This window comes from Gopherus evgoodei, chromosome 24, assembly GCF_007399415.2.
Source record: "Gopherus evgoodei ecotype Sinaloan lineage chromosome 24, rGopEvg1_v1.p, whole genome shotgun sequence".
NCBI lineage: Eukaryota > Metazoa > Chordata > Testudines > Testudinidae > Gopherus > Gopherus evgoodei.
Genome location: NC_044345.1, coordinates 4,653,005 through 4,722,301, shown reverse-complemented (window position 1 = coordinate 4,722,301; position 69,297 = coordinate 4,653,005). Strand labels below are relative to the sequence as shown.

At 50.6% G+C, this 69,297-nt stretch overlaps 4 protein-coding genes across 4 annotated transcripts in view; 2 read left to right on the top strand and 2 right to left on the bottom strand.

Annotated features, from left to right (window-relative positions):
- Positions 1-13,276, top strand: part of UBQLN4 (ubiquilin 4) — a 15,305-nt gene extending 2,029 nt beyond the window's left edge. The window contains exons 2-11 of the mRNA XM_030541884.1: positions 721-872; positions 4,073-4,290; positions 4,714-4,976; positions 6,374-6,532; positions 7,019-7,244; positions 7,920-8,059; positions 8,914-8,997; positions 9,462-9,577; positions 10,267-10,444; positions 12,231-13,276. Coding sequence (XP_030397744.1) covers positions 721-872; positions 4,073-4,290; positions 4,714-4,976; positions 6,374-6,532; positions 7,019-7,244; positions 7,920-8,059; positions 8,914-8,997; positions 9,462-9,577; positions 10,267-10,444; positions 12,231-12,383 — 1,689 coding nt within the window. The 3' untranslated portion in view covers positions 12,384-13,276. The remainder of the gene's footprint in view (positions 1-720; positions 873-4,072; positions 4,291-4,713; positions 4,977-6,373; positions 6,533-7,018; positions 7,245-7,919; positions 8,060-8,913; positions 8,998-9,461; positions 9,578-10,266; positions 10,445-12,230) is intronic.
- Positions 13,277-34,060: 20,784 nt separating this feature from the next.
- GPATCH4 (G-patch domain containing 4) lies at positions 34,061-42,565 on the top strand. Its single transcript, XM_030541885.1, has 8 exons — positions 34,061-34,142; positions 35,237-35,390; positions 36,087-36,160; positions 37,225-37,317; positions 38,626-38,733; positions 39,827-39,930; positions 40,783-40,833; positions 41,706-42,565. Exons 2-8 carry the CDS (start codon positions 35,312-35,314, stop codon positions 42,100-42,102), a joined length of 906 nt encoding a protein of 301 aa, XP_030397745.1. The 5' UTR covers positions 34,061-34,142; positions 35,237-35,311; the 3' UTR covers positions 42,103-42,565.
- Positions 42,566-42,669: 104 nt separating this feature from the next.
- NAXE (NAD(P)HX epimerase) lies at positions 42,670-50,765 on the bottom strand. The gene is made up of 6 exons (XM_030541886.1): positions 50,528-50,765; positions 47,262-47,370; positions 46,634-46,744; positions 46,001-46,114; positions 44,888-45,035; positions 42,670-43,619 (listed from the first exon to the last, which is right to left on the bottom strand). The coding sequence occupies exons 1-6, from the start codon at positions 50,728-50,730 to the stop codon at positions 43,417-43,419; spliced, it is 888 nt and encodes a 295-aa protein (XP_030397746.1). The 5' UTR covers positions 50,731-50,765; the 3' UTR covers positions 42,670-43,416.
- Positions 50,766-54,732: 3,967 nt separating this feature from the next.
- On the bottom strand, positions 54,733-67,556 carry TTC24 (tetratricopeptide repeat domain 24). The gene is given in 17 exon segments (XM_030542601.1): positions 54,733-56,409; positions 56,775-56,832; positions 58,196-58,278; positions 59,862-60,015; positions 61,030-61,193; positions 61,321-61,427; positions 61,973-62,007; positions 62,010-62,091; positions 62,941-63,062; positions 63,388-63,476; positions 63,478-63,514; positions 65,091-65,151; positions 65,153-65,307; positions 65,916-66,270; positions 66,272-66,636; positions 66,639-66,701; positions 67,541-67,556. Coding segments are annotated over 17 exon segments (2,049 nt in total). The 3' UTR covers positions 54,733-56,306.
- Between the last annotated feature and the right edge of the window lie 1,741 nt (positions 67,557-69,297).

The window sequence follows — 69,297 nt, the reverse complement described above, 5'->3', positions numbered from 1 at the left end:
TATGATGGTAGACGTTAGGCGTAGGAAAGACCATTTAGTCTGTTTCCCCTGGCTCATGCAGCATTGTTCCCTGGTTTCTAGGCCTGTTTTAAAATCACTCAAGAGCTGGGTTTCCCTTTATGAAATTCAAAGGAGTGGAGAGACAAAAATGGTTACAGACATTCAGAGGATAAACAATGTCTTTAGATGAGATCAAAAAGAGACAACTGGCCTGGCTTTGTTAGCCCTCGTTTCTGTTTGAGGTAATTGCACTGTGGCTCCCTCCCTGACCCTTCCTCAAACCTGAGCTGTGCTCCCCAAGTGGATACTGTTAAACAGCTCAGATAGAGGCACTATAGAAACATCGGCTGTTGGTAGCTTCTGTGTAGAGTGTGTGATATTCTGCTGCAGACATTTAGACATTTTAAAATCGCTGCTTTCGTTCCTTTGCCTATAAAAAAGAATTATAAAGTTCCTGGAGGATAGGTCCATCAATGGCTATTAGTCAAGATGGTCAGGGATGCAAACCCATGCTCTGTGTCCTCAGACTCTAACTGCCAGAAGTTGAGAGTGGACGAAGGAGATGGATCACGTGATAATTGCCCTGTTCTATTCATTCTCTCTGAAGTATCTGGCATCGGTCGCTATCGGAAGATGCGATACTGGGCTAGATGGACCATTGTATATGACCCAGTGTGGCTATTCTTAAGTTCTTAAATTGCCTTGTTGTCTGTTTTCCAGTTCAAAGAAGAGATTTCCAGGCGGTTTAAAGCCAAACAGGATCAGCTGGTTCTGATCTTTGCTGGAAAGATCCTGAAGGATGGAGACACTTTGAATCAACATGGGATCAAAGACGGGCTGACTGTGCATTTGGTCATTAAGACCCCACAGAAGTAAGAAATCATTCCTTCCTGGTGCTGTCAGAAACTTACTTTGTGAAAAAAGTATGTTAGAAAGGCAGTGTTTTGTCCAGTGGCTAAAGCAGGGTACTGGGAGTCAAAACTCCTGGATTCAATTTCTGGCTCTGTGGTGGTGCTTGGTAGGACTCCTGGGTTCCGTTCCCCTTTCTGACACGAGTGTAAATCACATAACCTGTTTTTGCCTCATTTTAACCATCTGTAGAATGGATCTGAGGAAGTGGGTATTCACCCACGAAAGCTCATGCTCCAAAACGTCTGTTAGTCTATAAGGTGCCACAGGATTCTTTGCTGCATCTGTAGAATGGTTATTACTGCTACTTGGGGTTTGAGCTTTCGTCGCTCTAATTATTATGTAGAGCTTTACATTTGAAAAGAATTTACGATTAACAAGCATTAGTTAATGCTTACGCCAACACAGGCAAGTAGGTATCATCCCCATTTTACAACTGGAGAGACTGACAGAGGTTAAGTGACTTTCCTAAAGCCAGCATATTGTCAGCACTGATGCCAAGGACCAGACCCTAGCTCTCCTGACTCCTGTTCCTTGACCTTTAGTTCATGCTGTCTCAAGTGCTTTGAGATCCGTTGATGAAAGACATGCAGTGAGTACAAAGCTTTATCCACAGTACATAGTTCGGGGGGCTAAGAAACATGTATGAAAATCAACATTTCAGATGCCACCAGATGAAACTTAAGTAAATGTCCTAGATGTCAAATGATTCCAAGAGCAGTTGCTGCATTTTAGATGTGAACACGTGTTGTTGTTTTCTCAGTGCCCTTTGCAACAATTTCCTGGGTTCCCGTTGCTGCCTGAGCAGCCGTGTGCTGGTGAACAGACCGGGCTGCGTCTCTTTGTGAAGCTGCATTGCCCCCTTGGGAGTCCTTGCTCACTGGCTCATTAAAGATCAATGTATTTTTAAAAGAAGCATGGGTATTGTCAGTCATTGCAGAAGGCCTGTATGCCAAATTCTGCATTTCTGTGTAGAGTGGTAGGTTGATGCCGTTTACTGCTGTCTTTGCAGTGCTCACAAACGATTTCAAAGGGTGTAGTAAACATCTGGCCAGTGTCATTCATTTTATTCTGTGTGATGGTCATTGGTAAAGGTGCTGTAGTGCTTATTGCAAACATGACAGCTTCTTCCTGTGCAGAGAGGATCAAGTGATCTGTGTCCAACTACCCCCCCTTCCTTTTACTTTAAACTTCCTATTTCCTATCCGCTTTGCTTCCTGCCCTGCCCTGCCTCCCTCTGAGTGAGAGCTGACTGTTCCTACCCTCCCACCAGCCTTGAGCTTGCTACCCGGGGAGTTATGCATCTAGCTCTGCTTCTGCTAGGTCTCTGGATCCAGTGTTTTATAACAGCTGGCTAGGCCCACTCTGCTTCAGCTGCTTTTGTTTGAGTGGTGGGAGGTGAAAGGCCTAATAAACAGAGGTAGATGGTAGCACTGGAAGCTTTTGGAGGGCTGTGTGGAGAAGGACTCTATAGATATTCGGCCAGTTGGGCATTCTTTAAAAGACAGTGGCTGTCTCTGCAAGCTTCAAGCCTCTGATCTCTAAAAGGAGGATGAGTCCAGATTACCCTCTCCTGGCCTGATCACTCCCTTCCCCCATTCTCAGATGTTCCCAGAATATTTGTGTCTTGAAAAAAGAAAAACTGCATTCATTTTTGCTCAGCTCAAGTGACATTATTTGCCATCCACATTATTGAGTCACTTCCCAGCATATTTTGTTAAAGCACAAGGCTGCAGCAGCTGGAAATCTAGTCAATTTCAGAAAGCTCAAAGTAATTTCAGGTTTGGCCCTGCACCCCGTAGTTGATTTTTGTGCCTTTGTAGATTTTCCTATTTTCAGAGACATTTCTTTCTCCTGCTGCTGTTAAAGACCCAAACAAAGAGGGGACACCAGACTTAGAGCACTGTCAAATGCGCAAAGTTAAAGCCCAGCAGTAGTGAACCCTTTCCCCCTAATCTTGTAGTTATAACCGTAGCCCTGCAAACACTTGTGCATCTTAACTGTAGCCTTGACTTCAGCAGGTTCGCTCATGTGCTTAAAGTTAAACACGTATATAAGTGTTTGTTTGTGTCATTCACTGGTGGGTGTATGTTCCAGGTCCCCATTTGTGCCAGTCCACAGAGAATATGGCTTGTTACAGCCCCCTGTTTTTACAGAGCGTTAGCTCAAGCTGTAGCATCTCATGCTTTTAGCTCTGCTGGTCCCTGGTTCAGTCCCTGGCGTGTCTGCCAAGATTGTGGCTGTCACATTTGCAGAATGGGGGCTGTAGTTATCTTCAGTTGTATTTAACCAGCATAGTAGGGTAAAGAGAAGATCAGACAGTATACATTGACTGTGTCTATTTAGCAATCAAAATGCTGGTAACTAAAGAATGTAATATTAAACATTGAAGTTTGTGACTTGTTAAAACAAAATGGGAAACAAACTAGAGAATATTTAATATTAGAGACGTTGTCAGAGTTCAGGGTATATATATACACGCAAAAAACCAAATTCTTTCCTTGATAAAGGCTTCAGTTATTGAATCTGAAATGATTTTTAAAATTAACGTCAGTGACATATTTGCTTTTGCCCATCTTGGAGAATGAAGATGAGATAATTATGCTTGTTTGTAATCCACTGTCAGTTGAAACCTCTCATGCACTAGTCCAATAATGTTGGGCTTGTAAATGCTCCAGGGAAGTTGAAAAAGAGAAACATGGGGGGAAATCATGGTTCTAGGCTACCAGTTCAGGTTGGCTCTACAGATGGAAGGCATTACAGAAAAGCAAATGATTATTTCAGTAAGCATGGTTTAACCTGCTGAGGTTTCTAATGAGGCAGCAGGAGGCTTTTCCTGGTTGGAATGAACTCTGCTGCAGGGTATTATTGAGGCAAATAGCTTAGCATGATTCAAGAAGGGGTTAGACGTCATTCAGAATGAGACTAGTGCCTCCATTACACTGGCCAGGGATGTTGTAGAAGATCATGGCAGGAGCCTTGTCACCAGCTGGAGGTGAGGGGGATTTGAAAGAACACACACGGGGCTGGATGGAAGCATCCAGAGCAGATGTCCCATTGATCTGACATGGACATTCCGAAGTTCCTCTTAGGAGCTGCAGGTGGTGCTATTTAGATCACTGAACCCGAGATGTGACCTGTTTTGTTTTGGTTTTTTTGGTAGGGTTCAAGATCCTGCAGCTGCTTCTACCCCTGCCCCTGCCACTCCTGCTGCCACTGCCGTCCCCACTACAACCCCTTCCTCTCCCGCTGTAGCACCTCAGCCTTCCACCTCCAGCAGCGCCCTCTCTGATGCTGGGAGCAGCAGCAGGCGGAGCAGCGGCGCAGGGACCACGGCAGGTGCCGGAGATGGAGCACCCAGCAACGCTGCATCCATACTCTGTAGGTGACAACTTTGGTTTCTTGGCATCCCAGTGCCTATTCTGTGAAGGGAGAGTTACCCAGTGGTTAAAGAAAGGGGGCCACGCATTAGGGTTTCTGGGTCCTATTCTTGAGTCTGCCACTTGCTGGGTGACCTTGGGCAAGTCAGTTCTCCACTCTGTGCCTCAGTATCCCCATCTGTAAAATGGAGCTAATAGTACTGCCCTCCTTTGTAAAGCACCTGGAGTTCTGTGGGTAAGAAGCTTTCTGTCAAAGCTGGCTATTACAGAACTGGAAGGTGGCGGTATTAGCAATGAAGTATCATTGGGTTGCAGTGGATAGAATTCAGCCAACCCGCTCACCCCTACCCCACCCTCTCTTTCCAGTTGCAGATAACCACACTAACTGGCGTGCGTCTCTCTCCATGTCTTGTTCCCTCTCCAGCTGGCTTTGGTGGTGTCACCGGGCTCGGCAGCCTCGGGATGGGCTCCGCCAATTTCATGGAGCTCCAGCAGCAGATGCAACGGCAGCTGATGTCCAACCCAGAGATGCTTTCACAGATTATGGAGAACCCTCTTGTGCAGAACATGATGTCCAACCCCGACCTCATGAGACAGATGATCATGGCCAATCCCCAAATGCAGCAACTGATGGAACGAAACCCTGAGATAAGCCACATGCTGAACAACCCCGAGCTCATGAGACAGGTGGGTGAGAGTTTACGCCTGAGAGCCTATTTCAGGTGCCTCAGAGATCATCAGCGCGGACTCCCCAGCTTCTCGCTTCTCTCTTCTCTTTGCTCCCATCAGTGTCCCTTCTGTAAAGGGCGCGAGCGGAATCCAGAGCCAGTTGATTCAGATATCAGATTCTTTATCTCCCTGCTGCAGGCTCCTCCCAGACACACAATGGTCTGTGTGTAAGCTTATGTATGTTGTGTGTACCACAGTCATGCACCCATGTGCTTCCAATCCTTCTACCTATGTCAGTGCTGCTGAACAGATCACATGCATCGGGGCTGAAAGGATCTAGAGTGGTCTATTGCAGGACCAGAAGCAAAAGGCCTTGCTTTCCATAGGAATTAAAGATGGCAGAGAAAGATCTTATGGTACATCTCCCACTGCCAGTGTAGGATTGTTCTCTACAGTGTGTTCGTTTCATTATTTCTAAGTATTTTTATTACCATAGTGCCTACAAGCCCCAGTCCTGGATCAGAACCCTCTCACACTAGGTGATACTTAGATTGTCTTTTGGTCTGTGCTTGTGTATTAGACAAGAGACAACAGATGGAATCAGGCGGGAGCGCCAGGAAGCAATGAGAACTCTAGTTTTAAATACAGCAAGTGACAAGACTTCCATCACGTCCCTTGGGAGAAGAAGAGATCTCATTGTTGGCAGATGTTTCTTGATATTTGTCCCGATGTTTTCTATGCCCAATTTCAGTCTGTTACTCCTAGTCTTACCCCTGCTTGGGCCACGCTAACCAATTCTCAGCTTCTAAACTCCCAGTGAATTGTCACTGTGTGTTAGTTGGACTAAATCGTCTTGTGAATGATCTGTGCTTTGGTTCTTTGAGTTGGAGCTGGACTTTCCCCAGAAAGGCAGAACCTATCTGAGAGCTGGAGGACCTGTCGGAGGTCTGGAGCTACAAGATGGTTTTATTTTTACTGAAACGTGAGGGAATCGTTTTCTCGTTAACCTTTGGACGGTTTTCAAATGCAGTCCATCCTGGGGGTGTTAGCCAGGCATTTGGGCAGAGGTGACTTGATCTTGCATAGAAACTACATGATCCTAACCAGCTGAATTGAAATTGTGAAAAAAGGAAGGCATCGTAGCTTAGCAGCGATAGCAGGGAACTTGAGGGGCTAGGATTCTGGGTTCTCTTCCCTTGCTGTGCATTATCTTGGACGAATGATTTCCATCCTCTGTCTGTAAAATGAGTTTATTTATGCTTTTCTCCCAGGAGGTCGAGACTTATTTTTTTTCAGTGCTTGGATGTAGAACAGCGGTGGTACTGCTAGGGGCGGTGCCACCCATAGTTCAAGCCACTGGAATCTTTTGTGGTGTAAATGGGCCTGATCTCCCCAAATTCTTTTCCTTCCCCCAGACAATGGAATTGGCCCGCAATCCCGCCATGATGCAGGAGATGATGCGGAACCAGGACCGAGCTCTAAGTAACCTAGAGAGCATCCCAGGAGGATACAACGCCCTGCGCCGGATGTACACCGACATCCAGGAGCCCATGTTTAGCGCAGCCAGGGAGCAGGTATGGAGCACTCCTGCTCCAGTTGGGGTAGATTGGTGGGTCTTATCCCCCCCGCCTGCAGGTGGTGGTAGAGCTCATTTGTCCAGCTGTCTGTGTGGTCTGGTGTAGATTCCTCAGCAGGGAAACTGCACAGAGGGTGTCGCAAGTCCTGGTGTGTGATCTGTGCCCCATGTGTTCCATTGACGCCTGCAGAAGAGGCAGGCTGGTTCAGGCACTAGTCTAAGACTTGAGAGACCTGGGTTCAGTTCCCTGCTTGCCACAGACTCCCTGTATGACCTTGAACAAGTCACTTAGCCCCTTTGTGCCTCAGTGAAAGCCGGGTATAATAGCACCGTCCTGTGAGGCTGAACGCATTAAAGATTGTGAAACGCTTTGAGCACTGCTGGTGAAAAGCGCTATATTAGAGCCTGGTATTCTTGTGCGGTGGTGGGTTTAGTCTGCTCCTCTCCTTTACGGGGTCTGATTCAGCAATCTCTCTCTTTCTAGTTTGGCAACAATCCTTTCTCATCCTTGGCTGGGAACTCCGACAGCTCGAGCTCCCAGCCTTTACGGACGGAAAATAGAGAACCTTTACCCAACCCCTGGAGCCCCACGCCGCCCGCCTCCCAAGCCCAGGTTCCCAGCAGCGAAGGGAGTACTGGATCAACGGCAACCCAGAGCACACCCACTGTATCCAATCCCTTTGGGATCAACGCTGCCAACCTGGGGACCGGTACGTATCCGGCAGCGAGGCGCTGGTGACAAGACAAACCGGTCAGATGTAGATAGCATCAGATTACTTCTAGCATTTATATGTTTTCTGTAGCGGCCGCGTTCATCAGATTGACCATTCTGGCCCTGTGGCAAACTAGAATGGGTTATTCCTCATGTGCCTGCCCAAGGGCTGCATTGGGGTTCTCCACGGCACAGGATGAGACAGGTAGCAGCTGTAGGGGGAGCCCATGGAGACAAAGTACTCCCTGCCTGGCTGCTCAAGATGGAGCATTGCATGCTGGGATTTGTAGTCTCCCTGGGCTGCTGCTGTTTAAGATGAGAGCATTTCCATGTGTTGGTCTAGCCCATCCTTGGCTTATTTACTTACCCAGCCTGAAAAGGGTTAACCGCTACTCTGCTGGATTTCCTCTCCAGCATCCACACCCCCATGTCCCACTGGAAAATCTCAAATGGTCAGGAGCACATGTTGCCTTGCCCTCTGATCCTTTCTCTTACGAAGACCAGCTGGTGAGAAATGAACATCGAGATTGCTCAGTGTTGCTGTATGCTCCACCTTCTACCAACACTAAATTCAAACACGGCCTCCATCTTCTGTGTGTTTCATGCTTGATTTTAGCTCCTGTGTTAGCTGCGATCAGACTTGTAAGTTTTGCTATCTCCTGTATTGCTGCAGGGATGTTTAACAGCCCAGAGATGCAAGGTCTCCTGCAGCAGATTTCAGAGAACCCCCAGCTGATGCAGAACATGATCTCTGCCCCTTACATGCGCAGTATGATGCAGACTCTCTCCCAGAACCCAGACTTCGCAGCACAGGTAAAAACGTAGCAGCATCTTCCTCTGTCACAAACAAGTCCTGGGACCCAGCACAGGTGCAGACGTTCTGTCACTATAGCATGAGACATTGTTCATTTTAAGGAAGCAGAGTTCTGATAGACCAGGCTCGGAGCTCTATTGTGCTTCTTAGTAGCATGAGCCCAACTACAGAACAGAGACCCCAGACGAATGAAGTCCTCTGCATATCCACACAGTGTGTACAACCTGGGCAGAGGGAGGGCAGGCACCAGCCTCACTGTGCTGTCTTCCTGACCTGGGAGGGATGAGAGGGGGAATTCAGATTCCAATGGCCCATCCAGGCCTCAGCCCCTCTGCTCAGACTAACAGAAAAGGTGAGGTTAGCCAGTGCCAATAGCTATTGTGAGTCAGATGTGAACCTGGCTTGAGAGCCATCAACTCTTCTGGGTAACAGCTTACTGCAACTGCCATACTGGGCTGTATTTCAACTTGGATCAGGGTGAGGGTGGGGAAAGCTGTGTATCTCAGCACTCCAGGAGCCATACAATCATCTCTAAAGGAATGGGAGGTGGAAGGTCTTCACTAAAAAGCATTTCCACCCCTTCTGCTGGCTGCACCTCCCATTCATCTCTGATGGCAGGATCAGGCTGTCAATTCCTGTTGGAAGTGGAACATACCAAAGCCACCAGTGGCAAGGGGTGTTAAGGACCCAGTTAGACTCATAGACTTTAAGGTCAGAAGGGACCATTATGATCATCTAGTCTGACCTCCTGCACGATGCAGGCCACATGTTAACATGTTCTTCTATGGAACTAGGCCATGAAGAGAGTTTAATAACCCCATTGACTCATGCTGTGTGTGCTGTCTTCTGGCAGATGATGGTAAACGTCCCACTCTTTGCCGGGAACCCGCAGCTTCAGGAGCAGCTGCGGCTTCAGCTCCCCGTCTTTCTGCAGCAGGTAAGGAGCCTAGTCCCTCGCTCTGCGCTGGCCATCCTGTGGTCCAGAATTGTTCCATGGCTTTTGCAGTGGGGGAAGCCTGTGGTCCTTCAGCCAAAGGCTCGCAGGAGGTGCACAGTCCTATCGGTAAAAGCAGCAAAGAGTCCTGTGGCATCTTATAGACTAACAGACATTTTGGAGCATGAGCATGAGTCCTGTCGGAGTGGGCTGTGATGCTGAAGGAACAGAGGCTTTCCCTTGGTAGGTGATGCAACTAAGGCTTTGAGAGCTGACGGAGAAATGGATCCAAGAATCCACTCTCTTGCTGTAACTACTAGATGCTGCTGTGTCCCATTGGATGATCCCTAGAGCTCATGTTTAAAGGGCTTTGTCTGGCCAGGGCCCTCCTGCCTCTAATGCAAATCTTTGACTGAAGGAAACTGAATCTTTGGTAACTGTTGAATTTTACCTTCCTTATTTCCAAGATGCAGAACCCAGACTCCCTGTCAATCCTGACGAACCCCAGAGCCATGCAAGCTCTCCTCCAGATCCAGCAGGGACTCCAGACGCTGCAAACGGAGGCCCCGGGACTAGTGCCAAGGTAACAAGGCCTTAGATCAGACTCAGACCTGCAAAACCTGTCTGGCAGGTCTGCCTTGGGGGAGCAGTGGCAAATCCCCAGGTACTTTCCAGCACAGCTGTGTGCAGCCTCTGGTGAATTAGCTGGTTCTTCTGCTTGCTCGCACTTGCTGAGGGCTCCCCCTGCTGCTCTCTTTCAGGAATTACAAGAGCCCCCTTCTGGTCTGCAGTTCAGAGGATTTAATATCGCCTGAATTTAGCACTGGGGAAAGGTTTGAGATGCACAGCCCTGGAGATGGATAGGCACATCGGGGCAAATAATCCTGCCAGCGCCTCTTAGTCCTTCCCTAGAGTGAGGATTCCCTGTATGGGGGAGGGGGGAGTGCAGTCTTCACAGTCCCTTTAGTTCTTGTCTTCTGCCGAGATTGCTAACAAGGGAACCTGATAATCCCAGTTCTGCATGGTCTGGTGATGTAGGTACCTGCTCAGTAGGGCCAGGACTGGGACCGACCGGCTTGTTTCACAGAAGCCATGGAACCGCCGTCCCATGATAATGGCAGCCAGTTGCTCCTGCCCTTGGCTGGGTTCAAACTGGCGACCTAGAAAAGGCTCCACACCCTGTTATGAGAACGCTTGTACCGTGCAATCCCAGAGAGACAGGCAGGAGCGACCTTGTAGCATCTGCTGCAGCGAGTGTTCTTTCATTCTCAGCCTCGGTTCCTTTGGAATGCCTCGAATCCCCCCATCCTCCGCAGGAGGAAGCACAATCCCAGAGAACCCTGTATCCTCCACTTCGACGCCTGCCAGTGCCTCTCCAGCCGGGGGCAGTAACCCCCAACAGCAGCTCATGCAGCAGATGATCCAACTCTTGGCAGGAGGAAACCCTCAAGTACGTAATATGCAACCTGCTTGTGCCCATGCAGCTGGCATTCTCCCAGTACCATATGATCGTCAAGGCACCCTACAGCTGTTGTCATAAGCCAGGTGCTGATTAGTTCCACCCATTACAGCAAGAGGCATGGTAAATATTGTGGGAGATTAGGAGCCAAACTGCAATACTCCCTGTCAACATTTTGACCAATAATAGTCCATTGAATACCGTGTGCAGATGTCACCCCATCTCTAAAAAGATGTATTGGAATTGGAAAAGGTTCAGAAAAGGGCAACAAAAATTAAGGGTATGGAACAGCTTCTGTATGATGAGCGATTAATAAGACTGGGACTTTCCAGCTTGGCAAAGAGATGACTAAGGGGGAATATGACAGGTCTATTAAATCATGACTGGAGGGGAAAAAGTAAATAAGGTAGTGCTGTTTGCTCCTTCTCATGACACAAGAACTAGGGGTTCTCAAAAGGTTTAAAACAAACAAAAGGCAGTATTTCTTCACACAATGCACAGTCGACCTGTGGAACTCCTTGCCAGAGGATGTTGTGAAGACCAAGACTATAACAGGTTTCAAAAAAGCACTAGATAAGTTCATGGAGGACAGGTCCATCAATGGCTATTAGCCAGGGTGGACAGGGATGGTGTCCTTGCCTCTGTTTGCCCGAAGCTCGGAATGGACGACAGGGGATGGATCACTTGATAATTCCCTGTTCTGTTCATTCCCTCTGGGGCACCTGGCATTGGCCACTGTTGGAAGACAGGATACTGGGCTAGATGGACCTTTGATCTGACCCAATATGGCCATTCTTATGTTCTTGTGTTCCCTAGCTCTTATCTGCCATAGATCTCAAAGCACTTCACAAAGCAGTTCAGGATCACTTCTCCCATTTTATAGATGGGGAACCTGAGGCACAGGGAGGGGTAGCTTGCCCAGGGTCACCCAGCAAGTGAGTGGCAGATCCAGGAAAAGCACTCAAGTCTCCAGAGCCCCATTCCCATGCCCTGTCCACAAGGCCACACTGCTCAATACCACAGCGTCGTGCTAGGAGGCACGACACCACTGGCAATGCCATCTTTCTGAAAACAGCTCATACTGTGGCATCTTTTACATGAATCGGGGGTGTTGGTCACATCCCGCCTGGAGACTGCGAGTGCCCACAGCAGCTTTTTCTTGGGCATAGTATTCCCCATCCAACACTGTGCCCTATGAAATGTGCCAGCCCAGAAGTGGCTGTACTTTGGCTGGAGCAAAGAGATTTTAGCATGTGACGATTACATGCCTATTGATTGTGGGAAGGAGCTTGGCCTGGTGACTCAGGCACCAGCCTAGAATTCAGGAGACCTGGGTTCTCCAGTTCTGCCACCCAGGCACTGTGGGCGAGTCACTTTTTCTCTCTGTGCCTCAAGGGTGGACTGCAGTGGTGGGGCAAACTTGTCTCTGCCAGAGTGCTTTGAGATCTTCTAGTGAAAAGCATCAAATAATTACCAAGCGTTTACTACCCACCAGAAAGGGTTTGACCACATATACGCCTATGTCTATCAAGGCACTTCTGTACTACAGTGCTGAGGGTCATACAAACTTCTCTCAATTCTTAATAGATTTTAACTGGACAGGATCCTCAGCTGCCAGGCATGAGTACAACTCCATTGCCTTCATCTGAGCCACTCTTGGGAGCTGGCCCCTTGACTTCAATGGAGCTACTCCCATTTACACCAGCTGGGCATCTGGCCCTCGCTCTATAGTGTTATCTGTCCCAATCTAAGATCTTTGATTCCCTTCCCCTGGCAGGTGCAGAGCCCCGAAGTGCGATTCCAACAGCAGCTGGAGCAGCTGAACGCTATGGGCTTCATTAACCGCGAGGCTAACCTCCAAGCTCTCATCGCCACCGGTGGAGACATCAATGCAGCTATTGAGAGACTGCTGGGCTCCCAGCCTTCTTAAACTCAATCATGCTGTCCCACAGTCATCAAACCCCCCCCCCCCCCACACACACACACAGGGGCCTTTCAGGAAGACCCACCATCATTTTCATATCCTCTGACAGCTGTCCATGTATTTAAAACAAACAAACAAAGATACAGCTTCACCCTGACATTCCTACTAAGTTAAGATTTCATGTTGAAATGCTCTCTAACTGGCTTGTGTGTGGATCCCGATTCTCAGCAAGTGGCCACAGAGACTTCAGATGTGTATTTTTCCTAAATATGCCCTCAGTATCTCAGACACTCTTCCCTCTCTAGATGGTAGAGGCGATATTCTAGTTACTTACCTGAATGATTGTGCTGGAGTAGTTTGATTTTAACTGTACGTTATTCCTCTGGGCAAATATTTAAACCTAGGCTGAGTTTTTCTCCCCAGCGTCTTATCAGGAACGGATCAAAAGAGGGACTGAAATGACTTGGATGTTTCTGATGTCATTTGTCTTCAAATACTCCCATCAGATGCACTGGGCATGATTTTCATTTACTCCACTATGGAAGTGTGTAAAGGGGCACTTAACATTGGGTGTAAATTACATTTGCTTTGAGCCCCCTCCCCCCACCCCTCCATGCTGCCAGAGTGGTGTAAATGTGCCTTGATGTGATTGAGAATCAGGCCCATCCTCATATTTTATTTTATTTTATTTTATTGTTTTCAACCCAAGTTTTGGAATTAGTGTCCCCTGCCAAGGGGAACTTTCGAGAAGCAGTTTTCTGCCCAAACACTACAGTTCTCTTGCACTGTGGCGTTACGGGGGTGGTGGCTCTTGTGTCTCTGCTGTTTGGTTTTTGAAAGTGTAAAAGCAAAATGGGGAGGAAAAAAAATTAACAAAGATCTTTCTCTCCACTGGAAAATGTTGAAAGTCCTCGTTCTTCTCTGTTTGTACATCTGCTCTCTAATTCAGGGGTGCTCAAACCTCACAATGAGTCTACCCTCCTGAGGACCAGCGAGGTAGCTTCCCAGGAGCCAATACAGCTACGTTATTTGCATCTAAATTTGCATACCACTCTTACTGAAAAGACATGAACTCAACCATCTGTCTACTCTTGCTCCACGTATTTTCCTGGATGGCTGCATTTACCCTTTGGGACCCTGTGGCCCTTGAGTGACCTGTGGTTGATCAGATTTTTCCCCCCTGCCCTTATCCTGCAGATGGTGCAGACCGTTGGCCTGTTTTTGTGGGTACCCTTGCTCTAGTTGTGGCAAGAAGCTTTCTGATGCTGGCTGAGATGCACCAGGAAGCCCATGCTGGCAACTTGACTAATGTCAGACGCTAGGGGTGACTTGTTGGAAACCTCCCATGTACTTAGAACTTTGAGAGTGTGTACGACTTGTTAGCATCTCCTCTGTAGCAGGGTTACCTCATGTTTCATTTGACCACCTCTCTCCATTGACCTGATCCAAAGCTCACCAAAGGCCAGTGGCACTTTTTCCACTGACTTCAATAGGCTGTGGGTCAGAACTCCTGGTAGGAAGCAGAACCACCACCCAATGAGTGCCTCTCTTGTCTAGCTTCCTCCAGGGCTGGGGCGATCCTGAGGAGTACAGTTGGTTGGTCAGTTCCACACACAGATGACTACACCTCAGGTTCTCAAAGCAACCCACTGGGCTGTGTTGTGATGGATCACAGACTGTGGACTTGGCCTCCAGCTGTTCGGAAGTTAGCACAGGCACTTGCCCTGGGCTTCATATTTGGTGGTGGACATGTATCAAGTCAGCTCTCTTATGGGGAGTGTGGGATGGTGAGGGATCCTGAGCTTTCCCTGATTCCTTCGTTTCTATTAAACCATTCCAGGCGAGTCCATCTCCGTTAGTCCGATGAGGGTATCCTACATCCTTTTGTCAGAGTGTAGCTGGGGCAGTGGCTGCTGGGAGAGAAGGAGAGAGAGGAAAAAGGAGGTTGTGTGTGTGATGGGGACAGAGATATTGCCTCTTTTGCCACAGCATGTGTCCTATGGAGGCAGTGTGGACTGGGATTTAGGAGGCTTAGGTTCTAATCCTGACTGTGCTAAAGGTCTGCTGAGTGACTGGGCAAACCACTTCACCCCTCTCTGCCTTGGTTTCCCCACATGTAGAGGAGCTTGGAGATCTAAGGATAATAGTGCTATTTAAAGGCAAGGTGGTGAAATTACTGCCCAGGAAGGTGAGGAGTGGAGAGTTCTCGTAATACTCATGGTTAGCCCCCGTAGCTGCTCTGCGTTTGCTCAGAAGGCTGCCTGCGCAGTCCTTGGAGGGATTTTCTGCTCTGCCAGCAATCTAGCTTAGGAATGGGGCAGACTTCCTGGGGAAAGGCAGGCATCTTACCTGCGGGGAGCTCTGATCACTCAGCGCAGGGTTTACGTCCTCTCTGAGCCAACAGTTGCAAAGGAGCATATGCCTGCAGGATTTGAGGAAGGTGAGTGAGGTGCCAAGATATATTGGATGAGAGGATAAGGTGGGATAGAGGGTACTTAAATTCATCTAGTTTCAGGTGAGTGATTAGAAGCAGGGAAGTATGTGCTGCAGAATCTCTTGCCTCAGATGTTTGCTCCAGACGTGGACCGCTCTTAAAAACAAAATAGTCCCTATTTTTTATGGAGCCAAAGATTGCCTTAAGCCTCTGCAGCCACATCTCTGCAGACAGCCTGAAACAGGTGTGAGCTGCCTCCGTGCATCTCCGTTGGAGTGTTGATTCTGAAGCCTAATGATTACATGTCAGCGCTGTTAAGTGTTTCACTGCTGGTCTCTTTAACAAGATGGTTCTGCTACTTGCTTATCCAGTTAAAGCCAAAAGTCCTAATTATCCCATGTCCAGCTGCCAACATCAGTCTAGGCCTCTCCCTAGTTTACCATGCTAAGCTGCACTGATGTACATCGTGTCTACACAAGGGTTTTGCCATGGTACAGCTGCAGTAGTCTAGAATCTGAGTGTGGTTATAGTCTTGGTTTCCTGAAATCCCTAGGCCGTCTGTAGGCATAGATCCAAATTCTGGCAGGGTCAAGTCTAGCTTTGTGTCATTTTTAGACAGATAAATTGAGTTCTATGTGGGTTGTGTGGAGGGGCCAGCAAGTTAGGGATGAAGTGGGAGTAATATATTTACTCTGTTTTTTGTTTGACCACTGGGTGTCTCTGAATGCTACAGGGCAGGGTGGATGGTCTCTGGTAAGCAGAGACATAGCTGGGGTTCGAGCTGCGTAGAAACCATGTGTTGTGTCTATAGCAGAGTTCATTGGAAACAGGTCTATTTCCCCCTTGTGGAATAATTTAGACAAAAATGAACATTATTTTTGGCTGAAATTTTTTGGTTGAAAACGGTTCTGTTGAATGTTCTTTAGGAAACCCCCAAACATTTAATTGAAAACGTTTCCTGCACACACTTCTATTTGGACAAAAGTGTTGTTTTCCACTGGTAAAAAAACATTGCTACAGGACAACTTTTTGACGGGCTGTAGGCTGGAGCTCATACAATTTTTTTCTAACAGATCCCTCCTATGTCCCAAGCCAGCGATCTGTCCCACTTTCCCAGCGGTTCGATCACCACCCAGGCAGTCCTTGATGGCTCTTTGCCGGTTTAAGCAGAAAACACAAATCTCCCGTCTCTCCCAGACTGTGAAATCTGCCATCACATCAGCAGGAAGCCATCACTCACTCGTTGCTGGCCCAGCAACTAAGCTGCCAAAATACAGATAATAGGGCGGCTCGCTATCTCCCTTTGCAGCCCCTGTTTGCATCCTGTGTTGGTTTACCGGCTTTCCAGTTTCTGGTGGCTAATTTGGCAAGGCTCCCATCCCCTGTGCACCTCTTCCCGCTGCTCAGCAGGTCCATTTACTTGTCCAACACAACAGCACCACCACCGCACAGCGTTACTTGGCTTGAAGCTTGTGTTGTCCCTTCAGCAACACAAAGGTTGGCCTTTGGCAGCCATGGTAGGCTGAGAGGCCAACAGGTTTCCTTCATGCTGGACCGCGCTTGTCAGGTATGCGCACGTGGCGTCTAAGCCGGGATGCACCGCAACGCAGACATGTCCAAGTGCTGGGGGTGGGCAAGCCCTGGGACTGCATGGGCTGTATTCACCATTTGTGTGTTTGGGCAGGGACAGAGTGCAGGGGAAGGAAGGTTATGTCACGCCACCTTTGCACGCTCAGATTCACGGCCTTTGCAGGGTCCTCCTTGAAGCTTAACATGTTCTGATTCTCTATGGTGTCCAGGAAGCAGAACTAGCTACAGTACAGTGCACCCTGGTTACTGGGCTGGGAGCAGGGAGAGTGCAGAGCACCTCCACCACTTCTGAAGGCCCTCTGTGCAGGAGGATTCTGGGCCAATTTCTCCCTACTTTTATTCCTGAGTTTAGCTGAGATCCAGACCCTCTATCCACCGGACAGGGATGGCCCAGGCAGTGGTAATGAAAGATTTCCCTCATGCCACCATATCTTATCCGTGACCTCTCTGAGATGAGAAGAGATTTCAGTTCCATGGCCCATTCCGTCCTGGTCCTGTACTGGAGGCTCCTTTGGGGGCGTGGATGCTTTCCCACTAGGGACCAGACTGAGCCTAAGAGAAACTACTAGCCCAGGATCCCACAGCTGGGAAGAGGATGCAGAGATGCATGGATCCGAGAGGCCCCTTGTCTGATTCCTTCCCAGTCTCTGAGATCGTGCACAACACATGGCTTATCAATGGAGCAAGAGCTACTGCTAAGCACGTGAGTTCTATATTTGGGTCTTGCTGGCAATCTGAGAACAGGCAAGGCCTCTAGGACACAGCAGCTGCACCTGGCCTCTCTAGAGAAGCCAGCGTGGCCTCACCTTTAATTAGCTGATGCTTTCAAGGAGGCCGCTTTGAAGAAGGGAGCTTCTTAGTAAGACCGAAGCCACTCAAGGGAGCTAGAAACAGCCTTAATGTTCAATAATGTGCTATTCTAGGGGCCTTTCTTAAAGGAACAATTACGTTCTTTCTATTTTTCCTTCCCATAGGAGCTGATCCTAAAGTGCTGCCTGCTGCCCTGAGTTCTGTTATTAATGCCCATCAGACTTTACTCAGGTAAATAGATTTAATTCCCTTAAACCTGATTATACTTAATACAAAGAGAATTTCCCTAAAGTTGTTTGTGTGTTGGGAACACGAGGGTTGCTAAACCTGATCTGAGCTATCATGCTACTAATCCAGTTGCCTGAAGCCGGATTCTCAGCTGATGTAAATAAGCATATTTCCAGCTGTTTCAGAGAGAGGTTGAAAGCTAGAGGTTGCATTAAAAAATCGTAAGTGTTTTCAGCAGAAGAACCTTCTGAATGAAACATAAATTTCCTGGAAAATCCATCCAGTTTCGTAGGAAATGTTTCATGGAATTGTCTGATGTAAATGACTTTTATTTCAGTTTTTCACTGAAAAGTTTAGTTTAGCTTTTTCAGTCCCCCACATTTCTCTCTTTTTTTTTCCTTTTTTTTTTTGAGGAAAGCTCCCCTCCCCCAAGCCTAAATTAAAAACTTTCCATTTGAAGTAATCCCCCAGCTTGTTTCAAATGGCTTCTGGACAGGGGTAGGCTTTTCAATCATTACAGACCTGGGTTCCTGATGTAAAGGCTCTGTAGGCCATTCCCATCTCCCTGCACCATGTGGCTTCCCCTGCATGGACTTCACAGTTGGCCAGCTTAGATCTGTGCTCAAAGTCATAGGAATTGCTGAATCAGACCCGGGGTCCACCTAGCCTGTCTCCAGCCATGGTCAGCACCAGAGGCTTCAGAGAACCCTGCAGTGGTAGGATAATAGCCACCCCAGGAAAGTCCTTTCCTAACCGTATAGGTTAGAAGTTGATTCGTGGCCTGAATCAGGACAGTTTATAGCCCTTCTAAGTTGCTTTGTTTTTTTTAACCCCTGCTGTTAAACTCGGGCAGTTCTGGTTAGTCCTATAAATATCCAGTCGTTGGCTGAATCCCTGTGGCAATCAGTTCACAGGCTGTGTGCTTTTCTACTGCTAAAAGAACAGTATAGATTCACCTCTCCTCCTCATGCTGCTGGGTCCCAGGGAAGGTACCATGGATGGATTCTTGGAGGCCAGTCCTGGGGCTGTGAGGAGACTGGGATTTGTTGTTCACTTCCCTGACACCGGAAACAACAAAATCACAAGTCTTCCAGACCGACCCAGAAACAAGCATTGCGAGGATCTGGAATGAGAAGCATCTTCCCCTTGTGAAGATCTCGCCGGGTCACTTGGCTCAGGGACGTCACATTAACGAGAATCTGAAAGAGATACAGAGAATGGAAGCTGCGTTCTACAGAAGCTGCTTTTATTAGCATGCTTCCGGGCTGGTTCCTGGGTCTCCCAGTGCCTGGTGATAAGGAGACAGCTGGAGACCCTAAACTTTTAGTCTCATTTTTACGAAGGCCCCTTTTACACCATTCTAGCCATAAGATGTGTGCAAATTAAGTACTAAATAGACCTACCAGGACTTTACTCTGAGAATCAGCTCCTGGTGCTCCTATCCCCTCTAGGTGGGAGCCCTTCGCAAAGCGCCTGGGCTACAGGCATCCTCCCAGTGGCGGTGAAGTTACGAGACACTTATTTAAGAGTTTGTCCATCTTGATCGTCCTCACGGGCTCTGAGGGAATAAGTGTGTTGAGATCCTCAGAGGAAATGTCCTAGCGAAGGACAAAATTGTTATCGGAGAAGGAATCCAAGCCCTCTGCTCCAGACAGAGTCTGATGCCCCTCTATCACAGCACCCAGGTTTCAAATACTCCCGTGGTTAGGAGTATTCTGCATGGGCGAGATCTGTTCTATGGATTGGAACGGCAGATCTAGACTCCATTTCACATCCTGGATGCCCTCAAGTTGGAATGTGGGGTTCTGGTTTGGGTTTGTTGCTGCAAATGACCCTCTCTGAGATGTTTGTTCTTCGTGATCTGACCACCGTAAACCCCACAGTCAGTTGGGGCCTCCTGAGAGAGAAGCTGCTCTGTGAGGGTGGTGGCTGCCATCTTGGCTGACTCACCGGGGATTGAACCAGGCACCTCGCGAGCTAAAAGCAGGAGCGGCTACAGCTTGAACTAAAGAACTGTGGTTTCTTAGTGGCTGCTGTAACCGAACCCTGTCCTCTGTGACTTGGGACCAGAGTGGGATCTGTAACATACGTTCACTTGTGGGTTATGCTAGCAGAAGGTAAAGAGTCGGGGATGGGGCAGAAGAGGAGCTGACCTAATAGGGATCATTGTGAACCCCCTACGCACACAGGAAGTGAAATATCATCAGCAAATCCTCTTGATCCCTTTATTTGGGATCCAGGGAAGAACATGCTGCCATTCTCTGCACAGAGACCTTGGCCTTCTCCCGTTGTCAAGGCAACCACCACAATCAAAATGGCCTCGCCTGTCTTGGTCATTCTTCTTGTGCTGCCTGGCGGCCAGTTTCCTAGGGTGGAGAGAGAATGGTGCTTGTTGGTGGGTGTGGTGGGGTGGGGGGGACTTTGCGTCCCTCAGCCCCTCTTGGCACCATGGAGGGTCAGGGCCCCAACCCAGATGATGGGCCTTTTACATTTTGCCCCAAAACCCAGCCTGAGCCCTGGCCTCTCTGCTAAATCACTGCGAGCTATTTCACAGGCTGTTCTGAGCTAACTAACTAAACACTGCGCAGGGACAAGAAAAATGGAAGCTGCTTGGCTCCAATTTTTAAAAAATATTTAACAGAACAGATTTCTCATTTACTTAATAATTGACCAAAAAAAAAAAAAGGGCGGGGAGGGGGGGGAAAATGTGCCCCACATCGGATGGAAGTATGGTCTATGATACTGTGAAGTCAGGACTCCTGGGTTGCTTTCCTCACTCTAGGAGAGCATTTAATGGCTGGAGGTGGGACTGGGATTTTATAGGGACAGTCTCGATTTTTGGGTCTTTTTCTTATATAGGCGCCTGTTACTCCCTTACCCCTTGTCCTGATTTTTCACATTTGCTGTCTGATAACTACTAGGTTTTTGTTCCCAGGTCTCATGGGGAGTTTAGTCTAGTGGTCGGAGGTGGTGGGGACAATGGTAATCAAACTGTTGATCCAGTCCTGTCCCTGAAATGATTGACACCAGCTAGGTTTCTAGCCCCTTATTCCTTCCAGGCATTTGGGACATCTCAGTGACAGAAGCTTCTGTATCTTGGTCCTTGATGTAACTCTTTACTTCCTTTGTTCTTCAGAAAACTCCCTCCTTCTCTTCCTCCCCTATGAACAAGCTGGAGTTGCTTTTTAGGGGCTAGAGCAAGGTGCCAGATTCAAAAGCCAGGCAGCTGAATCCCTCTGTTTAGCCACAGAACAGGGATCCACCAAACTCATTACAGGCCACTGAACGACGATCAGATTTGAGTGAGATGCCTTCCATCCAGTTTTGCTAAGGCCAAGGCTGTGTACCATCTTCTGATGATGAGCCAGGTTGGTTTCTCCTGGACACCTGCCTGCCAGAGCGCAAACTAGCAACTTCCGCTCACGTAGGCCGCTTAGTGATATTGGTATTGTCTCATGGGCTGGCTGTCAGGACTCCTGGGTTCTATTCCCAAGTGTTGGAGTGTTGGCTCATGTTTAGGACACAGGTCTGAGTCAGGACCCCTTGTTTCTTCCCCAGCTCCTGAAGATTGTGGCCTAGTGGTTAGACCAGGGGATTAGACTCCTGGGTTCTGCAGTAAACTCTGGGAGGAAATGTTACCAGCTCGTGAAAATGGGACAGAGAGCCTGGGTTCTAGTCCCAGTTCTGCCATTGTCTTGGTATATGCCCTTAGGTGAGACACTTCCTCCCCCCTGCCGCTGCCTGTTTCCCCATCTGTATAACAAGGGTCATAATACCCCTTTACGAAGGACTTCAGTCTCCCATGGAAAGGCGTTAGTTAAATTCTAGGGATGATGGTTGTTATAGGGACAGCTGGAAGAAGGAACTTAGCCAGTCCTGGCTCCTTCTCAAAAGTTATTTTGTTTTTATCTTAGCAGACAGAGCAGATAGCGAAGAAATATGAAAGAGTCAAGGATGTGGCCCCGATGGATGCTGGGCTGAAAGCTCAGCTTGGAGACAACGCGAGGGAAATTTTTTTAATTATTAAGTGCTTGGTGGAAGAGGAGGAGGCAGACGGGGAGATGGGACTGGACAGATCAAAGGATATAGCAACAAGTCAAACCCCCCGTGGGCACCAGGCCATCGGGAAAGGCGCCTCACATGCCAATTCAAAGGGCCCGCTAGGCTTGTCCCATTTAGCAACATTTAGGGTCCCCTGGATCCGACAGGCAGGAGAAATCAAAGCAGCTGTGTTAACCTGAGAGCTGCATTAGGGCTTGGATGGATTGTTCAGATGACAATCAGTGCTGAGCAGTGGTGCAGGGTGCTGGATTCCTGGATTAAGCATGGGGGTGTATCTGTTGTGAAGCGCAGTGTGTGAAGAGGGCCGGGGAAGGGAAGCAATGTAGAACGAGCGGGTCTGATTCTTTGCTGTGCTGCCCCCGTTCTGTCATTTACGCTAATGCAAACTGAGAGTAAAATGAAGCTATTCTGGTTCAAGGAGGGGGAACTCTGGCTCTGCTGAAGTCAATGACAAAATGCCCACTGCTCATAAGGTCAGATCCATACAGATAATTTAGTTTTTAAACTCCCTTGGCAAAGGGGGTGGTGATCAAGAGACGGCAAAAGAATTGGTTTTCTATCAGGTAAATTTTGGGGGATTGGTGGATGCATGGGGAATGGGGCAAGGACCGTCTCTTTGTTCTGGGTTTGTATAACGCCTGGCACTGTGGGGTGTGGGGCCACGACTGGAGCTGCTAGACACTATGGTAATAGAATTAGTATATCCTAACGAAGGACCTAATTAACACTGGCAATTTCTGAAACAAGGAGGCGAAATCATCAGCTGGTATAAACCAGTGTCGCTCCCTTGAAGTCAATAGAGCTATGCTGATTTACACCAAATCTAACCCCAAATCTCTATAGGGGCCAAACACCAGCTAGAGAGGTAACAACTGCACCACTTGTCCAGGCTGAGGTTCCAGTGACAATGGTTTTGATGGCTGGGAAACCTATTCCTCGTCCACATTACAAAACTGCGCCAGAGTGTCTAGGACCCATGTAGTTTTCAGGACTCCAGGTCAGGATTGGGCTATGTTGGCAGAATTGTGGCTGGGGGAGCCAAGGCCTGGAATAGCAGAAGGGCTGGGGGTTGAAACTGAGAAAAACTGGTAGAACTGAGTGGGTGGGTGGAGAGGGAGTTCAGGTCTCAAGTAGCACATCCTATCCCTGCTCTGGGTCCCGGTTTCAGTGACACCGATGCAAAAGCCAGAGCAACTCCAGTGAGGTCCATGGTGTCAAGCTTGTTTCAGAAATTGCTGCTGGAGTCTCTGGGTACATCTACACTGGAATAAAAGACCCACAGCTGGACTGGATCAGCTGACTCAGGCTTGAGCTGCTGGGCTAAAAATTGCTCTGTAGATGTTCAAGTGTGGGCTGGAGCCAGGGCTCTGGGACCCTCCCGCCTCATGAGGTCCCTGAGCTTGGGCTCCTGCCCAACCCCAAAGGTCTACACAGAAATTTTACAGCCTTGTGAGCCCAAGTCAGCTGGCCCAGGCCACTCTCGGGTGTTTAATTGCTGCGTACACGGACCCCCTGAGATCAGACTCCTGGACCGTGTACAGCTGTGAAGGCACCGTTAGAGAGGAGAGGGGTCTCTGACATTCACTAACCCAGGGGTCAGCAACCTTTTGGAAGTGCTGTGCCGAGTCTTCATTTATTCACTCCGATTTAAGGTTTCGTGTGCCAGTCACACATGTTAACGTCTCTTTCTACAAGTCTATAATATAGAACTAAACTATTGTTGTGTGTCAAGTAAATAAGGTTTTTAAAATGTTGAAGAAGTTTCATTTAAAATTACATTAAAATGCAGAGCCTCCCGGACCAGTGGCCAGGACCCAGGCAGTGTGAGTGCCACTGATAATCAGCTTGCGTGCCACCTTTGGCACCTGTGCCATAGGTTGGCTACCCCTGCGCTAACCCTATGCTGGTGCAAAGTGAGTGTGAAATCCCACTGAATCTGAAAGGGCAGCGTTTGCCCTCGGGCTGGTGTAAATGATTGCATAGAGTGTAGGGCAGGAGAGAATCAGGTCCTTCATCTTCCAGACAGATGGGAAGACACCTTTGGTTCTATGCACGCTCACACAGAGAGACACAACACACGATCTCTCCCTCTCCCCTCACCTTCTCTGCACACATCTGCAGACACTTTCTCGCAAACCCAAACCTGATTGTCATTTACACCAACACTGCCTTTGCACCACTCTAGCAATGCAGAGAGCCCTTAGAGTGGGCATACGTTACGGTGACACACGCTTTCAGGCCCTTTGATACTGCCAGGGCCATGTAAAAGGGCTTTGGTGTAAATGTAAATTAGCCCAATCCCACAAATACGCACGCGCACAATCTCATTCACCATCTCCCACAGACAGACTGTCTCTCACTCCCTTGTGTACACACACACGGTCTGATTAGCTTCTCACTTGCTCTGGTGGAAATCAAGAACTTCGCCTGAAGCCAGTGGAGTTACAGTCGGGGGTACTTGAGATCAGAATCTCACCCAGGGCGCACACATTGCCTCACACAACACACGTTCTGTCTCTGTCTCTCTCTCTCTCTCACACACACACACACACTGCCTCTCACAAGTTCTGACTCTTACACACAAATACATAGACTGCCTCACTCAATGTGTGTTCTGTCTCTTACACACAGAGACATACTGCCTTACAACACGTTCTGTCTTACACACACACACACACACTGCCTCACACAATACATTCTGTCTCTTACACGCGTGCACACACACAGACTGCCTCACACGACACGTTCTGACTCTTACCCACACAAATACAGACTGCCTCATTCAACATGTGTTCTCTCTCTTACACACACAGACTGCCTCACACAACACATTCTGACTCTTACACACACAAATACACAGACTGTCTCACTCAACATGTGTTCTGTCTTACACACAGACACACACACTGCCTCACAACACGTTCTGTCTCTTACACACACACACAGACTGCCTCAGACAACACGATCTCTCTTACACACACATTGCCTCACACAACACGATCTGTCTTACACACAACAGACTGCCTCACACAACATATGTTCTATCTCTCTCGCGCTCTCTCACATACAGACTGCCTCACACAACACATTCTCTTATACACACACACACTGCCTCACACAACACGTTCTCTCTTACACACTCACACAACATGTTCTCTCTCTCTCACACACACACACACACACACACACACACACACACACACACACACACACACACACCCCTTTGCCTTGTAGTTTTCTAGGAGGTTCGTTCCACTATCAGGATGACTCAAAGTGGAACTGATCAGACAGAGAGTTCAAAGCCACTTACCCACCAGGCTGGTCTGTGTCTGTCTGGTTTTGTTCCTTGTTGCTCCCAAAACCTGCAGCACCTTCAACACCCAGCCCCTCTCAGTTCATGAAGAAGGGGACTCTGGGTGCCTAGAAACAAGATTGACCCCTCCCTTCCCAAAATCCTGCACAGCCCCCTGCCCCCCTCCAGGCGACACTTGCCGAGAGGGAGCTCTGAGCCTCAGCCGCTGTGTGCGTGGGCGAACCCCAGGCAGAGCTCGGGGTGGGGAATCTTATATCAAGACCGTTCTCCAAATAGGCTGGCCTTGGTGACAGCTTGAGTGGCAGCCTTGGGAAGGGGATGGAGCTGTCTTCATCAGCGAGAGGGAGGGAGGCAGGGGTGGGGGCTTGTCATCCACGCGAGTGATGTCATCTTGAGCACTGATGCAGCTTCCTCCCCCTCCCCAAAAAAGAGAGACCTTTCCCACTGCACCTGCCTGATAGCTGGAGCACTTGTGGGGTAGGGGTGGGGGTGGGGGTGAGGGGTTGGGTTAGAGGGGCCTGATCCTGCAAGCCAGCGCGGGAAGCAGGGCGTTCGCTTTGCCAGGGAAGGAGCAAAGATCCCTCCTCCAGGGAACTCTTTGCGCATCAGGTCAGATTCTCAGCCGGCGCCAATGAGCGTAACGGTGTGGGGCATTGCCAGGGATGTCCCCCTTTACACCAGCAGAGGAGATGGCCTGCTGCCTTCTGTAGCACGTCGTGTTCTCCTTGTTCCTCCACCCCCACCTGCCTAGTCTGCACAGTGATGTTCTGGATCGGCCTGTGCTCAAGAGGGTTTCAGGGGAGGGACTGGGTCGGGACTCGGGAGACCTGCCCACAGCTCCCATTGCTGTCCCAGTGCTTCCGAGGAGCGATGCGCCTGTATGTTTCAGAAAGGATTCTGGGTGGGGGGAATGTTTGTGCCTATGGCTTGAAGACCCCGAGGTGGTGGATTAAACCCGTCTCCCCAAACCCCCCTCCCCCTGCAGTAGATTCCATTGCGATCAAGGGATCCCGAGGGTCAGGGCTGCGGTTCGGGGATAGACTATCTGAACACTGCCTCGGTTGGGAAGCAGAACAATCCCATCCCTCGGCAACACGGGCAAGAGAGTCCTAGCTGGATTATCAGGCATGCTAAGGCCCCTTGGTACCCACTCACGCTGCATAAAGGGGTCTGAAAGTGCCGACTTCCACACCCCTTTATGCAGCCAGCGCAGGCTGGAAACCTAGTTGACATGAACCACTGCACTGGCCTACTTAAAGCGGTGCAACCCCTTCCCGCTCGTGTGGACCTAGCATGTCGGTATAAAGGTGCTTATATCTGTCTGGGAAGCTATAATGGTATAAGGCACCTGATATAATGGTGTTCACACTAGCGCAGGGGTTCTCAAACTGAGGGTTGGGTCCCCTCAGGGGGTGGTGAAGTTATTACATGGGAGGGTCGCGAGCTGTCAGCCTCCACGCTAAACCCCACTTTGCCTCCAGCATTTATAATGATGTTAAATATATAAAAAAGTGTTTTCAATTTATAAGGGGGGGTTGCACTCAGAGGCTTGCTATGTGACAGGGGTCACCAGTACAAAAGTTTGTGAACCGCTGCACTAGAGGTAGTACTGGTATAAGCATATCAGTAGAAAAATCACACCCCTAACTGACATAGTATAGTGAGAGCAAATCTGTGTGCTGACCAGGGCTGAGTGTAAATGCTTTGCTGGCTCCAGGGTAGGAAAAGGAGCAGATTTGCTCTGGATCACTAGCAAGAAAGCATTGCATAATGATGAACTGGAGTCTTGGGTTCTATTCCCAGCTCTGGGAGGGGAGTGTGACATAGTGGTGAAGGCACGTGGGAGCCAGAACTCCTGGCTTCTATGTTCAGCGTTTGGGGGAGAAGCGTGATTAGGGTGACCAGACACCAAGTATGAAAAATCGGGGCAGAGTGTGGGAGGTAATAGGCACCTATATAAGAAAAATCCCCAAATATCAGGACTGTCCCTATAAAATCAGGCCATCTGGTCACCCTAAATGTGATCTAGTGGTTGCAGCAGAAGCCTAGGTGGTCAGGATTCTTCAAGTCATTTCTCAGCTCCATGAGAGAAATGGGGGTCTAGTGTTTGCAGTGGGGTCAGAGTGTCAGGACGCCTGGGTTCTAAAGCCTGAAAGGGGAGGGTGTTCTGGTGGGTAGGGTGTAGGACTTGGAACCAGGGCTCCTGGGCTCCCCCCCTGGAAAGAGTATGGTCTGGTGATTACAGGGGTGGGGGAAACTGGAACTCCTGGGTTCCATTTCTGGCTCCGGGGGAATACCAATGACCTGCTCTGTGAGCGTAAGTGCTCAGAGCTCCTGGCGGGGAAGGGCAGATGTTCAGAGTTGTGTCATTTCTCAGGCTGAAAAAAAAAAAATCTCCTGAACCAACATAAAAGCAGCCTGACAAGTGAGATAAACCCAGCCTTGTGGTCTAAAAATATTGCCCCTTTATCAAGTCCTGCAGTCAGAATCCCAGATAGCTGATGGCAGAGGGACCCTTGCACAGCAAAGGGCCTTGACAGATCATGTGCCTGATTGAGGCAAAGTCCCACTGCCCCACTCAGGCTGCGCCTGCATTAGAGGAAATGTGTGCAGAGTGTAACAGCGTCTGTGCTGTTACTCAGGTCTGGGGGAGCTCCCACGGGCACTGATTCTTATTTACTCCGAGGTCCTTTTGCATTACTCTGGCCCTGGGAGTCACACTCATGTTCAGGCCCCCTTACATTGCCAGCACAAAGGCACCTCCGTGCTAATGAGATGTATTTAGGTGCCTAAGTCAGACACCTACATGCCATTGGGGTTCTAACTTGTCATGTCGATGCACCCCGCTGGGGAGTGTGCGCTACAGTCCCAGTTGGTGCCGGGTGTGTCTGTTACAGCCCCATCTTGGGACCTGGTCACGGACTCACAGGTTGTGCCCACTCTTGGCTCTGTGGGGGGCGCCACAGCCCTTTTCGGGGGTCCACTCTCTCCCAGGGTCAGGCCCCTTCACCTCCTGGAGCCGCACCTCTCTGAGCCTTAGCACCCCTGTCTTTGCCGTGGCCCCCTCAGGGAGTCCACTCGCTCTGGACCCCCGGGGCCTCCACCCCCAAAGGGGTTGATGCAACTTTGTTCTCTAGACCAGAGCGACTCTCAGCCAGCGTAAAACAGGAGGGTTTATTGAGTGTTGAACACAGCACAGAAAACGATCAGGGCCTCAGGCCTGGCCTCCCACAGCACAGCACATCCCAGTCTCCCCTGCATCCAGGTGGGCTCTGCCTGCTCCCTGTCTCCAGCCCAGAGCCCCCTTGCTTCCCAGCTGGGCATCTGAGATCACCGGCTCTAAGTCCTGCCTCTGTCCTTTGTCTTCTCTCTAAGGAAACAGGGTCGTCTGGGCCTCCTCTCCTCTTCGCCCTCCTCTGGCTGGAACTGGCTGATCAGGTCACTGGGGTCCTCTCTCCACAGCCCATTGTCCTCCCCCTGGCCAGAACTGGCTGCGACTCCTGAGCTGGGTCTCCGGGTCACCAGTCGCTGGGGTATCCATCCTCCAGGCCATTGGCTGGGGTCCCAAGTTCCCTCTCCGGTCCTCTGTAACAACAAACTCCCTCTCCCCTCACCTCGTTAAACCAGTGACACTCAGGGAAACTGAGTCCCACCCCCTCAGCAGACAAACCATTGGAAAAACACAGAAAAACAAGAAAACCCCCCGCTTTGTCACAGGCCTTCAACGGCCTTTTGCTCTGCAGGTCCCTGGTTCAGTCTCTGGTATGTTGGCCTAGTTGGCAGCCAAAATGTGGGGCATGACACACTGCACCAGTGCAAATCAGGGTTCTCATTGACTGGCATCACCCCAGGGGCTTGCATCTGTGTCACTCATCACCTCAGTGATGTTCCCTAATATAGACAGGGCCTTAGGAACACCTCTGGGCTGGAACTGAAAACATGCTGCTAGCAAAGCAACTTTGCCCCTGCTTTTCATTCACCCAAAGGCCCTTTGCCCCACTCTAGCAGCAGAAAGGGGCCTGAAAGTGTGTGAAAATTGTGGTTCTTACTGGTTTGTTATTGTAGGGTTGTTAGCGAGCCCTGGGGTGCACATATGAGTTTTGTTCAGTGTATGGTTGCTTTTCAGCATCAGATGATGACGTGAGTTTGTTATGGTAGGGCTGCTCAGGGTGGCTGAATTGAGCAGGCTAATTTGTTATTGTGGAATTGCTCATAAAGACGGAGGTGTGTGTGCTGGTTTGTTTATTGTAGGGTTGCTGATAAGGAGCGAAGGGACTGTGACCATTATTTTTCATTATGAAAAACAACTTCAAAGCACTGGTTTAAACAGCGTTGCCTTGGTCCTCTCTCTACACACACACACACACACGAATAAGATTCACAAGGACTTTGTAAGCAAGTGGGAAAAGCAGACAGGTCAGATTTTAGTCTGTTCTAAGGAAAATGTCCCTTTAAACACCTCAGCTTCTGCTTAACTATATTATTTTGCCATTCCCCAGGGATAAGTTGCTAACCCTGTCATGCATCTGAATCCTGAGTCACTTGCATGATGGAAAGAAAAGAAGCAATTTGATGGCAGTCGCTGTATCGCAGCCCGGAGATTCTTCTGTGCTCCAGAGAGTTGTCTCTTAGCAATAGGGCCTGAGTGCATTGGTTCTGCTTCATTCAGTCCCCAGTGGCAAATGATTGAGCTTGTATTTCTTAAAAGGTGAAATGGGGGGAGAGCTTTGGAGAAGAAATTTGTTTAGAAGTAATTATGAAGCTGATTTTACTGAAGAATTAGCAGGGTTTGCTATTGTTAATGGAAGGTTCCCCACCCCCATTCCAAAGTGTTTCCCATTTCACAGGTGAGGAAACTGAGGCACAGAGCAGCAGTGTGATTTGTCCGAGGTCATGCAGCAAGCCAGTGTCAAAGGTGGGAATAAACTGCTCTAGCCACTAGGCTGTATTCCCCTCCTTGAACTAGGAATAGAACCCAAGAATCCTGACTGTGGGGGGATGGATTGTCATCTACTGGATGGAGGCTGCCGGTCAGGACGCCTGGGTTCTCTTCCTAGCTCTGTCCGTGACTTGCTGGGGGATGGCTGTAAAGTTCAATTAGCTGCTGAGCCTGAACCCCCAGTTTTGGAAGGGATGGGAATCCAAACCCATCTGTGAACTTGACAGGTGACTCTGACCCCTTTGGGATGCTTGAGGTCCCCTCGCCAGCACAGAGCTCTGAGCTTTGCCCACAAAATCTCCTTTCTCCAAGCCTCCACAAACTCTGCTTTGGGCTGACAGCTACAGTCTCTCCAAAGGGGTTTAATTAGCAGCCAGGATATTAGCAGCTCATTAGTGGTTTTCCCTAGTGTTCATGGCAGCTGTCGCCATGACACCCAAACAAGGGTAGAAGAGTCAGTGGACAACTTAAATAAATGAAGTATAAAAAACCAACCTGCTCCCCCTTTTGCTCTGCCCATGGCTCATCAGCCTGAGAGCTCATTTCCTGCTCTAATGAGGAAGAAATGGCTTCATGGAGCGCCCTGAGGGCCCGGTGAAATAGAGGTGAGAGCATCTCATTAACATAGCATGGTGGTAAGGGATAGGGGTGTGTGTGTATGTGTGTGTGTGTGTGTGTGTGTTTCCCCTTCTCTTGGCAATCACCTTTGCATTCCTCTGTGTCAGACTCCGACACTGCTAGTCAGGTGGCTCCTGCTCGTGGGTGGCAGATTGCCAGCTTGGGTTGGGTTCCTGGCCATGTTGCCATGGGACACTGGGAGGGTGGGGGAATATGTAGAACCTTGTGAGTACTTCACCTGCTTCTGGAGCATCCAGCATTTGCTGGGGTTGGGTTCAGGACACAAGATGAAATGGACCAGTCTAGATGGTCTGTTCTGGCCTAGATTGGATGGACCGATCTAGACGACATATTCTAGGTAGTATTTTCTGGACTAGTTAACCTGAATGAGATGAATTGTTCTAGATGCCCATTCTAGACTGCCCCAGACTTGAAGGGTGATTCTAAGTAGCCTTGTTCTAGGCAGCTCCAAACTAGAAGGAGAACACTACTAGGCTAGGTGGACTGTTCTAGATGGCCTTTTCTGACTAGATTAGTGGTGTTGTTCTGGACGACCTATTCTAGATGGTTCTGGACTAGAGAGAAAGCTCTAGATGGTCTGTGCTGGCATAGCAGTTTCTGTATTTCTTGTTACCCTGCCAGTACCTCAGCCTTGATGCTGAATTGCCTTTAGAGGAATCTCTGACACACAACACAGCCAGTGAGTGATCTGGAGCAGTCGTCTTTCAGTTTTGCCTTTCATTGGAGGGCAAAGGGGTCAAAGTGCTGGAGCTGGTGCCAGGACCATTGGGTTCTATTCCTGGTTCCAATGTGGATTCACAGAGTGGCCTTGAGCAAATTGCTACACCTTGCCGTGTCTCAGTTCCCCAAGCTGTAAAATGGGGCTAAGGATACCTACCTCCTTGGTAAAGCACTTGGAGATCTACATATGAAGAGAGCTGCACATTACAATTATGAAGTGCTTTGAGATCCTGAAAGGGAAGATGCTAGAAAAGTGCAGGGTGGGATAATTAATCATGCAAAGGATGCTTGTTAGGGCCTCAGGGGATTCAGCAGATCCTACCAATGCCATTACTGAAGAATATCAGACTGGCATTAGTTTAATTCCATTTTTTAGTATAGTCTTTTTGTAATAGGGAGCCCAAATAGCTGAATCATTGCATTGTTATGAGTTCTTATTTGTATTGTGGTGGTGCTTCGGAGCTCCAGTCATGCACCAGGACCCCATGGTGCTAGGTATAAAAACAGAACAAGACAGTCCCTGTCCAAAAGAGCTTCCAATTTAAGTACGAGGCAAGAGACAACAGCTGGATAGAGACAGCTCGGTGAGGGAGCACAAGGAAACAGTGAGACAGTTTTGGTCAGCAGGAGACACTGGGGTCTCAGCCCAGGAGCAGCGTAACCGGCATCAATTTTTTTCTAGGCAATGCTCTTAGTGCGACATTGTCGTTTGCTCATAGCTCATAATCAGGGGGATGGAGGGGCAGGGGTAAGTAATTCTCCCAGGGCTGGTGGAGTCTTACTGGTCTCCTGTTATATCACCTTATTCCAAGTCCTCTAAAGAGGACCTACTTCTCACTGAAATGTAGGATGGGGAAGGAAAGACGGGACTGGGGCAGAGAAGGGCTGAGCCCTGCAATGGAAATATTGGGGAAGGGACATCTATGTCCATCCCCACAATAGTCACCCATGTTCCTTTAAGTTGCTCAGATGTGGGCACTCTTCCCCCCCCGGAAGTACTCCTTGTAGGTGGGCTGCGTGCCATCCCGGCCCCTCGGTGCCTCGGTGGACCAGGCTGGGGTGAAGGCCAAATTATTGTTCACTCTCCTTCAATGCGATTCCCCTAGGTGCTCCGGGGCCCACAATGAGTTGGCACCTTTCATAAAGAGCTCTGATCAGATTAGTGCTCTGCGGATGGAGTGCGACCTAATTCTTTAATCCCGATGAAAATTAAAATGAGATGCCCTAGACCATTAAAGTCTCAGAGGGATGCAGAAATTCTCATGATGTCTATGGGCCAGCTCCCCCACTGGTGTAAATAGGCATAGCTCCATGGGTGTTGAATGGGCCAGAGCCCCAAATGATGTAAATCAGCATCACTCCATGGAAATTAAGGGGGCTGTGACAATTGAAACCAACTGAGGATCTCTCCCAATGTGACTGACATGATTTTTACCATCAATCTGTACACGTCTGTTGAAACTACAGAGCTACACCAGGAAGGATGGTTAGCTTGGAAGGGTGGGGTAGACACCAGTTCCTCCTACCTTTGATTAAGGTAGCATTTGAAATCTGGGGCCACAGCTCATGGAGGGAGGGATAGCTCAGTGGTTTGAGCATTGGCTTGCTAAACCCAGGGTTGTGAGTTTAATTCTTGAGGGGGCCACTTAGGGATCTGGGGCAAAATCAGTACTTGGTCTTGCTAGTGAAGGCAGGGGGCTGGACCCAATGACCTCTCAGGGTCCCTTCCAGTTCTAGGAGATAAGTACATCTCCAGATATTATTATTTTTTATTTGGTGTAAATCAGCAGCACTTCAGTGGAGTGACATTGATTTACACCAGGGGGCAAGGGAATCTGGTCCATTAATTCCAATGCAACTAGGCTGATTTACCCTGGGTGGGGGGCAAAATCTGGCCATCTTTTTTTAGGTACAGTCGCATGAAGAAACAAACATCCTCAGGCTGACAGGGGCCAAGTGCCATGTGACGGTCGCCATGGTAACAGAAAGCTTTCTGACAGGGTCTGTCTCTGGGTGATGCAATCCAGCGCTGAGGGTTTTGTTCTGTAATAGCAATACTTCTGTGGCATACAATGGTTGCAAGGGGGGAGGCAATTCTCTGTCGGCCCCCTCAGCAGCCATCCGAGCTCCTTGTTGTGGTGTTGTCGTGGTATTGCGTGTCCCTTTAAAATTGTGCCTCCTTGCAGCCTTTCGAAGGCAAAGAGATAACAGGCGAGGTGACAGAAAAACTCAGATGGGAGGGTCACTTGATTCTAGAGAGGTTGAGTGGGGATGGGGCAGGAGGGGGGATAGGTGAGGGGAGAGGAGACGGTGGAGGGGGATAAGCTGCAGCATCATATTATCCGTATTGCAGCATTGCTTGTGGACCACAACCACAGATCAAAGCCAGGCCCTGCCTCAGCTTCCAGTCCAAGTAAGTAGCAACATGCAAGCAGATTTAGCTCACTGCCCAGGCATCTCAGCCTCCTTGTTCAGCTCAGCAAAATGCCACTTGCTGTTCGTGGGACATTTCTTTTTAACCTTTCTTCCAAAATTGCCTATGAAACAGCCCCCTCCCCTCTCCCCTGCTCCTTTGCCACTGGCAAAAGGGAAAACAAACCAAAGCCAAGGCAGGCTTTGTGGGAGGATGGTGTATGTTGATCTGTTTTGTATTTTGGTTTTATGCTGCAAAAAACCAAACCAATCCAAGTGAAACAACAATAAAGGTGTTTTTTTTCCTGGGGAAGTGGGGGGGGGGCACAAGTTTTCCCTCAATGTTTTATGGGAAATTTTCCACAGTGACTAGTTGCACTGGGACCAGATCAGCTGGGGCAATGGGATCCATGATGCAGGGGATGTGGGAGTGGAACATGCATTGCAGGGCAAGATCCCTGGAGGATTCAAACTCTATGGTTTAGACACTAGGGGCAATTTCTTCTCTATGGTTCATCACAAACCTAGAGCGGCAGGGGGGAGGTTTTACTTCCGGGAAGATGGCGGCCTCCATGCAGAGCTGGGCACGTGTCTGTGGGGAAGGAATCCGGTGTAACAGTGAGTGGCTGCATAGGGGGAGCCGAGGGGGCTGCAGACATCGGGGGCCCCTGGAGAGCTGAAGGGGGGGCTGGAGAGGGCTGGCTGGGGGGCTGGAGAGCTGAAAGTGGGGGGCTGGAGAGGGCTGGATGGGAAGCTGGGGTCTGAAGATGGGGGGCTGGAGAGGGCTGGATGGGGAAGTGGGGGGCTGGAGAGCTGAAGATGGGGGGCTGGATAGGGAAGTGGGGGGCTGAAGAGCTGAGGGTGAGGTGATGGAGAGGGCTGGATGTGGGGCTGGAGAGGTGAAGGAGAGGGCTGGATGTGGGGCTGGAGAGCTGAAGGTGGGGGGCTGGAGAGGGCTGGATGGGGATCCGGGGGGCAGGAGTGCTGAAGGGGGAGGGGGCTGGAGAGGGCTGGATGGGGAGCTGTGGGGCTGGAGAGTTGAAGGTGGGGGGTGGAGAGGGCTGGATGGGGAGCTGTGGGGCTGGAGAGCTGAAGGGAAGGCTGGAGAGGGCTGGATGGGGATCCGGGGGCTGGAGAGCTGAAGGGGGCTGGATGGAGAGTTGAAACCTGAGGGTGGGGGGCTGGTTGGATCTTTGGGGTGGGGGTTGGATGGGAATCCGGAGGATTGGGGAACTGGCATTGTTGGGGACGGAGAGCTAGTGGGGGGTATCTAGGGGGTCGGCGGGAATGGGGTGTGAAGGGTTGACTGCTGTACTTGGCTCCCCTTGTCTTGCTTTCCCTGGATTTGATCTCCCATTTGGAATAGGACAGATCAGTGTTGATGGGCAGTGGCCAACTGTTCACATGGGATGGGGGGCACTGGGTAGGACAGGTGTTGCCCTTCTGGTTTCTTGCTAAGAGCCCATTACAGAGGAGGTCAGTATCATTGTCCTCATTTTACAGATGGGAAAACTGAGGCACGGGGAAGTGAAATGGCTTGCCCATGGTCACACAGTAGGCTAGTGGTGAAATTGGGAATAGAGCCCAGGTTTTCTGAGTCCTGGTCCACTAGGCCACACTGCCTCTAGGCTTATAGGCCATTGGCAATGGGTGCTGCTCAATGCAAAAGGTCATTTCAGCATGTGTAATTATGTGCCACCTTCCTATGATAGAGTGATGCACAGGGAGGCCTTTAAGCTGCAGGGTTCAAGTAGCATCAAGCTTTAGAACAGCAACCTGACTCCATCATGAACGGCTCTCCCAAGAATAAGACCAGGGGGATGAAGTTTGCAGAGCAGCAGTTACAGAGACACGGCTGGAAACAAGGTACGGACTTAACACATCCAAAAACTAGGTGCACAGAATAATGATTGATCTGGAGGAGGTGGATCGGGAGCTCCTTTGTTTCCTGTCTCTTAATACAATTGAAATATGGCACATTCAAAACTGATACATGCAAATAACTTGTTCGTACAACATGCCATTGGACTGCAGAACTCCTTGCCACAAGATCATTGAGGCCCAGATTCAATGAAGGATTGAGTGTGTATGTAGACAATAAGAATGGCCAAAATTATAATCATGCTTCAGAGTTTAAGACAATCTTTGACTTATGAGGGTCAGGAGGAAACCTTGCCCAGGAACAGGTTATCCCAACAGTGCAGGGTTTCTTGCACTCTCCTCTGAAGCAGCTGGTGCTGGCCACTGTTGGGCACAGAACACTGGGTTAGGAGGATCTCAGTGCTGATCCAATCTGGTGATGTTTGTGCTCACAATTTGTGTCTCTTGGCTGCACTGGTTTTTCCATTTCGGTGCAAGGGGTCTGTTGGAGCTTTGTTCCTTTCTAGTGCCTGAACAATGTAAGAGGTTTATGGTTCTGCTGCTGGTTAGTCTTTCAGCTTAAGAAGCTGGGGCTTGTGTTTTTTGGATCAAGAGGTTGTGGTTTCGATCTCCACCTACGACCCCTCCAGGAGCCATTAATGTGGGAGAAGTCCTGCATTTATCTTGCTGTGCTCTCTCTAGGCAAAGGGCTGGGGAAGCAAGAGAACGGCATGTCTGAAGCCATCAAGGTGAAAGTGAAATGCGACACAGCTGGGGTAAGGAAGACCTGGGTCTGTACAAGCAAAACGTATCGTCAGTACCTCTAGGCCAGGGATAGGCAACCTATGGCACGCGTGCCAAAGGCAGCACACGAGCTGATTTTCAGTGGCACTCACACTGCCCAGGTACTGGCCACCAGTCCAGGAGGCTCTGCATTTTAATTTAATTTTAAATGAAGTTTCTTAAACATTTAAAAACCATATTTACTTTAAATACAATAATAGTTTAGTTATATATTATAGACTTGTAGAAAGAGACCATCTAAAAATGTTAAAATGTATTACTGGCACGTGAAACCTTAAATTAGAGTGAATAAATGAAGACTCAGCACACCACTTCTGAAAGGTTGCCGACCCCTGCTCTAGGCTGTATAATGCAGTTCTCCCTTGGCCTTATACGTAGGTGGAGTTCTCTGGGGGCTGGATGACTCCAGGGACCGTGAATAGGCTGTTTAGATCCTGCTCGTTTGCCATCTGGCTGCTCCTTGGGCCTGCATGGAATGAGGTTGATGGGTCTCAGCCCTGTTCCTAGTGGGGAAGGTCTGCTGAAATTGTGGGTTTGTCTTATTTTTCTTCCCTGCAAGATTTCTTTTGGGGTGTGTGGGGGCAATTGAGGCGATGAAGGCCCCTTCCGGGCCCCCTTTATTTCTGTCTTTCAAAGGCTCTCCTTGCCAAACCTGATGCCGTTCCATCAGCGCTGCTTCTGGATTGGCAAAAGAGAATCAGCTGCTCCTTCTCTCTGCTGCCTTCCCTCCCAGAGCTGGTTCTGCTGCCTTGGCCGCTCCCCCAGCCCCTGCTAGGCCAACAGATGGGATTGGCTTTAAACTGGCTTCCCCCTGGGCTGGGCTGTCCCACCCCATTGCCAGCCCAGGGCCCTCCCTTGCGCACACATATGCCTCAAGCTCCTTGAATGTCCCACACTTGCAAAAGCTCTTTGCTTTGTAAATAAAGGGGGACCTAGAGCCAAACTGGGTTGGGAAGGATCCCGACAGCTGTGTTGGATCAGCAGATCCTGATGGGGAGCAAGGCAGGGTTTTTTAACCTTTTTTTTTGCAACCCAGGTGGGTCACGACCCAGCAGAGCAGTTCACTTTCCATTGGTGGGATCACCTCTTCAACAAGTCGGCTGCGAACATCTCGGTGGAGGCTGGGCAGGTAAAGGGGGGGATTAGGGGTTGGGGGGATCAGGGAAGGCTGGACATCTTGATCTATGTGCTCAGAGCTAGATGGGATTGACGAAGAGCGGCCGTCGGAAGGCTACAGACGTGGTTGTATAGGAGACGCCCTCCCAGAACAAAGCTGGACCCTGCTCACTTCTCCAAAAGCACTTTGGGTGTTTTCCCTGGCCAAAGCTATAATGAATAGAGCTCCTGGAACTCGCCGTTCAGTGTGGCCAGTCCTCTGACATGAGGTCTGTTACAGCCCCCTGCTGCAGAGCCTGGCTCCTTAGCTCAATCTGGTGTGACTCGTGATTTTTGCTTGGGAGATCCCTGGTTCAGTACTGGTGGTGACTATCTCATATGTTCTTAAGGAAGATGCGTCACGGGCCTGATCTGACGAGATACTGGGCTTTACAAAAGGGGGCTTTACAAAGGGGGATCAGTATAGGCATCCCTTTTTTAAGGATGCGGAAACTGAGGCACAGACAGGTGCTATGATTTGTCCAGGGTCATGGTGCCAGAGCTAGGAGTGTAGGAGCTGGGAGTCCTGAGGTTCCACCTGTACCGTAACCACAAGACCATCCTTGGACCAGTAATCAGGAAAAACATTACAGTTGATTATTAATTTCCTTTCTGCCCACTGGTCCAAGGGTCTCATGTGGAAAGGTTCTGGGCTGGGTGGCAGGACACTGGCTTTCTCTTTTTTCCGCAGCCAAAGCTGTGCTGGCTCGGACATGGTGTTCTCCCTCTGGGAAACTGAGGCATGCAATCTCTAAAACAGAGCCGCTGATACCGAGCCACCTTGGCAAAGTGATTTGAGATTGAACACTCTCTTTTGCCATGATGCTAACAGAAAAACTCCAGAACCGTTAGGCAGCCGGTGTCCATCTTACTGAGTGGCGTTGTCTCCTTGCCCTCCGCCCCACACCCCCCCATGTGAGTGTATCCACCGGTCATCTCCTATCTCATACTTAGATTGGAAGCTCTTTGGGACTGAGACTGTTTCTTTGTTCTGTGTTTGTACAGCACCTAACACCATGGGGCCCTGGGCCAGGGCTCCTAGGCAGTACTGCAATACAGATATGAATACAAACACCTGTCAGGAATGGTCTGGTTATGACATAGTCCTGCCAGAAGTGCAGGGGATGGGACTAGATGACCTCTTGAGGTCCCGTCCAGTCCTGCACTTCTACGGTTCTGTGATTAACAGTATGTAAATGTGAAATATGGAGCACGTAATTAAACTAACTAGTGGCTGTTGTGAGGCCTGGCTGATCACACAGTGCCTGTTTAAATCTCCCAGGATGGTGTCCAAATGAAAAAGCTCTCTGAGCAGGATGGGGAGATCAGCAACAAGAAGCCCCGCAAAGCACCCAGTGCCAGGAACATGCTGTATGGCCGCTTTGTGAAGGTAACAGGGTGTGCGGGTCGGTGTTCAGGAGTCCCCTTCGCTGCAGATAGGCTCCTGCGCTTTTGGCTATAACATCTTGCATTTCTGTACTGCCGTCTATCCTGAAAGATCCTACCACTAGACACATGCTTCAGCCGCTGCTGAACTGCAGCCACCTTTGGAGTGAAACGAGCCAACTGTCCGGCAGCGCATAGTGACGCTGCACAGGGATTGCCCACCCCGTGTTGAAATGCAGCCCCCTCTGGGGTGGAGTGTGGTAGCGTATAAGGATGCAGCATAGAGTTCGCTCACAGAGCTCTGAAATGCCGCTGCCTCTGGGGTAAAACAGGGCAGAAGTCTGACAGCACATAGCAACGGTGAACAGGGATCATGCTTCCTGTGCTGAAATGCAGTTGATTCTGGGGTCTGACCTCCTGGATAACCAAGGCCAGAGAACTGCCCCATAGTCATTGCTGGGGCAGATCTTCCCATCTTGATTTAAAAACTGCCCGTGATGGAGACTCTCCCACACCCCTTGGTAAATCGTCCCAGTGGGTAATGACTCTCTGTTCAAAAGGTACACCTTATTTCCCGTCTGAGCTTGTGTAGCTGCAGCTTCCAGCCGTTGGCTCATCTTAGACCTTCCTCTGCTAGATGGAAGAGCCTCTGATTAAGTATTTGTTCCCCATGTAGATACGTATAGACTGTGATCCAGTCATCCTTTGCCCTTCTCTCTGTTACACTAAATAGGTAGACTCAAGCAGCTCAGTCACACATGGGACATTTTCTAATCCTTTAATCATTCTTGCGGCTCTTCTCTGAACCCTCTCCAATTTCTCACCACCCATCTTGAATTGTGCATAGATGTGGGGATGGAGAAACAGGCCCAGAAAGAGACCATTGCTTGTGTCCAAGGCTACCCAGAGAGGCAGAGCTGGGGATGGAACGCAGGAGTCCTGCCTTTCAGTCTAATCTGCAGCGCTACCCCTCTGGACTAATGCGACCCCTACTCCCCCACCCTCCCACTAGCTTTCCCTACACCTGCAGCACAGACCGTGGGTGGTGGGGGTGTCTCCAGCACGGTGATTTCTGACTGCACCTGTCTCTGTCCCAGGCAGCCACGCTGACGGCAGGAGGGGAGGAGCCAACGGAGCAGGTTTCCACCTCTGAGAGCAGCGAGGACGAGGAGGAGAAACTGGACCTGTCTACTGCTAGGAAGTAAGTGCCCAGCCGGGCGTGGGGGCAGGGAGCGGCTGTTCTTAGCCTCTGGGCTGGGCCACATGCTAAAGGCACTGGCCATGGGACACATCTCTGCTCAGAGGGCCAGATCTTGTGAGAACAGACTGGACCCCAAGGAGGTTGGGGGCGGGACAGTCCTACTCTGATCTGATTCCACAGTAGTCCCTGTGACTGCTGTGTTGTCATCCCATGGCTAGCTGATCTCCCTTGTCTCAGAGCTGTTGTTCCCCCCACATCTGTCCTCAGCAGTGCAGCAGGAGTCCTTGTGCCGCATGCAAGGAGGGGGGGTCAAGATCCCTGATGGGTCTTCCTCCCCACCCCGACTTGGCAGAGAGCTCAGGGTTGTCTGGGGACTGAACCATTTCTCTGGGGGAGTGGAGGACTTGGCTTCTTGGTGGCCCCCTAGGAGCAAAATGGCCAGTTCTCCCCTCCTCGCTGGGACTTGCAAGCAGTCCCTTTCTGTCCAGTAGGGGCGGGATGGGACACAGTGCGAGCCCATGGGCCCGCTGAATTGAACAGCATGGGGAGCATGCCCTGATTACCCCCATCCCAGCTTTGCTGGCAGCTGCAGTGGGGCAACCTTCCCCACCCACCAGCCAGCCTCTAATTCATTCAGTCCTGGGGACAATTGGAAAACAGGGAATGCCTGGTTTCCACTGGGGGAATCTCTTCCCCGCTGTTGCCTTGTGCATATCGCAGGCGGCAGTGTCCTAAGCTGCTCCCTCCCCTTGGATATACAGCTCGGCCTACAGAAGCACTGCGGCGCACGACCCCTCTAGCATTAGCATCCCAGGGATCCCTGCTGCAAAGTGTCTTGTCTCTCTCCCCCAGGCTGACAGATGAGGAGCTGGTCCGAGTCTGCGGCGGCCGCACCGCACACAAGTAAGTGGGCGGAAAGACATCGCTAGTGTCGGCTTGGAACGCCACCTCCTCCCCCTTCTCCCTATTGCACCAGGATCCCTTCCAGCCCTGGTGCCTTCCATTTATCCAGCATGGTGCTGGGGGAGTTCCACTGAATGACCTGCCTTTCCTGCAGCTCAGGTGGACTTTTAAGGGTCTTGGACTATAGCCTCCCGGGCTGGGGGAACTATCCAAAGCAGGCTGAGCTGGTGGGGGGTGGTTCTGTTTGATTGCACATCTCAGGAACCCGTCCCCACCTCTGAGTGCGGTGGGAGCGTGGGGCTGGAGCTCAGACTCTGTGTGCTGCCCCTGGTGGTATATTGCCCCAGCTCCCTGCTAACAAGGAGGCCCTGCCAGAACCACCTGTTCTAACCCATCCGACACTTCAACACACAGAATACCAGGGTTGGAAGGGACCTCAGAAGGTATCTAGTCCAACCCCCTGCTCAAGGCAGGACCAGTCCCCAGACAGAGCTTTGCCCCAGGTCCCTAAATGGCCCTCTCAAAGATTGAACTAACCGTGGATTTAGCAGGCCAATGCTCAATAGCCACTGAGCTATCCCTCCCCCTTTGGCCCTCCTGCTTTGCTAGCCCAACCTGGGGAATAGCTGGAGTCCAGTTAAGGCCCAAGGAAGGGGGGTGTGGCTGCCACAGACACTAGAAAACAGGCTAGTCCCCAACATCCCGAGGCAGCCAGTATCCAGCTGAGAGTCTGTCGGACACAACTGTAGCGGAAGTGGGGAGGATACATGGCAGGGCTGACTTACGAGAGGGCGGTTGCAGGTCTCCCAGGCCTAGGCACAATCTCTTCTCAGGCTGTCATTAACCTGCCCTGTCTGGTGCGTTCTTCCCAGGGGAGCCCGTCACGGTCTGACCATGAGTGCCAAGCTGGCCAGGCTCGAGGAGCAAGAGCGAGCCTTCCTGGCTAAGTACGGCCAGGAGGCGGCTCCCAGAGGTGGCGCCCCAGAGCGTCAGCAGGAGGCAGCGGCAGGTACCTCTGCCCCGGAAAGCAGCAACCCGGCTGAGAGGCAGCAGAAAGCCAAGAAGAAAAAGCGGAAGAGATCCAAAGAGAGGGGGGGTTGTGCCGAGGAGGAGGGGAGGCAGGCCAGGAAGAGGAGGAAGAAGAAGGAGGAAGTGGTGGAGGGTTTGGAGAACGAGTTGCTGGACTCAAGGGAGCAGCCCGAGGGGAGGAGGGACTGGGACAGTCCCAGGGAAAGGGCCAAAAAGCAGAAAAAGAGGAAGGTGCAGTGAACGAGGGCTCATCCTGTTTGAGGGGGGTGCCACCCGCAGGCCTGCTATGGACCCGCTGCACATTCATCTGCTGGGCCTCTTCCCAGTCACTCTGCAACCGCTCTTAGCCCCCTTTGGCTGCAGGGGTTAACGGGCCTGCCCCTTACCCAAGGGGGCCGCTCTGCACACAGGTACCTGGCTGGAAAGACATGGCTAGTGTCCGACTGCTGGAAAAGAGCCACTGGGGAGTTTATAGCCGGGGTGGTTTTTTTTTCTCCTCCGGGATCTAACCCTGATGCTGCTGGAGCCCAGCCGGAAGCAGATGCTCTTAGGGCTTGTTCACACAGCAGATTACGGCGTGAGGCTCTTTCAGTGCATTGCAGCAGCGTCCACACGGGACGTTACTCTGCAGCAGCTTCACCGCACAGTAACGGCTGTGTAGACAGACCCTTTGACCTCAGACAAGGCGGAGCGGAGACGAAAAATACCACTCAGCACTGAGCACGGCTCTGCCTTGCAAGGGAATCAGCTGATCACGCCACTTGTGAATATGTCAATTCTCCAGCTTTTGTATCATTAGAAATCCCATTTCTGGCTATTGCTTCCCATCAGCGGTTGCAACCTCAGTAATTGCGGGGAGAGTTTTGCTGCAGACTTCAGGGGGCCAGGGTTTCACCCACGGTATGTTTGCAGCATGGGTCAGTTGCATAAGAATGGATGGGAAGAGGGGAAAGGAAAGGCCAATTCAGAGTGATTTTTAGTGTCAATAAATCTTTTATTGCAGAGAAAAGGTGGATTTTATATACACATCAGAGGTCGCTACAGCTGGAAAGCCCATGGAACGCAGGCCCTTCCGTGTGTAGTATATTAAACAGAGTTAGCGTCAGAGCTCCCTTCCTAGACCCACCTGTAACTCCCAACAAATACACCCTCACCCTTAATGAACTTTAACCCTTCGGTTCTGATCCAAAGCCCACGGAAAGCCGCCCGCTGACTGCAAAGGGCATTGAGTCAGACCAAGCACAATCCCCAGCACCTGTGTGCCGACCACAGCTGGCTTTGCACACACCAGGCAGAGCTATGTCGGGGATTTCCTAGCACCAAACAAGGTGCTGAGCGCCCCCACCCATCAGATCAGCGCAAGTCAAAGGCGCTTTGCAGAACCAGGCCCTGCTTGTGCAGCACAGCTAGCCCCCACCCCTACTAACCAGCAACGCCCCCCCTCCAACGCCTAATTGATTCAGTCAAACACTGGGCAGGACTTGTCTCTGCTTCACAATCCAATACCCCCCTCTCGTTCAGATTTTGGATAAAGCCGATCCTGCCTGGCCCCGGCTAGGGTAACTGCAGGATGCAGTCAGTCTCGGGGTATGGTGGCAGATTAAGTGAGTATTTTTGCTGCAGAGCCATTGGCACAAACCTGCCCCCCAGGAAGTGATAGCGGCCAGCAAAATGCTGCGCAGCCTTCTTGGGGGCAGTGAGAGAAATGAGCATGTCGGGCTGGATGCCGTCAGGGCTGCCTTTCTCCACGTCCCAGCCTGAAAAAAACCAAGGGGGAGCCAGTTAGCTAAGTAAGTCTCACTCCAGGCAAACACCCTCCCATGTCTGAAGAGCTTCCCTGACGTGACTCGTAAGAGCGTTACCAGTTCCCCATGTAATATGCACAGCTCAATTCTCTTGCCAATCTACAGTGGTGGAACAACTCCCAGAATGTCTCTTCTTTGCATTACAGGAGCACCTAGAAACCCCTGCTGAGATCAGGGCCCACTGTACTAGGTGCTGCAGAAGAGTGAGGGAGAGAAAAAGGATTTACTCCTATTTTATAGCTGGGGAATTGAGGCATGGAGAGATCTGCCCACGGTCACATGGAGCTGGGACTTGGGAGCCTGCTTTTCCTGAGTCCCAGTTCAGCACAGTAACCTCACGCTGACTAACAAGACAGCTGACAAAGCAAATACCAGCTGACGCAACAAAGCCAGCTTGTGAATTCACTCACAGGGCACAAGCTGGCAACAGTCAAGAAGGAATTCTCACTTTCCCTGCCCTACCAGCACTGCCCACTGACCAAGTGTGTTATAGAGTCATAGACTTTAAGGTCAGGGACCATTATGATCATCTAGTCTGACCTCCTGCACAATGCAGGCCACAGAATCTCACCCACCTACTCTTGTAACAAACCCCTAACCTATGTCTGAGCTATTGAAGTCCTCAAATTGTGGTTTGAAGACCTCAAGCTGCAGAGAATCTTCCAGCAAGTGACCCGTGCCCCATGCTGCAGAGGAAGGGGAAAAGCCTCCAGGGCCTCTGCCAATCTGCCCTGGAGGAAAATTCCTTCCCAAATATGGCGATCAGTGAAACCCTGAGCATGTGGGCAAGACTCACCAGCCAGCACCCAGGAAAGAATTCTCTGTAGTAACTCAAATCCCACCCCATCTACCATCCCATCATAGACCACTGGGCATACTTACCTGCTGATAATCAAAGATCAGTTGCCAAATTAATTGCTAAAATTAGGCTATCCCATTATACCATTCCCTGAAGCCTCTGGCACTGGCCCCAGCTGGGGACTGGGATTTGGCTGGCCCAATGAGTTTAAATTGATAGTACAAATCTTCACAGCAGAAGCCTGGGATAATCCAGCAGGTCTGCTGCTGTCCCGACCAGTGACATCTCTGCAAAGCTCAGCATGTCACCATGACCTCAGAGGCCCACTAGGAACATAACAACCCTGCTGATGCAGCCAATGTGATTGAGAGAAAAGTTAACAGATGCCAAAGGGTCCGGACAGCGCTGGAACAGAACGAACCGGAGGGGATATCGATGCTGGCGACGGGGACGGTGACTTGCTCCAAGGTCCTGAGGATGCTGCCGAAAGGTTCCCGCACGGCTCCCTTGAAGCTGAATCCAAAAATAGCATCCACCACCAAGCCATACAGCTCATCAGTCAGCATAGCCTGCAGGCAAATGGGTCAGCAGCTTAAAACAGCAGGATCCCACCTACCCACCCTCCCCGGCACATGCACACTACAGAACATATCTAGGCAAGGGACATCAAGTTCCAGCATCTCCAGCGGGGCCAGATCCTGGTCTCAGACTAGCGTAAATCTGGAGTAACTGCATGGATTTACACTGGGGAGGGGCTGAGCTCAAGCCAGGTAAATCCGGGGTGACAAGCTAAATACAAAGGGCCTTAGTCTAACCTCACGTGTGTAAAGCAGGAGTCGCTCCACTGACATAAGACTGGCGTACGGGAGAGGAGGATCAAGCCCAGTATCTTTGTAGGAGGAGAACACGGCTACGCCAGTGTCAACACACCGACTTCAGTGGAGTGACTCCTGATTTACACCAGGGTAACGGAGCAGACTGCAGCCCAGTCATTTACACACCCCCTCCCTGTTCTCCAGATAATTCAGTGGCAGCACCAGGCACATTTGTCAGGGATACAGGGGACGCCCAGACGCTGTGGCGATAAGCACCACAGAGATGCCCACGAGCAAGTAATAAACCCACATTGCTCATTTCCATTGTAACTGGATTTACTGGTACTGCAGTGGCGCCTGAGAGCCCCGTCATGGAGCAGCTCCCCAGCGTGTTAGGTGCTGTAGAAACCCAGGACAAAGAGACGCTCCATCCTGTAGTCTTTCCCCTTTGACACCTCGCTTCCCTTCTTCCTTGAGATCCCAAAGCACTTGGAGAATATTAATGATTTAACCTTGCTACAGGAAGTCAGCCTAGGCCATCGCAATAGGCTTCAGAATCGAACCTAGAGGAGAAAACCAACTCTTGGTCTGCGTCTGGCACATGAGCCTCTCTCCCCTATTTTGTGCAGTGAGGCGTATACAACCGAAGCCATGAAATGGACCAAGACAGGACGAAAGTAACTGCTGGATATTCTAGGTCTACCGGCCATGCGCCCTACCTCTGACGGGAACTCCGAGAGAAAGGGAATGTCCATCTTCTGGCACTGAGTCGTCAAGCCTTCAAACAGAGCTTTGCTGGGCCGCTTGGGGTAATGCACACTCGGCTCGTAGCCCTGCAGGGACAGAACAATTCCAAGCGACGCCCCAGTGTGGTCACCGGGGCTGATTCCCAGCACAGACCCACAGCTAGTGTCACCTGCCTGGGGCTTGGATGTCTCAGGTCAAACACACACCACACACTTCAGCCTCCTCTCTGTCCCTATGGTTCCCCTAAGCGCCTCCTCTTTCCTAGTTCCCTCTCCTGTCCAGAGCTACACCCTTGTGCCCAGGGCCGACCAAGCACCCTGGTGCACAGTGTGTCAGCAGAACTTCACCCAGGGCTGCTCGCTGAAAAATCCGTATGCGAGGAAAGGAGGCTGGTCCATCCTAAAGGAACAGGCCCCCTAAGGAACATCTCAGCCAAAGAGCTAAGAGCTGAATGGAGCAGGGAGGTTCCCGGGCATCATCTGGCTCACTCCGGCAGGAGTGTATATGCGTGCAGGATGCTTGCTCGGCTGCTGCCTTTGCTGTATCTGCTCTGGGCAGAAAGGACTTGAGCTCCAGGGCTGGCACATTTTGCCAGCATTACTCACAAACATCTTCAGGTGCCTGGCACAGACCAAGCCGTCCCCTCCGTTATTCCCCGGGCCACAGACGATCAGCACCGCGGGTGGGCTTTTGGTGAAGGAGCTGGGTGGATAGGCCTGCGCGGGAGAAAAGAACAGGCTTCAGTTAAACAGCACAACAGGCCATTAGTAGGAACAGTTAGGGGTAGCAGGGATCGGAGCCCTGTAGCCGACCACAGAGAGATGCGCTGATAACGACACCTCCAAGGTATCTGTGCTGCTTGCCAAAAGCTCAGATAACGATGTACCCTGCCATGCTGTCTAGCTGGCAGCCTCCACCCCAGAGGTGGCTGCATTACAGTGGCCTGCATGCCCACGTGTGTGAGAGAGAGGGAGAGATGATCCTGCTGTGTTTAGTCTGATGCTCTGGGATGGCAGATACAGCCTTATAAACCTGGGAAGCTGCTTCCCAGGGCAAACTGATCTAAGAACCTCATTTACAACCCTGGATCGATCACTTGCAGGAGCTGCAAGGGGCCACGCTGCTACCTTCAGGGCCTGCACAGAGCTCCCTCCCCTCCCTGGACGGTCATGGCTGGATTGGGACAGGCGGGGCACCTCGAGAGCAGGGGGAACCCAGGTGTGCAGTGCTCACCTTGGCAATGGCCGTCGCACAGCTCAGCCCCGCCAGCTCCATGAGTTGGTCGACGCTGAACTTGTACTCCGTGAAGAGCTCTTGATCGATGGCTTGTGCTTCCTCCTGGCTGAGAGGAGAAGCAAACGACATGAGCCACCGGGCGTGTGTGATTGAAGGGCTCGTCTTTGCTGCCGTTAGCACAGGTGCTGCCTCTCAGCAGCTAACAGGACCACCCGGCTCACACCGCCCCTCGAGAGCAGCTGGTCCTCCAGTACCATCCCGCAGTTCCCCCTGTGCAGCCCGAAAGGACAGGCAAGATCCCCCACAAGGCGCTGGGAAGGAATTCAGAGAGCAGCTCAGCTCCCTGCAGCGCTAAGGAGCCTGGCAGACTTTGCATCACCCATGAGCGAGCAGCACCCGCGTGGGCACCGCCATGCAAGGGTTATTTTGCACTGTGGCTGCTCTCACTTGAGCGAGGCTGACCCAAGAGGAGTCACAGATCACTCCAGCTCAGGGGTCGGCAACCTCTGAGAAGTGGTGTGCCAAGTCTAAGTTAATTTAAGGTTTCGCATGCCAGTAATACATTGTACATTTACAGAGGCTGGCGGACAGAACCCCAGACTGGCAGTGGGCTGAGCGGGGCCAGCGGCCAGGAGCCCGGCTGGCAGGGGCCGATAGACAGAGCCCCAGACCAGCAGTATGGGCAGCAGATGGAACCCCAGACAGTCTGGGGTTCCGTCCGCCAGCTCCTGCCAGCCGGGGTCCTGGCCGCCGGCCCTGCTCAGCCTGCTGCTGGCCTGGGGTTCTGTCCATCCAGGCAGGCAGCAGGCTGAGGGGGAAGCTGCCGGGACCCCAGCTGGCAGCAGAGTGCCACTAAAAATCAGCTAGTGGGCTGCCTTTGGCACACGTGCCACAGATTGCTGACCCCTGCTCCAGCTAATTTTGCAGTGAAGCCAGGCCGTAAGTTACACATGTAACAGCTCCACTATCCCAATCACCGCAAGTATCATCCACCATCCCTGGCTCACTCGCATTCTCTCCTGATTTACATCCTGCCTATCTTCCTCGGGATCTCCACCATCAAATGTCTTGACACTGCTGGGGTGTGCCTAGCGCAGGGGTTCTCAAACTTTGGTAGTGGTGACCCCCTTCACATAGCAGGCCTCTGAGTGCGACCCCACTTATAAATGAAAAACACTTTTTAATATATTAACACCATTATAAATGCTGGAGGCAAAATGGGATTTGGGGTGGAGGCTGACAGCTCACGACACACACACACAGTTTGAGAACTCCTGGCCTAGCATTTCCCAACTGGCTCTTGCTGAGATCAGAGGCCCATAGGAATAACAGAGCTGGTTGGAAATCTTCCAACAGAACGTTTTTCTGTTGGGAAAAATGCTGATTCGGAGACACCGGAGTATTCTGTGGGAATGTACCAACGCTGATATTTTGCCTGGGAAGTGATCAAAATGTTTCCTTTGAACTTTACCCTTTGCACTTTCATATGAAAATGTACAAATTGAATCATCTTTGTGGGAACATGAACTGTTTCAAGGAGGGCGACAGGAAATCTTTTGGAATATTTCATTTTGCAAAAAAAGGCCAAGACTTCTATTTGGGTTAAAAACGAAGTCTTGGCATTTCCCACAGGATGCGAATTCCAGGTATTGACCGATTCTAATTAACAACCCCCATATGAACACACACGTCTGTTTCCTTCACACTCGTGGAGTATTGCACCTCCAGCCTGACTGTGTCATGATCACTGATCCAGCCATTCCGGCCACCTGGCTCTGGCCCTGCCAGCCCTGACCACTCGACTCTCTGGAGATCGGATCAACGGGCCCAGCATCCCGTCCCTGGCAACAATCGAGCTTCAGACGCCGGTGGAATGCCACATGCACTGAGGCGTGAGTCGAATCCCGGCCTAACCCCGCCGAGATCCAGGTGCTGCTCCAGTTACCCGGACACTCAGCTTTTATGTTCCCTTTCATAACAGGGATAAGCTGCTCCAGGGAGCCACTGTCTCAAGGGGCATCGCCTCCTCAGGTGACAAAGGCACCCAAAGGTCGGACGGGCTAGACGAAGCCGCCTCTTTACCCCCAGTGCTGAAGCCAGGCCACTGATCTGCAGGGAGCTTTAGTGCCTCAGGCCTGGGAGTTCGTTTTACCAAACTAAAAGCAAAGGCAAAGGCAATTTAAAAAGGCCAGTAGCAGGGGTTACTCGGGGCCCAGGGGTGAGGACGGAGAGAGAATCACACTGCACAGGTACAAATAGGGGTGTTTTCATCCCGAGTCTCCATATTTTAAACTAGTTTTAAGACTTTTTCTCTCCAACCAGCAACCACCTATGACACCCCCCCCCTTCTCTCAGTCCCTGACAAATGGGCTATTCCCCATCTCCGAAAAGTGCCCCAGGTCCCTGCAGAACCCCCACTATCCTCCCTCATTTCCCCATCCCCTGCAGTACAACCACCTCCCTCAGCTCCTCTCCTGGTGCCCTGCAGCACTCCCTCCCCCTCCAGCCCCATTTCCTCTCTCCTCTACTACAGCCCCCTATTTCCCTCCCCCTCCAGCCCCATTTCCTCTCTCCTCCCCTGCAGCCTCCCATTTACCCTCTCCTCCCCTCAGCCCCCCATTTCTGCCTGTAGCCCATTTCCCCTCTTCCCCTGCAGCCCCCCATTTCCCCCTACAGCCCCCCATTTCCCATCTCCTCTCCTGCAGCACTCCCTCCCCCTCCAGCTCCCCATTTCCCCTCTCCTCTCCTGCAGCACTCCCTCCCCCTCCTGCCCCCCATTTCCCCTCTCCACTACTACAGCCCCCCCATTTCCCTCCCCCTCCAGCCCCATTTCCCCTCTCCTCCCCTCAGCCCCCCATTTCTGCCTATAGCCCATTTTCCCTCTTCCCCTGCAGCCCCCCATCTCCTCCTACAGCCCCCCATTTCCCCTCTCCTCTCCTGCAGCACTCCCTCCCCCTCCAGCTCCCCATTTCCCCTCTCCTCTCCTGCAGCACTCCCTCCCCCTCCAGCCCCCCATTTCCCCTCCCCCCTGAATCCCCCTCCCCCTACAGCCCCCTCACAGCCCCCCATTTCCTCCTCCCCCTTCAGCCTTCTCCCCCTACAACCCCATTTCCCCTCTCCTCTGCCGCAGCCCCCTCCCCCTACTGCCCCCCATTTCCTATTTCCTCCCAGCAGCCCCCTCCCGAATTTCCCTCCCCAGCCCTTTCCCCTGCAGCCCCCCCCGCAGGCTCCCTCCCCGTGGCGGGGGCAGGACCGGGGGCTACCTGAGGTACTTGACCCCGCTGCGCCCCGGGTTCTGCATGGCGCTGCTGCTGCGCCCCCGACCTGCGCCCCAGATCCCCGCTGCGCCCCAGATCCCCGCAGGAGGCCCCCGCTGGACCGGGCAGCGCCCCCCGCCCGCCGCCACCAGCCGAGAGCCCGAAGAGACCAGCAGGCCGAGCCCCAGCAGCGCCCTGAGCCCGGACATCCAGCTCCGGCTGCAGCCGTCCAGCCTCGCTCCGCTCCGCCCCGGAGCGCACGGAGCAGGCGCTGCGCACAGGCGCCCCGGCGTGGGGGTGGATCCCGGAGCCTGGGCTGGGCACTGGGCAGGGAGTCAGGACTGGAGCCGGACCTTGCTCCGGCTCTCTGCACCCCTCCGGCGCGGCACCCGGCGGTGCAACCCCCCTGTGGGACCATGCAGCCCCCTCGGGCTCTGCAAAGCTCGCTGAAGAGACAGGCCCCACCGGCAGCGCCTGAATCTTCCTCTGAATCCACCAGCCCCTCTGAATACACCAGCCTCTCAGCCTCTGAATCTACCAGCCCCTCTGAATATATCAACCCCTCAATCTCTGAATCTACTAGCCCCTCTGAATATACCAGCCTCTCAGGCTCTGAATATACCAGCCCTTCTGAATATACCAGCCCTTCATCCTCTGAATATACCAGCCCTTCTGAATATACCAGCCCCTCATCAACCTCTGAATATAGCAGCCCTTCTGACTATACCAGCCTCTCAGCCTCTGAATATACCAGCCCTTCTGAATATACCAGCCCCTCATCAACCTCTGAATATACCAGCCCTTCTGAATATACCAGCCCCTCTACCTCAGCATATGGATATACTTCTGAATATACCAGTTCCTTTGCCTCTGGATATGCAAGCTCCCCTGCTGCCAGGAATACAAACACGCCTGAATATGCAAGCCCTGGTCTCTCTGGGTATGCATCCTCTGGATATGGGAGCCCTGCTGCCCATGGATACAAAAACCTTTCCACAACTGGCAATGCAAATGTCTCTGGCTATGCAGACCCTACAGCATCTGGCCATGCAAGCTTCCCTGCCTCTGGATATTCTAAGCCTCTGGATATGGGAAATCCATCTGAATATGGGAACCTGTCCAGCCTAGACTATGAAACCCCTACAAAACACACAGGGCTTGTGAGGCTCAGCACGTGTAGTGCCCTCAGAAGGTGCAAGGGGGATTGTATGTGCTGGAGTGATAAGAAAAAGCAATAAAGACCCAATGGAATATACATGTGATGCTTTAAAGGGCAGGTGTCTTACGGCTCGGCATCATGTGTGTGCTTAAACTTGGGCTTGACTCAGACTGTGACCTTCCGAGCAAATGAAAAAATATTTCCAGCGAGCCTGATTGAAATGTTAAAAGGGACATTGTCAGGGTTACAAAAGTGATACAGTAAATAAAAGCCACAAATATCCTATATGTGGGTGCCAGTAATGTATAAGGTTATTCAAACGGAGTTGTGAAACCATCTAATTCACTTTCCACCGCAGATGTAGTTTGCTTTATTTTCTTGCTCTTCATTCATCAGGGCAAATGGAAACAGACTAAGGCCTTGTTGTTGCAGGCAGATCCTGTGGTGGTGAGGTTGTGCATGGATGGATCTAACTATTATCATTTGTATCAAGGTACCACACAGAGGCCCTGACCAAGATCAGGGCTGCATTGTCTTGGGTGCCAGCTAGATGCATAGTCAGAGACACACCGTGGCCCACTCTTCCCATTTTACAGAAGGAAGCTGAAGCACAGAGAGATTAAGTGATTTTCCCGAGGTCACCCAGGGAGACAGTGTCAGAGCCAGGCCTTGACCCTACATCACCTGAGTCCCAGATCAATCTCTTAATCACAAGGTTAGGATTTGGATGTAGGAGACCATCCCTGCAACTTGTTTTGTGCAGGACACCTTTGTGTTGTCAGTGGGACTCCAGATCTTCTACTGGGACCCCATATCAGGGGCTTAGTCAATTTCATTTTTGTATCTAGTCAGTATCTTGTCAGTTTCACCTCCCTGCCTGCCACCTGCTGTAGGAAAAGGCTGCAGTGTTTGAGTTGCAGGGACTGTTCACATCCAAGCACAATAAAAGTGATACGAATAAAAATAAATTATATGTTAATTTAGGTTTTGTAAAACTTCTTTTTTTTAACAACCCTTGTGTTTATGTGACTATGAGTGAGATGACAGGGCCTGATGTACTAAAACCAATTGGCTTCAATGGACTGTTTTGGTTCAGGTATGAAATCACACCTTGCGATGACCCAAGAGCTAATAACCTGAATCTGAACCTTCTGGAACCTTTGAGGGTGAGAGGGTTCAAAACTCCCAATTCCGTGGTTTCTAATCACCGCGAAACCACATCGAGTGAAACTCCTTCATTCTAGGAGAGGGAACCTTTATCATGGCCTGAGGAGAGAACTCAAATGAGGATGTTCCCTCTCCAAAGCCATGATCCTACAAGCATGTGCGTGACTTTATTCTTGTGAGTAGTTCCATTAAAGTCCATGGGATCATCCATGCAAGTAAAGTCACACACCTGTTTAAGCATTTGCAGGACTGGGGCCTTTATGCATGAAGTGTTAAGGTTCTTAAACAAGTCTAAGGGGAGGAACCACAGGGCCACAGAACCCACTGATTTCGGGGGACTGTACCTATTGGGTGTCTGGGAAGTGGGCGGGCAAAGCCCGCCCACTGCTAAAGGATCCTCCCCCAGCCTAAGGGGAGGAACCACAGGGCCACAGAACCCACTGATTTCGGGGGACTGTAGTGGGGCAGTCACCCTGCTCGGGCTCAGAAAGAGTTCATCTATTGGGTGTCTGGGAAGTGGGCGGGCAAAGCCCGCCCACTGCTAAAGGATCCTTCCCCAGCCTAAGGGGAGGAACCACAGGGCCACAGAACCCACTGATTTCGGGGGACTGTACCTATTGGGTGTCTGGGAAGTGCTAAAGGATCCTCCCCCAGCCTAAGGGGAGGAACCACAGGGCCACAGAACCCACTGATTTCGGGGGACTGTAGTGGGGCAGTCACCCTGCTCGGGCTCAGAAAGAGTTCAAAGCTGGCCCTTGGAGAGGGTTGGGGCTGAAAGCAGCCGAGGGAGGCTGATTGGATTGGCAGCTGCAGGTGTGGCCACACCCAGTTAGGTCCAGCTGGCCCTGATAAAAGGGTTGGGAGCTAGGCAGTGGGAGTCTTAGTCCAGCAGTGGAGTGGAAGGGACCTGGCTAGAGAAGGGTATCCTCAAACAGAGCAGTGCTGGTGAAGGACAGGCTGAGCTGGGGAACTCTGGCCAGGTGAGTCCCCAGGCCAAAGGGGCCTGTGGTGGTATGGAGGCTGCAGCAGTGCGGCCAGGAAAAGATAGCAGGTCCAAGCCTCTTGCCAATGATGAGCAGTCATTTCAGACTACAGTTTTCCCCTGAGAAAAGGGGCTAGATGAATGCTGGCAGTTGGACACTGAGGCAAGGTGGACTTTGGGGAATTGGGGGTTCCCCAGAGAGGGGAGGATTCCTTAGTGTGGGGGCACTGCTGTGGGGCAGTACCCCAGAGAAGGGGCATCATGGGCCAGGAGGAACGTGGGGCCTGAACTAAAGGGTGGTGCCTGAAGAAAGGGAGAAGCAGGCAGCAGCAAGTGAGACACTGGCCAGCAGGAGGCGCTCTGAAGCTGAAAGAGCTAATTCCCAGACCAACCAGCAGGAGGTTCTGTGCCAGATCCTGCATCATGTGCAATCATTCATCCTAGTGCAAAGCAGGTGAAAAACACTATCAGATCAGCTGAGGGAAGATTTTACTCTGCTATTTTCTCTGTGGGTAAAACTTGCCCCTGTGCAAAGGGCCATGTACCTAAGGGGTTAAGTAGGATGTAAGTGGTGCATAGATCCCAAACACAGGACTTGGTTGTGCATAGATCCCATGCATGGGGGTGAATTTCACCTGAATTTAGTACTTCATAGATCCCATGCACAGAGGTGTATTTCATAAGGATTTTGTGGTGCATAGATCTCAAATGCAGGGGGTGCACCTCACCTGTGGTGAGCGCCTGTAGTGTGCAGGGTGCCAAGTAACATCCAGCAGAAAGGGGGACATACAAAAGTTGTGACACCTTTGTACAAAATACAGATTTATTTATAATAATAGTTTACAGCAAGAAACAGCAACCAAGATAATGTGAATTTAAAGCAGGTGTTGCTGTGAATGCCACTTGGAGAATGAAAAAAGAACTGTTGCTAACTTTATTATTCATGTTGTGGTCATAGCTCAAGGCTCCAACGGAGATCAGAGGCACATTGTGCTAGGAGCTGTACATACACACGGGAGACACAGCCCCTGCCCCAAAGAGCTCACAATCTAAGGCCCTGATCCTGCATCTCTACTTGTTTATATTGGACCAAACACTGGGGTCCTCACTCAGTCGAGTTTCCCACTGAGGTTTTTCCTGAGTAAGGACTGCAGGATTTGGTTACTCTATTGGTAACAGTTTCCACTGAGTATCCAAGAATGAGATACCACCTCAGCCCACTCCTTCCTCATGGGCATCTGTTCCATGCTTCAATCCTTTACCCTAGTCCCCTTTATCTAGTGCTAGTGGTGCCTTAGCTCAGAAGGAAGGCTTCACAGTCCCATCTGGGGATCCCAGTGCATGGCCTAAGAGTGGTGTACCCACAGTAGAGGAGTGTGTTATGTTCTTATGAGTGTGGGGGTCTGTCTCCTTGCAGTAGCTGACTCAGAGAAGTAGTTAAGAGTCTACTACAGCTGCCAGCTAAGGGAGTTACTCTTTTAGCTCAAGTGCTGAAGGCTCATGATTTCAGGGCCTGATCTTAAGCCAGTGGAAGTCTGCACTGGCCCTACTGTGACCCAGGAAATGGGATGAGGGGGTCATGAAATCAGCAGCCCTTGTCCAGTGACCAAGGGTCAAACTCAGAAGTGGTGTAAATCAGACCATCTCACACTAACCGGGGCTCCCTTATATCCATTGACCAAGAGCATCCTGGTGTATCTTACATGCAGCAGAGGTTCCAGACAGGAGAGATCATTGCTATTTACAGCAGAGTAACACCTGAACAATAAGTGGAACCTAGCCAAGGTGCCTCTGAAGCAGACCCATTATATATAGTAAAATACAGCACCCCATTGAAGAGCAGCTTACAGCCAAACTATTGCAAAGCAACGTACGGTGACGACTGATTGCCAGCTATTTGTACAGTGCGCAGAGTCAAACAGCAGTAGAGAGGGAGAGGAAAAAGGCAAGAAAGGAGGGAGGAAAGGTATATTTGCAATCTATTATTTGTAAGCCATAGCACCCAGGAGCCCCACTCATGGATCCTGACCACATGGTGTGAGGAGCTGTACAAAACGATGGTCCCTGCCCCAGAGAGTTTCACCTAAACTTGCATCGTGGATTTCTAATGTCAGGAAGGACCACTGTGGTCCTCTAGTCTGGCTAATACATGGCTGGAGGATTGTGCTCAGCCACCCCTATGCTGAGCCCAACAGCTTGTGGAAAGACATCCTGTCTCGTGTCTCGGTCGAAATGAGCTGAGGATTCGGCAAGATGGAAGGTTGCTCCAGAGGGTGAGGGATGCAGAGGAGGAGGCCTTTGCACCAGTGGTGGAGGGACAGAGAGGAGGACGGTGCCTTGAAGAAGTTGGGGGGAAGTCTGTGGAGGGCTTTGTAGACAGAGAAAGGTAAATGTGCCCTGCACTCTGCTATGACACAATGTCTAAGCATCCCTGGTTTACTCAGAGCAGATCAAAGCCGAGCCTCTGTAATTTACCATCACATGAGCGTGCACATTATGGACTCGAACCTGCGTCTCCTTTGCTGTGGCAAGGGCTCCAGTCTCTTGCCGGGGAGACATCCAGCTGGGTTGGCAGCAGCTCTAGGAGGGGAGCAAACATGAGGGGAGCAATTAATGTTGTTTTAGGTGTTCCAGCTATGACACAGGGTGAGGAGTTGCAGTGACTCCTCATGTGGCCGGGGGATCAGACAGGTGAGCTGGCTGGGCAGCAGATTCCACTATCTAGCAGTTCTAGCTTCTGTTTCCAAGCTCCCACCACTAGGCCACACTTCTTCCAGCTCTACTCGGTACCCGAGCAATGGCCTAATTTCCTTGCTGGGGTGCTGCAGAGAAGTTGGAGGGGTGAATTCAGTGCATGATCCCAACTCAACCCCCAATGGACCTACTCCCGACAAACGATCCCAGCCCCATGGCTTGGGAATTGTTCCCACTGCAGCATCACTTACCGCTCCAGGGTCCTCGTTCTCAGTTGTAGGGTTTCATAGTCGTGAGGGCCTGTGAAATCTGATGGAAAAGAGCAACACTCAGCAACGTCCTGAGTGGAAACATTTATTTCCAGTCGACACAAAATATTGACTGTTTGCTTGTATTTTACAGCTTGGTTTCCGTGGAAGACAATGGAGTTATACCAGGCATGAACCTGGCCTGATAAACATAGGAACGGCCAAATGAATCACTCCCAGCGTCCACCTAGTCCAATCCTGTCTGTGACAGTGGCCAGCTGCATGGTCAGAGGAGGGTGTAAGAACCTTCCATTTCTTTTGGTCTTCAGAGCAAGCCTGTCTGCCTGTCTGGAAGAGACGCATTAGCCAAAGTTCTTGGGTTCAGTTCTGTGGTGACTGAGTGGAATTTAAAGGCCTGTGTTATATGATCTGACCTTAAACTCTATGAATTAAACTCTGTGAAACCTCTGCAGTAGGCAGATGGGGGATTATCTGTCCCCTACGTAGATCCCATGCTGGTTTTTAATAGTTAGGTCTCATCTTAAGCCCTGGAGCATGAGAGATTCCTTCCAGAATTTGTTGTCATTAATTATGACAGTTCCTAACTGTCAGGGTAGTTAAACACTGGAATTGATTGCCTAGGGAAGTTGTGGAATCTCCATCTCTGGAGATATTTAAGAGTAGGTTAGATAATTGTCTATTAGGGATGATCTAGACAGTATTTGGTCCTGCCATGAGGGCAGGGGACTGGACTCGATGACCTCTCGAGGTCCCTTCCAGTCCTAGAGTCTATGAGTCTATGAAAGCTCCATCTACTCCTGATACCCACATAAATGTCCAATCCCTGATACACACTTAATATAAACCAGTGGATCATGTCTAATGACCACATACAGCCCCCATGGCTTGTTTCAAGGACTTATTCAGAAATAAGAGAACCCAGGTCTCTTGTCACTCAGTTCAGCATTCTATCCCCACTGCACTGTGCTGCCTCTGATTTCATAGCATACTATGCACACTTTGCATAGGTGTGCATGCAGAACCGCCACCCCCAAGTGTTCAACATGGATCAGCCCCCCTAAAATAATGAAATTTAAAATAGTAATAATTAAAAATAAATGTTAGGGTTGTTTTTATTTAGTCTGGGGTATTTTTATCCTCTAGTGCTACACTCAGTTCATGTTATCAAAACTTTTCTTTGCAATCACAAGGGCTAGAACTATTTAAAAAGAACCCTGAGAGCTGAGAGTCTCATGCAATCACCTGACTCCAGCAGCTGGGGCTTGAAGAAAAACCCCAAATATCGTAAGACTCACAGAGCTTTGGACATGCTGCAAAGGACAGCACAAGGTGCAGGCCGATGGGGAATCAGTACCTAGCATTGCTTTCTTTATACGGCGTCAATATTTTGTTTTCTTGCTTACTTTTCAATGATTGATGGATTCTCCCATTCTGCAGGCAGTTGTAGTAGAAAGGATCAGGGTGCAGGTAAGTGTTGTTCAAATTGCTAGGCAAACAAAGCAAAGGCACTTTGATATGACAGTGACAGGATAATCAGAAACACGACAGGCTAAATTAGAGTCTGAATTTTCATTTACACTAGGGCCCCTTTACGCTGCTGTGGCCATGAGAATTCACACCTAGATCTTCATGTCTAATATAAACAAAAAGACTCTGTAGAACCTGAGCTACGGTTGCTCTCATTGGTCATTTCTCATTTTCCAAACCCTACAAAATTCAGAAATGCCAAGCCAAGCTTTAATTGTTAATTTCTCTGTGTAATGAAACATCAAGATTCACGTATTTTCCCTTCACTAAATCACACCCCAGCCGTGCCTCCAATCAGAATACCAATTACAATTATTTTTACATCTGCTTGGGGTTAATATTATGTATCTTTTATCTAATAGGATGTGTAATTTTAGCTAATATCAATTCTAATTATTTTTATACCTGTTTTAGCCCTTCATTTTGAGTCTTATAAGGGTGGGAACTACCAGTGCTTAAAGTGGGCTGAAAGAAGTGTGTGTGTGTGGGGTCTATTGTCGTCTGGGAGCGCCCACTTTGGTAAAATGGTGCTTGCAGTGCACCACATGGTGACCTGCTCAATTATTATTATTATTATTTTCTGGCTGGGTCTGTGACCCCTCTGACCCTCTCCCCACACATGTTAAGCATAGAAGTACTATATTACAATCATAATATAGTATTTTTCCATCAGTGTTGTGATGGGTGAGCTAGGCATTTGCTGCCCCTACCGGAGGCCCCACTGCCTTTGTGCAAGCCCCTCGAAGGCCTCCTTTTGAAGAAAAAGAGCAATGAATTCAGACATCCAAGAACTGCCTAGAGCAGCCACCCAGGGTCAGTTGCTGGCAGGACCAACCAAATTGGTCCTCCACTGGCTAGAAAAGCCAGGAGCAGGCAAAAGCCAATCAGAGCCCAGCATGGAAGAGAAAAAGGGCTGGTTGCTTCTTCTAGGGGAACTGGGACAGGGAAGGCAGGATCTCTCCTGGTTTTTTTTTAACCCAAGAAACCAGTCCCAAGATAGGCCCCTACCCATCTTCCTAGTCATCCTTTCCCTGGCCATTGGAGAGTGCTGCTCCCCACAGTGGGGATAGAACCCATGAGTCCAAACATCTCGTACATTGCAGTAACTAGCAGATAACACTGGGGCTACCTTTGACTTCACCATTTGGTTGGGCCCCTGAAGGACTCTAGTTCTTATGTTATGAAATTAAAGGCCAGGCGGCCACCTTGAGTTAGACGTTGCTTTATTGCTATTAATTAAGGCACGCTTGCTTCGCAAGATGGCTCAGGTGAACCCAGGACAAGTGTATCTACAATTATGTGTACTTAGGTTAACATACAACGTGGACACTAAGCTTTGTCTCTCTCCAAGAGCCTGTCAAGGCCCCCTCAGTCTTCTTGTGAAATTGTATCATGATACAACAGCACTGACCGTCTTTATGGTTACGCCACTTCGTGATGCAATGTCCCCGTCCACCATCAGTCTCACCACTTCATGCTGAACAATTTCCTCGGGCACTTTTACCAGCCAGCACCTATTTTGAGTCTCTCTCTTTTACCCACCTATTAGCCTGGGGCTGGTTGTGATACTCTGGAACCATGAGAGCGCTGCTGAGCTCCATGCCGCGATCGTGTGCTAGCACCGGATGGCAGCGTGGGTCTCTGTGATCTAGCATGGATCCTTCCGCCAGGACCGTTGTCTGTGCAGCACTCACCTCTTCAAAGAAGTTTAAATGGTTAGGTAATAATTATAATTAATAATACAATGCCTATCTGATATTGCATTTTTCAATAGCCAATCTCAAAGCGTCTTACGAAAGAGGTCAGTATCATCCCATTGTACTGATGGGGAAACCAAGGCACAGAGCGGGGAAGTGATTTGCCCAAGGTCACCCAGCAGGCCAGTAGCAGAGCTGGTAACAGAACCTATATTTCTCTGTGCTGTAACTCGCCATTTGTAAAATGGAGATAATCCTTTAAAGAGACAAGGTGAGTGAGCAAATAGCTTTTATTGGCCCAACTTTGGTTGGGGAGAGAGAGAAGCTTTTGAGCTACGCAGAGCTCTTCTTCAGGTCTGGGAAAGGAACTCGGAGCATCACAGGTGGAACAGATTTGCTTAGCGTAAGTAGTTAGCTCATATTGTAAGGGATCATGCAAGGCAGAGTGGCGCATTAAAACTTTTGCAGTCACAGGATAAAAAGAGGAGGTTAGTGGGTTACAGATGGTTGCAATAAGCCATAAATCCAGTGTCTCTGTTCAGTCCATGGTTTTCCGTGTCGAGCGGGGTTAGGAATTTAAGTTCCCAGGCTCGTCTTTTGAAAGTGTTGGGCAGGTTTCCTTTAAGAATGAGAACTGATAGTGAAGAGAGCGATCGCTGTATATCTGTGATGCTGGGAGTACCTTTCCCAGACCTGATGAAGAGCTCTGGGTAAGCTCAAAAGCTGGTCTCTCTCACCACCAGCAGCTGGTCCCATAAAAGCTGTTACCTCCCCCACCTTGTCTCTCTAACGTCCTGGGACCAACCCGGGTACCGCTACACTCCATATAATAATCCTCTGTCACCGAGAGATACATCCTTCCGGGCCGCGATGCATGTGCAGCAGTGTGGAAGAGGTCAGGCTAGATGATCATGCTGGTCCCTTTTGAAATTCAGGTCGATGAGAACAGGGCTTAGGGACCTTGACGCGTTGCTGTCGTAACAAACGTTATTCCAATCCGCCCAGCCTCTTACCTGAAGCCCTGTAACTTGGTCCCGGCAGAGGCTGCCTCCCAGTGTGCTGCGAGCCATCCCGGGCCCTTCGCTGTGGAGAAGGTCTCCGATGCATTGAAGCACCCAGCATGGACTCGTATTGCTCCTCTGTGGTCTCTGCTGGGGGGATGTGCTTCACGAAGGACCTGTTGTAGCCACAGAGAAGAAGGGGGCTTTCTGGTTAAGGTACTGACTGCATCCAACAAGAGGGGAAAGGAAGGGGAACGACCCCCACAGCGATGAGTGTCATGTTGTCCATGCTGCCCTACTTACGAATTGCTTCCCTGGTGCAATGGCTGGGGCCTGTTCCCGTGTTCCTGGTGCAGTGCTGTGGAAAACCGGACCTGACTGGAGGTCTGTAACTTCCCAGGAAAGTGTTTCTGTGCAGAGAGAGAGAGAGAATCAGTGCCTAGAAACTACAGCACTGGGAGCGATAGAAAGATCCATCTCAATGGGATGGATGGATGGATGGATGGATACATAGATAGATGTGTGTCGACTGGATGCATGGATGGATAGATAGATGGGTGTGTACGTAGACAGATGTGTATAGGGATAGATAGATGTGTGTCGATAGGATAGATAGATTGATCGATCTCAGGTAAAGCAAACAAACCTCTTTTCCTTGTTTAGTGATACAGAGCAGATTGGTCACTTGAGCTGTATTGTCTCTTGCTGTGCCCTTATGTCTTAGCTGTGCCCCGCCTGGAGGTTTTCAGGGGGCTGTTTTGGCCAACGTTATGCAGCCATCGCAGCATATAGAGCCTCTGTGCATTTGAGAACCAAGCCTCAAGAACGTGCCAGGGTCAGCCATGCAGACCCACCAGGGACCGACCGCTGCTCTAAACACCCTGCGCCGGCTGATCACGCAGAGCAGGGCTAATTTCGGTCCCCAGAGGCCAAGGGGAAGCCGTTCATTACTCACCAGCGGTGCAGCCGTGGCTATCCCACCCCTGTGGAGAAGCGGCTGTTCAGGGAGAGCTGGTACTGGATGGCATCCGTGAGCTTGTTCACGATCCGCTCCTGGGCGGTTTCGGGGACGTCCTGCCGGGAAGTGGAAGAGGGCCCTGTTAGACTGAACAGGGAGAAGAAGTGGCCAGTGCTACAATCCTGCACGTGGGCCTGGGTGGCCAGTCTGACCAAATCGGGGCGTGGTTGTGCTTTTGAATTGCTTGGCCACGTTGTTTTCCTAGCAGGGATCCCAAATTAAATGGGAAGCATTTGGATGAACAAATAATATCCTAGTTTGCCCAGACCTGAGGCTCTCCAAGAACTTTACGAGCCTAATAAAAGCCTCACACCCTCCCCCACTGATCAGTCTGGTTAGTATCATTATTTCCATTGTACCCTGGGAGGGGAGGGAGGTCACTGGCGGTGGGGATTGGGACCCCAGGACCTCAAAGCACGAGCCAGAGCTAAAAGACCCTGTTCCATTTGCGAAGGCTGTAGCGGGCTCGTCCTCCCAGCTGTCACTTGAGGACGAGAGACCTGCTCATTACCAGGGCTGCCCAGAGAATTCTGGGGGCCTGGGGTCTTCGGTGGCAAGCGGCCCCCGCTGCCGAATTGCCACCGAAGACCCGGTGGAGGACCCCTGCCGCTGAATTGCCGCTGAAGACCCAGAGCGGAAGAAGCTCCAGGGACCCGGGCCCCATGAGTTTTCCGGGGCCCCTGGAGCAAGTGAGGGACCCCGCTCCAGAGGCCCTGAAATACTCCTGTGGGGGCTTGGGGCAAATTGCCCCACTTGCCCCCTGCCCCCAGGCAGCCCTGCTCATTACGAGGGCGCAGACACCCCGAGTTGCACAGATAGGGCCTTAGTCCTGACAGACAGTGGCCACTGGCTTTAGGGTCAGGCTTGGTGGGGTGTGGATTGGTCTATGCACCCAGCCGCCTTACCCGGCACTTCGAGAGCAATGTTAGTGTCTCCTTGTAATACAGGATCGCCTTCTCGGGGTCTCCTAAGTGGAAGCGGGCTGCTCCTAGCCCTTCACAAGCCTGCCACTGCCCAGGGAGGTCATCTGGACACAGAGGGGGAGACTGGGTAAGAAGACAGAGCAGTAGGGTCAGACGTCATCCCAGCATTCCCTAGTGCTGTGCCAGCCCATTCCTGCAGTGCCGACTCCGAAGGAAGAGCAGCACCTCCCCAGTCACCAATACCACTCCCTTTAGCTTTCTTGGCGGCCTCCCACCCAAGGGCTGAATCTGCTTAGGTGGGAGGCTGCTTAGATAACAGAACTGAGCGGTGCAGGCTGTTACCAGGCCCCCAACATGCTCCTAGGGAGAAAACCTGCCCACAGGCTAGGGATGGCGAACGCCCCCATCCTGAGCCACAGCTCCCCTTACCCGAATCCTTGAAGGCCTGCATGGCGTGCAGATAGTTCTCCCCCGCAGCCTCATGGTTCCCCAGCTGGCTGAATGCATAGGCCAAGTTGCAAACACTGACCTTGAGCCTTTCTGTTCCCCAGCATACCTGGAAACAGACAAACACATCCCTTTTCAGAGCCGGGGTCACACTGGGTACGTCCACATTGCAATCGGGAGGTGTGCCTGCAGCTCTGTGGCACCCCTCAACTAGCTTTGATCTAGCCAGCTCGAGGAACATGACATGCTGTGCGCTGGCGTATGCTGCACCCTGGGCATAAGCTTTCATGGGTAAAAACCCACTTCTTCAGATGCTTGGAGAAGTGGGTTTTTTACCCACGAAAGCTATTCCCTAATAATCTGTTAGTCTTTAAGTTGCCATCGGACTCCTCATTGTTTCAGTTGGCATCCCAGGTCACTGCGCCACCGTTTGGCACAGGGCCTTGTGGGATCTTTTGCAGCATATTTGCAGCTGCCACCACGAGGCAAACCAAAGTAACTCGTATTTCCTACTAAACACTGACTTTCCTCTTTGTGTGTTACAGTGGAAAAATACCTTTTGTAAATGAGTCTGTCTGAGCTCCATATGGGCAACAGTGGCTCACCAAGTCAGTTAATTAATTCTCTTGCATAAAGCTATCTTGAAGTTAAGTATTATTCATCATGAGTGAAGCATTCTTCCAGTAATCTAATCAACTAAAGATGCTGCTGATTGAAAAAACTGCCAGGTCTTACAAGAAGTCCCCAGTCCTGAACATCTTGGAAGCTAAAGCATGAAGTACATAGAAAACGGCTCTATATTTCCCTCAACAGAAACAGCATCACTTTGCTGGCTCAAAGCAAAAATTATTTAACCCCAATTGTCTGAAGAACATATTTTAAAGTTTCTTACTTATTTAAAGTTTCTTGTTGTGGGATAGCAACCCTCCCTATGGAAATGTGCGAGCTTGAGGTCAAGTTCCCATAATTCCCTTTGCTCCATCCCAAGGATACTTGTTTTTAAAATCACAACACCTATTTACTTGTGGAACTCACCGCCACAGGACAGTGAGGACACAATTTTAAAAAGGACTAGGCATTTACCATCCATGATTACATTAGATAAGATAAAGAAATTATTTGGGTTATAAACTCTCATGCTTCAGCCTACGGGTCTCATCACTAACTGAATAGGCTAAGAAGAGACTTTCTGGTTATTCTATAATGTCCACTAGGGTTTTTTTTCATCTTCCTCTGACCCAGTAGGTCCTAGCCATGAGTCAGATCCCCGTGGGAATTTATGTGTTCCTAAGATGTTCAAACTGCCATCATCAACGAGCCAGAGACCATCAATGCTGCATCAGCTCGGAAGTGCTGTGAGCATCTGCTGTGTCCCATTGTCTGCATGTCAAGGAGAAAGGCACATGTGGGGGAGGAGAGAGATGCTGTTTAATTTGGGGTATCGAAGATGGGTGACATTCCTCTCCATGCTGAATCAGTAGCCGGGGGTCTGTGCTGTTAATGGATGGAAGACAAAATGTTATTCGTCTCCTTCCTCTTCTTATAGTCTAGCGCCCTGAAAGGTTCTAGACTGAGAGGCCCAGAGATCAAAATTCTCCCTTTAGCGTTTGTGAAAGGTTTTAGATGGAGAGTCCCAGAGCCTTCAATTCCAGTGCCCTGTGTTCTCCAGCCCCGCAGTCACCTACCATGCAGCAAAGCCGCTCTCTGGTGGAACCCCAGAGCCACACCGAAGTTCTCCAAGGTGTTTGTGCGCGGCGCCCAGGTTCTGCAGCACCACGGCTTCCTTGCGCCGGTCTGCCCGGTCGGCTTGGCAGAGTGGGAGGGCTTTCTCGAAGCTTTCGGCTGCCAGGGAGAAGACCTTGAGCTGGGCGTAACTGAGGCCCATGTCATTGTAGACCTTGCCTGTAGAGTGAGAGAGAACTGGGTTGTGGTCCGGTCTTGGGTTCTCAGATGAAAGGTCGGAAGACAAGAGAAAGGAGCAAGAACTCAGACTTCAAATGCATGACCAGGTGAGCAGCATAAACCAAATGACCTTACTGGAGAAGTTAGAGTTGTATGAAAAGAGCCATTGTTACTTTTGGCCTAAACAACTTTGGTTTTAGACAAAGGGAGAGAGAAGAAAGAGAGAGAGAGAAGGTGCAGGCACAGGTGTGTGTGTTTCCTTCACAACAAGCTGCATCTGGACGGGACACAAAGCGGCAGCAGAGCACTCTTAGGAATTTTACTGTGCCATAAAAAGGAAATCACTTTTACACTAGCTGCACAGATCCACACCAGGTTTTGATCCCTAGCCTGCGGCCTCCATGAGGGAGAGCACAGCATGTGTGTCTCCTCTGAAACATGCTGCACTTCAAGGGACACAAAATGACGCCTGCCTCCAGCTAGGTTCCTAGAAATGTAAAAGTCCCTTGCAAAGAAAGGACAGGGCTGTGCACTACCGGCTTGTTATAGGCTTGAATCACGGAGCTGCAGCTCGCATGGCTTAGTAGTCCCAAGTCACCCAGCCTTACCTAGCAAGACTTTGTTTGGGATGTTCTCACACAGCAGCTGGCATTTGTTCAGCACTTCAATGATCTCCCCTGCCCCATACCACCGGCTCTGCAGCATGTAATACTGGCCTCAGCCAGGGCACCACGGCACCTCAAGCTTCTCAGCCGCGGTGTAGGCCTGCCCGGCTTCCTGGAAACACTGGGCTGCCCGCGAAGGGTCCTGCATCCCCAAGTAACAGTAGCCCATCTTCATATAGGCACCAGCCTGGTTGCCAGCCTGGGTTGGGCAGTAGTGACCCAAGGCCTTGCGGAAATGCTCCAGGGCCTTGGGGAAGTCCTGTAGCCCCTCATGGGCCACCCCGATGTTAAAGTAAAGGGTCTCCCAAGTGCTCCCCAGCCTCCCCCTCCTTGGGCTGGGACTTGAGTAGGAACTCCAGGCCCTTTTCTGGTTTCCCGGTCTCCACGTAGGCCGCCCCCAGGTTGAAAGCACAGGCCTCTGGACCTGCGCGCTTGGGGTTTCCAATGACAAGAGAAGGCCTTCTTGAAGCAAGCAAGGCCTCCTGAGCCTCCCCAAGCAACAGGGCCTGTTGGCCTGCCTTGGTGAGGCCTTCAATCTCAGTTTGGCTCTTCAGAGGCTTGTCTCCTCCTTCCCCTGCCTCCGCAGGGGCCATGGCCTTCTCCTTCCATTTCTTCTTCTTCTTCTTGGAGGCCAGAGGTGCTGCGGGATCTGGGTCCACAGGAGAACTTCTGACCCAGTAGATTCTACGAAGCCATCGACAGTTCTGGCGATGATGCGACATGGAGGGCCTGTGGAAGACAAGAGGAAAGGGTCACATAGATGAGTCCATGTGGGGACTGATCCAACATGAGAGTCTTCCCACTGACTACAACGGCTGTTGAATCAAACCCCAAAGTAACATTAAGTTAGCCTCTGTCAGGCCACTGCTCCGGTCCCACCATTATTCTCCCCACATCTGCAGGGGATATTTCATTGCACAGCTGTGATCACCAGCATTTCCTTGCAGGCATCTGCTCCCACAAGCAGCACGTGAGCAGGAAAAGGTCAACATGAGCCAATGGCCGGAAGTGAAGCTAGACAAACTGGAAATCAGGTGTAAATTTTTGACAGTGAGGGTAATTAGCCACTGGAACAATTTACCCAGGGTCGTGGTGGATTCCCCATCGCTGACATTTTAAAATCAAGACTGGATGTTTTCCTAAAACTCTGCTCTAGGACTTATTTTGGGGAAGTTCTCTGGCCTGTGGTACGCAGGAGGGCAGAGAAGATGATCACAATGGTCCCTTCAGGAATCTACAATCGATCTATACAAGGGGGCAGATTTAACACCAAGCTCCAAGAGCAGCCAATGTCTAATTCATGGGAGATGGGAGGAATTTTCCCAGGCGTGGGGGACATGGCATGAAGGGGGGACTATCCCATAGCAGCCTTCTGCTGGCTTCCTCTAAAGCCGTTGGAATTAAAGACAGGATAGTGGCCTAGATGGACCACTGGTCTGATCAATTCCTACGTTCCTAGCCATGATGGCTAAGTATTTTGCCATGCACCCACTCTGCCGTTGCTGCATAAGGGGCCAAATGCAGCCCCCTGGGATACTTGATGTATTTCTGAAAGCCCCTGCTCCTACAGTCAGGTGATGACATGCATCCTACGAAGTGGGTATTCACCCACAAAGCTCATGCTCCAATACGTCTGTTAGTCTATAAGGTGCCACAGACTCTTTGCTGTGATGGCATGACAATCTCAGCTTTCATCTTCTCAAAATAATTAAGTTTCTAGCTCTTATGGTTGAAGAGAAAAAGCTTGAAAACGTGACCTGGGCACAGCCCTAGAGACTATAAAAAAAATAATCCAAAAGGGAACTAAAAGAGCCTAAAATGTATTATTTAAAATCTCAAGATTCGGGGGAGGCTTTTGAATCCTTGGGGTTGGTCTTACTGCTGTTAAAGTTTACACCACAGCTGAGTTATCCATGCATGGGATCTTGGGTCATTGGGTGCAGTGTTAGCATCTCCTGCCTATCCATGTGTTGGCGTAGCTAGCTAGGGTGGCTGCAGGGACGTCCCAACTTGGATGCTTTTAAACTTTCGATCAGACCTGCAAGAATCACACTGACCTGGCAGGGCTCAGGTACCAGGGTGACTGGGAAACGTGTCAAAGTGGAGTTAACAACAGCATTTAAGGGGCTGGGAGATAATTAAAAGAACTAAATAGACCTAGATTGGCTAGATGGAGACTCAAATGGAGAGACAATGGTGACTGTTTACACTCTGCTCTGGGCCTCATTCTCATTCCCATTACAGCCCCCTTACACTGCTCTGGCAGCGTGAAGGGGCTTAAAGTGGGGGCAAACTCTTTACACTGCCAAGTGATGTAAAGAGGCCTTAGTGTAAATGGAAATCAGAGCCCATAATTATACAGAACATCAACATTCGGAGTTCCTTAATCTCTCTGCTCCCTCCGCAGATTCCTACTTGAATCGGGTGAGGAGGGGACATGGAGGGCCTGCGGAGACAGAGGAGGGGGTTTAGCTAATGGCACAATAGCTGAGGGAATATAGCCTGCTAGTTAATAGTCCTGCCTTTGCTACTGACTCGCCAGGTGACATTGGGTAAGTCACTTAACTTTGTGGGGGTAGATTTTCAAAGTCACAGCTCCCACTGGATTTAGGTGCCTAAATGCCATGAAAATCTCCCTCTCAGTTTTCCCAGTTGCAAACCAGGAATAATCCATAACATTACTTACCTAATGCTTCATGACTGTTTGCAGAGCGTGCCCAAGATCTTAGATGGCAGGTGCAGATCACGGTTCTGATGCCAAAATGCCGGTGGTCTCAAAGAAGCATCCTGAATGGTTCTCAGGAATGGCTAAGGTTTCCTTGAAATCATCCTTAGGCCAAGCTGCTTCAATGGCCAACCTTGCACACACCCCAGAAAGTTGGAGCTGCGGCTCTGATCATACCACTCCCAGTGAGTTGCACTCAAGCCTGCAACAGGCTGCTTGTTCCTCTGAGTGTTAAGAAAGCGCCAGGGAAATGAGCGAAACCCAGGCAGGTGCACCTGCATGGTTCTATTGAGCTCTGGGGTTCTTCCTCCCGGGGAATGCTTTCCCCTGATGGCCCTCAGGGTCTGGTTTTCTTCTCAATCGCCTTCTGATTGCTTGAGGACACATTGGGCCGCCCCATGGCAACTGGCTGCAACAATGCTGGGTCCTCCCCGGCTGGGGCATGTCACCTGACGGATGGTTAAATTGGCCTCTCAGGGCTCTCGGTTGGGGTGGGTATGAATCACACTTTATGGCTGTTAAAGTTGGTTGAATAGAGCACAGGTGGAAGGTGCCAGATCAAGGGCCCTGGCGACTGGAGTAATCTTTATCCCAGAAGGG

Bases quoted from the DNA above. Each gene is read 5' to 3' on its own strand.
- NAXE (XM_030541886.1), bottom strand. From the start codon at position 50,730: ATGTCCGGGCTCAGGGCGCTGCTGGGGCTCGGCCTGCTGGTCTCTTCG. The intron at 47,371-50,527 runs GTAGCCCCCGGT...TTCTCCTCTCAG, and splicing joins AGCGGGGTCAAGTACCTCAG to CCAGGAGGAAGCACAAGCCA. The intron at 46,745-47,261 runs GTGAGCACTGCA...TCTCCCGCGCAG, and splicing joins GTGCGACGGCCATTGCCAAG to GCCTATCCACCCAGCTCCTT.
- GPATCH4 (XM_030541885.1), top strand. From the start codon at position 35,312: ATGAACGGCTCTCCCAAGAATAAGACCAGGGGGATGAAGTTTGCAGAG. The intron at 36,161-37,224 runs GTAAGGAAGACC...TTTGCAACCCAG, and splicing joins TGAAATGCGACACAGCTGGG to GTGGGTCACGACCCAGCAGA. The intron at 39,931-40,782 runs GTAAGTGCCCAG...TCTCTCCCCCAG, and splicing joins GACCTGTCTACTGCTAGGAA to GCTGACAGATGAGGAGCTGG.